This window comes from Lontra canadensis, unplaced genomic scaffold (genome assembly GCF_010015895.1).
Source record: "Lontra canadensis isolate GAN:19392208 unplaced genomic scaffold, GSC_riverotter_1.0 scaffold54, whole genome shotgun sequence".
NCBI classification, from domain to species: Eukaryota; Metazoa; Chordata; class Mammalia; order Carnivora; family Mustelidae; genus Lontra; species Lontra canadensis.
The window spans coordinates 1,391,598-1,463,686 of NW_022631048.1; the positions used below are offsets into that span (position 1 = coordinate 1,391,598).

Below are 72,089 nucleotides of genomic sequence, written 5' to 3' on the forward strand. Positions count from 1 at the left end.
ATCCCCGCTGAGCAGGGAGCCTGATGTGGGGCTCAAACCCAGGACCCCTGGATCATGACCTGAGCCGAAGGCAGACGCTTCACCGACTGAGCCACTCGGGTGCCCCTGGGGGTAGATTCTTAAAGACATCGTCCAGTACTGGCATTGTCGGACACCGCATAGAGGTGAATGCTCATGGGGCAGGCTCATATTTGATAAATTAGCCAGTCTGTCCTCATTCCTGGTCGTTTGTGAGCCTTCATGACCTTTCCCCTGTGAGGGCATAAGCTATGGCATTCTGGACTCTCAACCCCGGGGAAAGGAAGGGAACAGCCACACAAAAATGTCCATTCTGGAGTTCTGGCTTTCGGATTACATCTTGACACAACAGGATGAGAGAGAAAGGTTTTGAGTTTCAAAAGTCAAAGCCCCAAGGGACTCAGAGCAGCTGTTTATGGCAGAAATCATAGATTTGGGTGCATGCAAAGGAGTAATTTTTTTCCTGCCTTAGGAGACTCTCTGAAGTGAGGAAAGGAGAAAAAATTCAGAGGAGCAGAGAGAGATGAGGCACTGGTGAGCCCCCGTGAAGGGGAGGACATGATAGAAACCCAAGTTAGTTGGAAAATCTGAAAGCCAAAGGACCTGTGCTCATCTCCCTGTGGTAACTCTGAGGGGGAACCAATCCCCACAGTGAAATCCCAAGCCCAGGATGGCACAAAGTGTACTAGTAGGAACTGGAGTCAGCTGCTATGGGTAGAATCTCCACCATAAAGTATACACTTTGAAATTTCTTTCTTTAAAAAAAAATATTTTAATTCCAGTGTAGTTAACATACAGTGTTAACATAGTATCAGTTTCAGGTGTATAACTTAGTGATCCAGCATTTCCATACATCCTCCCCCTCCCCCCCATCACTGACAGGTGCACTCCTCAGTCCCGGTCACCTGCTTCCTCTGCCCTCCCCCACCCCTCCTCCCTGGTAATCATCAGACTATTCTCTACAGTTAAGAGCCTGGTCCTTGGTTCTTCTCTCTGGGTTCTTTTTTTTTTTTTTCCCTTTGCTTATTTGTTTTGTTTCTTAAATTCCACATATGAGTGAAGTCATGTGGCATTTGTCTTTCTCCCACTGGATTATTTCACTAAGCAGGACCCCAGGATATCTTCTAGATCCATCCGTAAGAATACAGAACACTTCACGCATTTGCATGTCATCAGGCCTGGCTCAGGCACCATGCTAATCTCTGTATCATTTCCAATTTTAAGGATATCAAAGTGAGCACTGAAATTTCTTTCTTTTTTTTTTTTTTAAGATTTTATTTATTTGAGAGAGAGAGAGCACGAGAGCACAAGAGCAGGGTGGGGGGCAGAGGGAGAAGCAGGCTGCCCCGCTGAGCAGGGAGCCGAATGTGGGGCTCAAATCTGGGACCCTGAGATCATGACCTGAGCTGAAGGCAGACAGACTGAGCCACCCAGGCGCCCCTGAAATTTACTTCTCTCGAAAGTAAAAGTCCAGGTTGGCTGTCCAGGGCTAGAAATGTGCTCCCCACTATGAGGAACCCAGGCTCCTCTGCATTGCTTTGCAATGATCTCAGCATCAGAGTTCAAGTTCTGGGTGGCAAGACAGAGGAAGAGACAGTGACAAAACAAAGGGAACCCACAAGCTGTTTCCTAAGGGTGGGCTAGGGACACTCTTACATACTTCTTTTCTTTTTTTTTTTTTTTTCTTTTCAAGATTTTATTTATTTATTTGAGAGAGAGAGAGCAGGCAGGAGAGTGAGAGGGACAAGCAGACTCTGCACTGGGCACAGACCCCAATGTGAGACTCAATCCCAGGACCCTGAGATCATGACCTGAGCAGAAAGCAGATGCTTCACCAACTGAGCCACCCAGATGCCTGGCTCTTGCATATTTCTATCACAGTCACTAAACAGGAGGTTAGTCACCTCATATTATGGGTTGAATTATGTCCCTTAAAAAGATATGTTGAAGTCTTAATCCCCATGCCTGTGAGTATGACCTCATTTGGAAATAAGATCTTTGCAGATACAATCAGGTTAAGATGGTCATCAAGGATGGGCCCTAATCCAACATGACCCATGTCCTCGTAAGAGAGAGAGACACAGACACTGGGAGACACGTAGGGAGAAGACAGCACGTGATGCGGGGGGGGGGGGGGCAGACATCCCTCTACAAGCCAAGGAACTCAGGGAATGTCAGCAAGCAGCAGAAGCTGGAAGAGGCAAGAGAGGATTCCTCTCCCAGTGCCTCCTGAGACGGTCCCGTGACACCTTGATTTCGGAACTCTAGCTTCCAGAACTGTGACACCATAAAGTTCTGTTGTTTGAGCACACCTAGTCTGTGGGACGGAATGGATGGTAGGGAGCCACTGTGGCTTCCGACTGGGATAATGATGTGAAGAAAGTTGTTCTAAGGAGACTGTCTCCTTATTGTGCCATTAGGATACTTAGCCACTGGTATAGGAGCCAGCAGGGTCCGGATCTTAAAGGATCTTGAACGGCAGTCTTCAGAGTCCTCCAAGGGTGGAAAACACCCCACACCAGATGCCCGCATTCACTCTTTGAGAGGATCCTGAGACAAGGTCATGTGCAGAGGGAAGGCTGTCAGCAGAACTTTCTAGACTCCTGCAGCCTGCATCCGTGTATCAGTCCCTAGGCTGTTCATTCCTTCACTGTGGGCTGAGACCCATCAGCTCAAAAGCACTACCCCCCTTCCCAGGGCAAAACTCAAATTTTTACATATCGCCTTATTTAAAAAGTAGCTCTAACCAGCAGATTTTTAGCCAGTTAGAGCCTGCCTGCTTCACATACTGTGCAAGGCACAGCTCCCCCCATGTCTGTGATCCAGAGGATAAGACAGAGTCTGATAGTTATGACTCCAAGCTGCCCTTTGACTCAGACACTGCCCCCTACCCCGCCCCCATGCCGCGGAGCAACAGTAGCTAGACCTGTAAGCTGAGTCCCACCTCCCTGGTTGTTCCCTTGTCTCCCTCTGCTGGGTGGGGGCTCCTTCCGCTCACTTTAAGCTTCTCAGGCCCTCAGAGACTTCCCCCGGAGTGCACTCTTGTTCAAGCCCAACCTTGTTAAAACTGGTGTGTGTGTTACTGCCTCTCAAGGTCATATGTTTTTCCTTGGCTGGGCCCCAAATCCCTCGAACCTCGATACCTTACCCCTCTTACTCCTTCCTAAGACTGCAGCTGAGGATAGGACTGAGATGCTCAAACCCAAGCCCAATTCTTCCTGGGTAAATCTTCTGATTCCAGACCAAAGGGGAGAGAATATATTGGGGCCGAGGGGATGGATACTACCCAGAGGCCTGGAGAATTGGCCCTGAGGCCTTAGTCCTTAGCACAAGGGAAGGGCAGCTTTGGGGATATGCTTGGGATGCCATTAAGAAAGGATACATTCCTGGGGCGCCTGGGTGGCTCAGTGGGTTAAAGCCTCTGCCTCAGGCTCAGGTCATGATCCCAGAGTCCTGGGATCTGAGCTCTCTGCTCATCAGGGAGCCTGCTTCTCCCCTCTCTCTCTGCCTGCCTCTCTGCCTACTTGTAATCTCTGTCAAATAAATAAATAAAATCTTAAAAAAAAAAAAAAGAAGAAGAAGAAAGGATACACTCTTTAGTGAAAAGCCAGTGAAAAACACATACTGCATGGGATTGCTTATATGTGGAATCTTAAAAAAAAAAAAAAAAAAGCCAAATTCATAGAAACACAGCGTAGAAAAATGGTTGACAGAAGCTAGGATGGGGGGGGAAATAGGGACATTTGGTAAAGGGGTATAAACGTCCAACTGTTAAGATGAATGAGGTCTGAGGAGGTGATGAATGTGTTAATTAACTAGATGGGGGAATCCTTCCACAATGTATACATACCTATATCAAATCACTGCGATGTACCCTTCAAATATCTTTTTTTTTTTTTTAGAAGATTTGTCAGAAAGAGCGTGCGCGCAGGCGAGAGAGAGCACAAGCACAGGGAGGGGCAGGCAGAAGGAGAACCAGGCTCCCCACTGATCAAGGAGCCCAACACAGGACTCGATCCCAAGATCCTGGAATCATGACCTGAGCCGAAGGTAAATGCTTAACCCAGGCATCTCTACCCTTCAAACACCTTATAATTGTATATTCTGATTATACCTCAACAAAGCTGAAATTTTTTTAAAAAAGCAGGGGTACCCTCTTTTAGGACCATGTCTGGTCAGGATCTCTACCCTGCATTCAGCACAAATGATCACTTTCAGAGCAGAGTCTGGGGTCTAGCATCTAGAAGGCAGGCTTGAACTCCCTTGTGTGTGGTCCGCACTACTCTACCTCCAGTCCTTGGCACAGGGCCTGGCTCACAGTTGGCCCTTAACAGGCACTGAGAAAGGGAGGGAGGGAGGTGAGAAAGGGAAGGAGGGAAGAATGATGGACTTCCCTCCAGGGACTCTCTCCACGCTGGGTTGAGCCAGGTTCTATGGCCTTCTAAGGAACAGCCCCAGAATCTTCTGGGCCCAAAGAATCCTTAACAAAGACACCCCCTTACTCACCCCAACCACAAATACCAGTGAGTACACGCTTCCACATAGGAATGTCCCCTCGGGCCTCCGCGGTGTACAGACCCACGTTTTTCACTGTCTGTCGGTCACCTCCAGGAGGAGGAAGTGGAGGCTGGCATTCAGGCTCAGTACAGCTCCGCTCGGGCCAGTCCCCTTCTTCCCACAGGTACGCCTCAGCTCAGCCGACTTCTGTTTCCAGGGTGAATTTTCCTCCTCCACCCTCCCCAGTCAAGAAAAGCCTTCCTCACCCGTACCTCCCTTTGCTGCCTGCGCCCCATTCAACCTCTCCAGGCAGAAGCAACAGTCAGCCATCGGATTCCTTAGCGCAGGCTTCTCTGACAATGCTCCTCTCCCGCCCTCCCCTACCCAGGGGCCACCAGCTTGGAAACCGAATTCAGGAGAAGGAGCAAGTAGGGGGGTGGCCGGGGAGGCAGGTGAATCTGGAGAGATCGCGAGAGGAGGTGCCCGTGGGGCAGCCAGGAGGAGAGGAAGCTGTGCCTCTTGGACTCCCACCTCAATTCCTCGCCCAGCACCGTCCTTCCCAACCCCTAGCCAGAAGCTCCATCCAGGTCCGGGGCTCAGCTCTCGGCCGACGCCCACCTAGCTACCGCCGACGTCACAGGACTCCCGCTATCTCATTGGTCGAAACCTTGCGTGGGACGGAGGGGGAGCTGTGGTCCCCCGTGACGCGGGAGGCGGTTTCCGTGGCGACTGCAGGAAGGAACCAAGTTGGGCGTTCCCCGGCCGCCTCTAGGAGACGGGATCCCCCAGGGCACAGGCGGCTACGTCCTTAGTGCCTGGAAACCGGAAGCCGGATCCTCCCAGCTCCCGCCGGGCCGCACCTGCGCGGAAGGGAGGCGCGGTGAGGAGGCGGGCGCCCAGCCTCCAGCCTCCAGCCTCCGGCCGTGCGCCGGCCGCCAGCTTTGTTCTTCTCACGCTGGCGCTGGGCGTGTTCTCCTCCCGTGGAACCCCGGGAAGGGACTGTCCGCGCTGGCCCGCGAGCGGCTTCAGAGGCACAAGGAGAGGTTCACGTCGACTCCCGGAGCCCTGCGTTCTAGACCTGGCGATGCCTCTGGCCTCCGTTTTCTCGTCTGTAAAATAGGGATGGTGAGATTTGGACCGCCGAGCGGGAGTGCAGGGGCGCTAGAGCCCCTCTAGACTGCTGGTTCCAAGCCCGGGGTCCCTCAACTGCCAGGTGTCTTTAAGGGGTTCGAGATGAAGGCCCTTGTCCCAGGTCCCACAGTTAGACAGTGGCTGAGTCGGGACGTAGGTCGCTTCCAGCGCTTCGAACCAGCAAGGCCCTGGGTGATCTTCCAGAGCCCGCGTTTCCTCACTGTAGACAGGTCTGCGAATCCTTCAGTGGGGTGTCCCTGGAATTGTGGGAAACTATTTCCCCCTTTGGCGAGTCTGGCTTCCCGTGCTTCTCCCTCCCCCAACCCTCAATTCTGTAACTCCCAGGGACTCAGCTTGCTTCTCTCTTCTCCCCATTGCTTCACTGTTCCCCCAGCCCCAACCTCCTGTACCCCAACCTGCTGCCATCTCCTAGGTTTACTCTCTCCAAAGACAAGGCCACAGATTTTGCCATAATTAATAGTTTTGTAGTTTTTAGCGCAGGAACACAATTGGGTGCAAGAAAAATAATGAACCAATGTAATTATGAAGCTTAAGGAAATGATACCAAGACATAATGGAACTGCTCTGCTAGGCCCTTAAATATTAGCATCCCTCTGGCTACTGGCCCAGGCTCACTTTTCACCTCAAGCGCATCTCTGCAGAAGGTTCCCAGATCTGTTGCAGCTCATATCTCTCCTGACCTGTGGACTCAGCTGGGTACTGTGCAATGTCCTCATTCTTCCATTCGAGAACATGGGCCTCCTCACTTCTCTAAGTGGGTTTCAGGAGGAACAAATCAGTGAAAGACAAGCCCCCACTTCGGATCGAACAGCATGGTAAGGGGCGGGGAGGGCAGGCAGGGGGCCACCTACCTCCGCCCGCAGGAATGAGGGATGCTGTGTGAGAACTGAGCGCCTGTACACATTTTGCTTAGTCTGATGCTTTTAGACCCATGAGATTCTGGATTCCCCAACTCAGGCAGGAACTGAAAGTGGACCCCAGCAGAGTGAAGCTTCAGAGAGTTCTGGGCTAGGGAAATCTTTTGATACACCGTTTCCTCCCTTCTCCTCTAATTAACTCAGGCCTTCTGGAGCTCGAGGCTCTCAAAACCTTTTATGGATCCCTTTCTCCTCAAAATGTACTTAGCGCATGTTCTTCTCCCTGTCTAGAACATTCCTGGCTCCTTGTCCCGGCCCTGCCACCTACATCCTCACCAGGCTATTTGTGACCCATCCTTCTGATCTCAACTTAGATGTCAACTTCTTTCAGGAAGCCTTCCTAAATCTAAAAAATCGGTTAAATATAATTAACTGTATACATATCACAGTATGTAGGAATGAAGTGACACATGTCTAGGATTTGCCTTAAAATTATGTTGAAAAAAGTAAAGAGGGATAAATGATCAAGAGTGACCAAATTTTGATACTTAATGAAGTTGGAGGATTGTATGTGAGGATTCATTATACTAGTCTCTCTTCCTTTACATATATTTGAAATGCTACCAACTAAAAAAGAGAGGGAAGAAAAGCACATATATACAATATACAAAATCTTGATTAGGAGAGACAAGGCCAGACATAGACCCCTTTGCCTTTGGTCAACATCCTGTTCTTTGTTTCATGAGTGATTGGCTTAGAACTGTTTGTCCCCTTGAAACTAGGTAGACAAAAGGGTGCCTGGGTGGCTCAGTCAGTTAGGCATCTGCCTTTGGCTCAGCTCATGATGTCAGAGTCCTGGGATCGAGCTCTGCAGCTCCCCCTGCTTGTGCTTGCTTGTTCTAGGTCTCCCAAATAAACAAAATCTTTTTTAAAAATTTTAAAAAATAATAAAAGAAAAGGAAACTAGGTAGATAGAGAGATAAACATTGCCCATTCAGCTGCCTGAGACCTCTCCTAATTGCAAAACAATCCCACTGTTTAGTTCTCCACACCTCTAACGGGCCTACTCATTCCTACCAAAATCTCAGGCAAAACCGCACTGTTTAGACACTCTGACATTCAGGTCTGGGGAGTGATCTCTGGCGCAACTGACTGATTGACAAGTATTTATCTTTGTGTGTACTATGGTTTCATAGTATTCCTCTCCACTATAGATACTATCTGTCTGTCCTCCCCAGCATCAAGCACAATGCCTGACATAGGGTCGATACTCATTAAATATTTATTAAAAAGTGGTCATTCTGTGACTCTTCTTTCTGGTCTAGCCAAGAGGGTTCTTCTAATCAGTACTTTCTATTTGAAAGAATAATGTGTACCATATGTTTATTACAGAATGCTTATCTTTCTGTTCTCTGTAACAGGAAAATGAAATCTAGCCCACTTAGAAGTTTTATACTTTTAAATAAACAAATTGAAAAGAAGGCGGGGGGCAGATCATAGTTCTGTATTGGGTTTTCTAACAGTTTAGTTCCAAGACCGTTTTCATGGAGATCTCGTCTTCCCCTTTCCAGTCAGTGACAGCTGACAGTAGAGCTCACCTGGGAGTTTTAAAAAATACTGATGCCTCATCCCTACCCCCAGAGATTCTGGTGTAAATTAGTCCAGGGCTTGGTTGGCCAATGGATTCTTAGAAGTTCTCCCAGTGATTCCAGTGTGCACCTCCCAAACTCAGAATCACTGTTAGATCTGAGGCATCATTGGGGTCCCCTCCTGCTCAAGTGGTGGAAGCAGCCTCAGTGGGACAATGGGGTGAGACTGTACTTGGGTGGCACAGCCCTGGGAACGTCAATCTGACCAGCAGTCTCGGAAATGGCAGCCCTAGTCAATTACAGACAATCCCGTCAATCTGACCAGCAGTTTCGGAAATGGAAGCCCTAGTCAATTACAGACAATCCGGCATCACCAATCTCGACGGGTAGCAGGGAGCCATCTCTGGGGTGGATCAAGGTCTGGTACCTCCGATCTGATCACCAAGAGGCCTGGTTGGGGGAGATTGGCCTTTAGCCAGACCACAAAAGCGGCTGAGAGAGCTGGATGATGAAGAGGACTAGTAAGGCTCGCGTTGCCCAATCTCATGGGCTGATGATCTCAGCATTCTCACTGGAAAGTTACCTGCCTCATAAGTCATGATGGGGAATAAACGAGTCAGTCTACTGAAATGTTAGTAATCGGGGTCTAAGTCTTAGCTACGATGACTACGGCTTAGAGAGGTGGGGAAACAGGGTAGCTGTTTTAGTGGATAAACCAGGAGGACCTCCCTCCCCTACCAGTGGAATCTCCTTATAGGAAGGTGTTCACAGACAACTTTGTCTCTAGTTCCTATCTCTCTCTTTTTTAAAAGATTTTATTTATTTATTTGACAGAGAATGAGAGAGCAATCACAAGTAGGCAGAGAGACAGGCGGCGGGGCGGGGGGGTGGGAAGCAGGCTCCCCACTGAGCAGAGAGCCCATTGCCGGTCTCGATCCCAGGACCCTGGATCATGACCTGAGCTGAAGGCAGAGGCTTAACCCACTGAGCCACACAGGTGCCCCTCTAGTTCCTATATTAATGAAAATGTGGCAGTGTTTACACTGTCCCAGCATCAGTGAACTTCTGCTTCACATGTCATGTAGTTTTCACTCATTAACATGCTTCATGTTCCGACAGACTTCCAATCATTGCACTTTCCTCCTTTGGAACATCAGCTAGACATTGGGGATTACACTAGGACTTGTGTTTGAGAAGGCACCTTGTAGCCTTTTGGGGCATGGAGTGACATTTGGGAAGGACCCCACATCTCCCTGCACCACCCGAATGCGGGGCTTATACCTGTGACCTGACATCCTGGTCTAGATTATTGGGAACAAGACACTTAGGAGGCTGACACTCTAGCACCAGGGACCGTTGGGTGTGCTGTGCCCTGCCCGTATGAAGTCGCTGGGTCATGGATGCTGAATAGTGAGAGCCCAGCTGCTCTGGCCCAGGAATCCTGACCTCAGCTGTCTCAGAGCTCCTGTGTCACCAGAGCTCCTCCCGAGTCCTCTGGGCTGCTCACCCTGCAGATATTAAAGTTGGAGCACAAGGGGCGCTTGGGTGGCTCAGTGGGTTAAGCCTCTGCCTTCAGCTCAGGTCATGATCTCAGGGTCCTGGGATCAAGCCCCGCAATGGGCTCTCTGCTCAGCAGGGAGCCTGCTTCCCCCTCTCTCTCTGCCTGCCTCTCTGCCTACTTGTGATCTCTGTCAAATAAATAAATAAAATCTTAACAACAACAAAAAGCTGGAGCACAGGTGTAGCAGCGCCACCTGCTGACAAGGTTGAACAAGACTATTCTGCCCTCACCAGGCAATCCCGTTTCTTCCGCCCTCCTGAAGGAAAAGTGTCCAGGAACTGTCAACAGTTTTGATCAAAAGCTGCTACCACAAGAACACAGCAGAAGCAGGGCCGCGGCACTTAGGAGCATCTTTGGTGCGTCAGCCAGTGATCAATGCTTTATGTACAATGAAATATTTCAAATCCTGTAAACCCAATTATCTTCATTTTTGTTAGTTTGCAAAAGGAAGCTCTGAAATTAGAAGAGGAAGCTCTGAAATGGAGGCAACACCCCCAAGGTAATGTGGCTGACAAGTGGTTAAGGCTGGAACGCCATTCTGGATCTATCTACAGAGTCTGTGTTTTTAGGGGAAGTAAGTCAGCTCTTTACTAACTGCTGGACTGTCTTGATGTGAATGAAATGACTAAATGTCTTTTTAAAGATGTGGGTTTTATGGGGCATCTGAGTGGCTCCATCAGTCAAGTGTCTGACTCCTGACTTCAGCTCAAGTCTTGATCTCAAGGTTGTGAGTTCAAGCCCCACACTGGGCTCCATGCTGGGCATGGAGCCTACTTTAAATAAATAAAGAAATAAATTTTTAAAAAGAAAAATACGGGTTTTATAGAAAAGGTGGAAAATATACTGAGGCAAATACAAAAGCAATCAAATAATCCCCCAACCCAAGTTACTGCCGAAAACATTTTAGGATTGTATCTGAAAACATCAATACATTCACCTGCTTTTGTTATCTGAGCCTGTGTAGTGAGCCTTTTTCTAGGTCAATAAATGTAGATCTGTGTCATCTACGCTTGGCTGGATAGTATCTCAGTGTATGCCCCCTAAATTATTCATCTGATGCCCCTACCATTAGACATTTAGATTGTTTCTTAGTTTTATTTTTTATGAACAGTGCTCTGATACACTTCTTTGTGGATCTTTGGGTAATTTTGTTATTGTTTCCTTAGGGGAAAAAATCATAAAAGTGAAATTGCAGGGTTAAAGGGAAGGCACCTGGGAAAAGACCAATTTGTAGATTATAGGATATCTCATATACAGAAAGTGCACATATGAGAAATGGACAGTTTGATCAAGTATCTCAAAGGGAACACATTTGTGTAAATACTACCCAAAGCAAGAAATAGAAAAATGTGAGTAACCAGAACCCCTCTCGTCCCTCCTCCTATCCTTTCCCACCCTCACATTTCCAGATGTAACTGCTCTTCTGAAATTTAACGCCAAAGATTGATTCTAGCTCTTTTTGCTTTGTATACACGGAACCATAGAAGTATGCACTCATCTGTGTCTGATCTCTTTCACTCACTATTGTCCTTGTGAACTTAATTGTGTTGTTGGTTCAGCAGTAGTTCATTCATTCTCACAGATGTATTTTTTTGGTATATTCTACTAGTGAATTTTTTAAAAGTCTGTATTCCAGACACCTGGCTGGCTCAGCTGGTGAAGCATGTGACCCCTGATCTCGAAGTTGTAAGTTTGAGTCCCACCTTGGGTATAGAGATTACCTAATAAAATCTTTAATAATAACAGTAAAAATAATAAAAATTAAAAAACATTAAAAAAATAAATAAGTGGATATTCATGTGAAACCAGCATGTCAGGAGCCTCTCTTGTACCCCTTAGCAGTCACTGTTTTTAAAAGGTAACCCCTCTTCTGGTTCTGATCACGCCTGATTTGTTTTGTCTATTTTTGAACTTTCTGTATAACTAGATCATACAGTATGTGTATTCCTTGATGACTGCCTTATTTCCCTCATCGTTATATCTCTCAAAGGCAACCACATTGCTGGGTACAACTGGAGATCATTCTCTATTACTGTAAATAAATTTTATGAATATACAATGATTTTCTTATCCATTCTACTGCTGATGGGCACCAGGATTTTATCTAATTTCTGGCTACTAGCAATAATTCTACATGAACATTCTTGTACATGTCTTTAATATTTGAAGGGGAAATGTCCCTATCCCTTATTTTTCCTTTTCAGAATTCTTGGGCTATTTTTGTATGTAATTATTTCACATAGATATTCTTTAGTATCATTTGGCAAAAACCTCAGAAAAGCTAACGTTAGCATTTTGATTTGGGTAATGCAAAACACATAGGTTAATTTAATACCTTAATTTTGAAAATTCTCCTTCAGTGTTTATTTAGTTTCTTTTTTTTTTAAGATTTTATTTATTTATTTGACAGACAGAGATCACAGGCAGGCAGAGAGGCAGGCAGAGAGAGAGAGGAAGGGAAGCAGGCTCCCCGCTGAGCTGAGAGCCCCATGCCAGGCTCTATCCCAGAACCCTGGGATCATGACCCGAGCTGAAGGCAGAGGCTTTAACCCACTGAGCCACTCAGGTGCCTCCAGTGTTTATTTAAAGAATTTATTTTTAAGTAATCTCTACACCCAACATGGAGCTCGAACTTACAATCCTGAGATCAAGAGTTGTATGCTTCACCAGCTGAGCCAGCCAGGTGCCCCTCATTTAGTGTTTACTTATCAAAATCTTTATGTCTCTTGGCAATGTTTTACAGTTTTCTTCACATCATTTGATGCATTTATTTTTAAGTTTATTCCTCGGTAGTTGTTATCTTTGGTTGTCTTTGTAAATAGGATCTTATTCTAGGGAGGTCTTTAAATGACACTACACAAAAGAAATAAATGAGTACTGCTTAGAAATTCAGTTATCTTACAGAAATTTTGCTTGTATCTTTTGTTTGTAAACAATCATTTAGAATGTTCACAGTGACTTAATAACGTGTCCGCTTGGCTTTTAATTGCCTGGTGGTGAAAGATAACATAGAGTTCCAGAGAAATCCTAAATTACATGGTGGTGTTGGAAGCGTTCCCAGTTGGGGAATCGCTGCAGAATTTCTACTGCTCCTGACCAGGGAACATCTGCAGATGGGATCATGTCACTGATCCTGGCCATGTGCCAGGGACTAAGTGCTGAGAAGAGTCATCAACGGTCAGATGATGTTAAAGGCACGTAGAGAGTTATCAGTTTCCACACACCGGAGAGATTCCACAAGTTATCCAGTAAAAGCAAGAACTTTCCAGACAAAACAACCACCTGGGAAAAGGCCCTGTGGTGGGACAGAGCTGAGCACATTTGGAGAAAGGAACAGAAGCCTGTGGCCGGGTTATAGTGAGTAAGGGGCATGTCCTGAAAGGAGTCCCCACCCTCCCCCTCCCCCCCTTCCCATCCCCCCTCTCATCCCGTGTGGGTAAGCATCTGCAGGATCATCTGGGGACACAGTGCTCGGTGCTCCTCACCACTCTGGCTGACCGGAAGAGACCCAAGGAAGTGGCCAAGGGTATGAAGGAGCTGGAGGCGGGAAGTGAGTGGTGCGGCGGCCCTGTCTGGGAGGTGGTGTGGACCTGGGGAAACTGAGTCAAGGTCCAGAGTCGGCCTCCTTCTATGGATCCGTGAGTGCCAGTCACCTAACTCTCCCTGCGTCCAACATTGAGCTGAACGTCTGGCGTTGTAGCTTCCTGACCAGTGAAGTAAAAACCATAACTGGTGAAATGACCATTGAGAGAGAAACATATAAAAATACGTTTTTAGGCACCATCATGGCAGACTTACCTCAGTTTTTAATTCTGTTTAATAAGCAGCAAGCTGGGACACTTCAGCTTTTGGGTTCTCCCTCTGTTAAGCGTGTTAACAATCTGCAAGTGAACGCAGGACAAGCCGCTTCTTAAAAGGACCCTTTTGAAAAATGGGGGATCCTTTGGTCATGGGAATAACTTCCCCTCTAATTTGATGCAGTAAGATAGTAAGTGAGAAGCATTCTGTTTAATCAGGTAAACGACTGCCCAGAGTGGGCAGTATACACACGGAATCCCTTTTACTCACACTCTGCTGTGTCCTGTGTTTCTATGACAGACACCCGCTTGGTCTACTCACTGCCTCCCCCGTCCCCCAGGAAGCCATGGTGTGGCCCCGAAGAGATTTAGTGTGTGAAAGTGGTCTTTTACTGAAGAGCTAGACAGGTTGGGGGTTATAATTAAATTAGAAGACTTCCTGGGGTCCCTGAGCATCTGGGACCAGAGGTAGCCCAATTAGAAAGCAGAGGAAGTGCCAAAAAACGAAGTGATGCCCCAGGCAGCTTAAGGTCAAATCAGACCTTTGAAATGTAATTTTCTTTCTTTTCTTTTTTTAATTTTTAAAATTTATTTATTTGAGAGCCAGAGAGGGGAAGCAGTCAGAGGGGGAGGGGCAGAGGATGAGGGGGAAGCAGCCTCCCCGCTGAGCAGGGACCACCCCACCCCTCCCCCTGCGCCCCCAAGGCAGGGCTCATCCCAGGACCACAGGATCAAGACCTGAACCAAAGGCGGACACTTAACCGACTGAGCCACCCAGGCGCCCCAAAATGTAATTTTCTTTCCAAAGTGGAATGCCCACAGTTCAAAATTGGGCACTAGTTTCCATGGGAAAAGGCTGTTTGCCTCAGCCCTGTGACCACTTTCAGGGCTCCAGGTCCAGCTGCCACATGGGCCCAGCCCAGCCCAACCCAGCTCCTGAGTGCCAGGGGAGGGAGAAGTCACATGGCTCAGAGAGACGGTGACCCCATCTCCCAGCCTGCCTGCAACACGCCCCATGTACGCCTTTGTCCTGGTGTCACGACTCATCCTGCTGCTTTCTCTCTCCAAAGTTCCCCAATATGGGGGATAAGTGACAGGTTTTCCTTACCAGGAACCTGATTGGGATCTGCTCCTTCAAGAGTTAGCAAGACTTGGAAGCCTGGGTTTGGAGAAAGGGTCCAGGGTCATGGGATTGGTTCCCCAGAAGTAAAAGGAATGGAGAGGGAGCAAGATGGTCTAGACTGCTCTAGACTCATAAAGGACAGACCCAGATGGCAAGGATACACGCTCTGGTTCACCTCCATGTCTGGCTCCCCCTCATTTATGTGAGCGCCCACGCTTGGGCTCCACGTTCTAGGAACCCGCATGCACAAAGCAAGGTACACTGATCACAGACCGCTTGGGAGGAAATCAGACATCCATCCCAGCTAGCACTTGGATCATCTAGTATGTTCCGTTGAACACCTACGGGGCCAAGAATAGGCACAGATACTGGGAATCCGAAAAGGATTTCAGGGGGTCACGCAGTGAGGCAAGTGCTGGAGGTGAGCTCCAGGTGCCCCAGGAGCCCCGAGAAGGAACCAGCTCACTCTTCCTGTTAACACCTCAGCTGGGGTGTTGGGGTGGGTCCTGGCAAAGCTGTCACAAAGGAGCTGTTTGAGCCTGGGCTGCAGACAAGACAAGGTATCAGCCCTCTCCATGTGGGAGGCAGGGAATTCTCAGCTTTCTAGAGCCAAACAGCCCGACTGGAAAGAGGTAAGCGAAAGCCAGCAGCAGGTCGCAGGCAGCGGGAAGAAGAGGACGTGTCTGTTCCTGGAGGGTGGGCTGGTGCCCCTGACAGAGAAGTCTGGAAGGCCAGATGGCCTGCGGGAGGGAAGGGTGAGGCCAAGAAGCAGGCAGGCTCTGATAAAGTTTATCTGATAACAGATAAACTTCCTGGGGAGCAGGGTGGAACGGCGGGCAGAGGGTGGCCATTCAGAGAAGGAAAAGAAAATGGGGGAACCCTAGGCACCAGGTTACGCTGGACCAGAGGGCAAGGTTTAGCAACAAGCCTGCCCGCACCGTCACCCCCCCCACCAAACCCCCGTACCTTCTGGCATCCCTCCAGTGATGGCTTCGCTCAACAGTGTGGTGGGGGATCTGGATATGGAGGATGCCATTAAGTTTCAGTGTCTGGATGAGGTCCCTCCGTGGTTCTCAAGCATCAGCATCCCCTCAAGAGGCCTGTTAAAACGCAGATTGCTGGGTCCCCCTCCAGAGGTTTCCAAACCATAGGTCTGGTGCGGGCCGTGCAAAAGTACACTTGTAACAGGTTCCCAGGGGATCTGGATCTCAGGTTTGGAGAACTACCCAGCTACCCCACGCCTGGTCTGGCTTTGACGTGGGCCCTGGTGTGTGTGTGCAGGGTGGGGGGAAGGGGGTGGGAGGGGAGGTGGGGAAGCTGCCTGGGGACAGGCACGTGCATTGCACATGGAAGGCTCTGGTGGTGAGCTGGCCTGGATCTTCCGGGTCCCCCTTTATTTATTTATTTGACAGAAAGAGATCGCAAGTAGGCAGAGGAGAAAGGCAGAAAGAGAGGAGGAAGCAGGCTCCCTGCTGAGCAGAGAGCCGGATGCGGGGCTCTGGGGCTCCATCCCAAGACCTTGGGACCACGACCCAAGCCGAAGGCAGAGGCTTTAACCCACTGAGCCACCCAGGCGCCCCCCGGGGCCCCCTTTATAAAAATTTATAAAAGGGTACTTCTCAGTTTCAAATGAGGTTCAATTTTCCATATCAATGTGCTCAAACCTAAAGTTGCAAAACGTGCTGTTTTCTTCCAAAACCGTGAGACCCGGGACCTCAGGACCACGCCCACATCAGGCTCTCCCCGGCCGCCGCTTATAACTCGCACAAGTTGCTGGTCTGAATCTTGGGTTGGGGTCCGTTGACATTTTGCGCACCACTAGCTGATGCTGGGGAGTGAGTGGGAGATGCAAGAAGTCATTCTGGTCTGCTGTTGGGTCACTAAAATCGCCCCCCCCCCTCCTGCCGGGGGCCCTGTTTCCGCGCTGGCCTCACAGCTGGGGGAGCCTGTCCTCTCTAGAAGGCTCCCTCCGGGCCGCCAGGCGCCCAGCTGAGTGCCAGGCGCCCCCTCCTGGCCTCACGATTTTGTTACTCCTCTCCCCGCTTGGCGTTCATCAGAGCCTCCCACGTGAGCGCTCAGAACCTTAGAATGTCAGAAGCAAATGTGGTTCTCTTGCACTGGAGAAGTTTCAGGCTCTCTTTAAATGTCTTGACTGCTTGTGATTTTGCCGTTCCAGTGTATTGGCATGAACTGTGCAGAAAAGGAGGTTCGGGCGTTTAGAATGCCGATTGGGTGGATGCCTTCTTGCGGGAGTGTAACAATTCTTCGGAGGTGCCACGTCCCCTACATAGGTGCGGCTCACTGCCCAGCAGCCCACTGAGCCTCGGGAGGGTGTCTGAGATGTGGCCCTGTGTATGGCTCATGGATCCTTCTGGGGCTCAGTTCAGCAGCGAGCAGTTTTCCGCATCACCTAGCATTTCCGGAGCAAGAAATCACACAGAAGCCAATATGAAATTCCCATTATGCTCAGATAGCCCCTGATGCATGGATTGCGCATACTAAGATGGGTGCTTTCTTGTAGCAAAACTGTCCGTGCTGCTTTAAGGTTCGAATGCAGTCATGCAGAATATGCTGATGTGGGAATGCCTCCAAAATTAACTGTGAAGTGAAAAGCTCCAAGGTGCAAAAAAAATAAAGTGCCACATCTCAGCAGGCAGGCAGAGAAGGTGTCTGTGGAGACCTGAGAACTGGAGACTTCTTCGGAGACTCTGCCGAATTGCCTGGTCACCTTCATCACAGCATCCCAGAGCTGGAGGACGGTTTAGAGCCATTCTTCCCAACATAATGTGCACATCAGCACATGGTGACTAGTAATAGGTAAACTGAGGCACGTTAAAAATCTGGGGCTATTTGAGCAAGCATCCTTTGAATCAGGCAGTACCAGCAAAAAGCGGTCTGGAGCCCTCTGGACAGGAGCCGGCAAAAAGGTGTTCATGGAGAAGGTCTGGAAGCCAAGCAATGATGTGATTGGCTGTCACTTGAGTGGTGGCCATATTTGGGATAGCCTCCTTGGCTGTTTGTCCTTAAATTTTGTTTTCTGGGATTCCAGGGCACTGACTCTGGCTTTGGTTTTGGTTTATTTACGTAGACTATCAAGGCGTCAGAGCCACCCCAGTCCATGGCTTACACTGGGGTTCGCTCTTGCTGTTGTCATTCTGTGTGTTTGGATGTATTTATAATAATCTATATCCACCATTATAGTGTCATACAGAGCAGTTTCGCTGCCCTGAAAATCCTCTGTGCCCCACCGAGCCATCGCTCCCTCCTCCCTGACAACCAGAATGTTCTAGAGCTGGAATCACTCAGTGTGTAGCCTGTCCAGATGGGCTTTTTCACTCTGTAATAAGGACTTCAGTTTCCTCCATGCCTTCTCATGGCTTGATGGTCTGTTGCTTTTCAGCACTAAATAACATTCTATGTTGTAACTTCTGAGGATTCCAGAACCTTTTCATCTCCTCAGAGGGAAACCCTGTACCCGTTAAGCATCCCCTCCCCATGCCCTCCTGTCCCCAACCCCTGGCCACTACTGAGCTTCTTTTGGTCTCTATGGATTTGCCGATCTAGACAGGTCGTACAAAGGGAATCTCATGAGTTCCCTTGCCTTCCTTACACTCTTGTCTTTATTTTTTTAAAGATTTTATTTATTTATCTGTCAGAGAGAGATATAGAGAGAGAGCACAAGCAGGGGGAGCAGCAGGCAGAGAGAGAAGCAGGCTCCCTGCTGAGCAAGGAGCCCGTTGAGGGCCTCGATCCCAGGACCCAGAACCATGACCTGAGCTGAAGGCAGATGCTTAACCGACTGAACCCCCCAAGCACCTCTACCCTCTTGTCTGTAATTCATTTTTTCCTCATGGTCAGCTTCTTCTCTAGCTTCTCAACACTTCCCTCTTCGAAGCATGAGCCTGTGTTAACATCCCCTGGAGTTTCTGCATTTTAAGCTGATATGAACGCAGCAGGTATAAGGCAAGAAGCATGTGTATATCCTGAATCCTATTTCTGGGCCTGGCGGGGATCACTTCCACCGGCACCACCTGGTTCATCCTTCGAGTCACCTGGAGAGTTTCATCAAATGCACAGTGCACCTGCCCGCCGCGAACTCTTATCCGGGGTGTCTTTGGTATGGCTTGCGGATATGGCTTTTTCTTTGTGCACACTTGTGAGAGCACTGGGGCACCGCTGAAGGTGGTAGAAGGCAGGCCCCGAGGTGCAGCATTTAGAGAACAACTCATACTGCCCCTTAACCTCACCCCAGTCAGGGCCTGGCTCTGGGGTCTCCTAAAATCGTGTGGAGGAAACGGGTCTTCTTAGAGAGCTGGCACCAGTGGCCTGCATCCAAACGTCATACCTACAAACCCTCCTGATATAAATGATGTGGGTTTTCACTGTTACATTTTAAAAACTGATCTCTTTAGGGGCGCCTGGATGGCTCAGTGGGTTAAGCCTCTGCCTTCGTCTCAGGTCATGATCTCAGGGTCCTGGGATCAAGCCCCGCATCAGGCTCTCTGCTCAGCGGGGAGCCTGCTTCCCTCTCTCTCTCTCTGCCTGCCTCTCTGCCTGCTTGTGATCTCTCTCTTGGTGTCAAATAAATAAATAAATAAATAAATAAAAATTGAAAAAAAAAAAAACAAACTGATCTCTCTAATTACTAGTCACAGCCGCAGGGCAATGTTTCTATTTCTAGAAAATGCATGCCTTCGGGCCTAGAGATGTCCCAGAATTATTCATAACTTCTGCCATTACATTTTCTCACGTGGAAGGTATGTAAGATGCTGTCCTCGTGTCCTAGAACTGCTCTAACCAGTTTCCCTGAACTGGGAGGCTTTGAACAATGTGTTCAGTGTGGGAGGCTGGAAGTGCGAAACAGGTGTCAGCAGGGGCGTGCTCCCTCGGAAACTTGTAGGCAAACCTTCTTTGGTTCTTCTAGCTTCTGGCGGCTGGCAGTCCTTTGTGCTTCTCAGCGCGTAGCTGTGTCCCTCCAGTCTCTGCCTCCATGGCCCCATGACCTTGTCCTGGTCTCTGTGTCTCGGTCTCCAAATATCCCTCTCCTCAGAACGCCACTTGGTCACTGAATTTAGGACCTCCCTGGATCCAGTATGAGTTTATCTTAACTTGATTCCATCTGCAAAGACTTTCCTTCCATAGAAAGTCACATTCAGGGCACCTGGGTGGCTCAGTCATTAAGTATTTGCCTTCAGCTCAGGTCATGATCCCGGAGTCCTGGGATCGAGCCCCACATCGGGCTCCCTGCTCGGCAGGAAGCCTGCTTCTCCCTCTCCCACTCCCCCTGCTTGTGTTCCTGCTCTTGCTGTCTCTCTCTGTCAAATACATAAATAAATAATCTTAAAAAAAAAAGGAATGTCATATTCATAGGTTTTGGATGGACATGAATTTGGCAGAGCGGGGACCCTATTCAATGCAGGAGAGATGTTTTCTCTCCTCGGTTGTACAGCTCTTGGTTTTTCCTTTGATTTGGATTCATTCGCTTCCCCCGGCTCCAAATAAACTGGAGTCTTGTAAAGATTTTTAATGGTCGTTGCCGACCATCTGGTGGCAGTTTATAAAGAAGAGAAAAGGATATTCTTCTGCCCAGGTGCATTGGCACAGCAAATTATCCTTGCGCTCTGCTCCCCGATAGAAAGGTACGTGGATAGGGGAGCGTCCTTTAGGGTTTCACCACCTGTGCCCACTGGTACCTTTCCAGATGTAGGAGAGAGTACACCTTTGAAGGGTTCTCTTTTTCAAGGAAAGTTGGGGAAAATAAAGAAAACTCCTGACGTGTTCTTGAATTTGGCAAGGAACAAGGGCTAGCTCAGGAAGTAGTGAAGGAATGACAGGAGTGCCAGGGAGACCCGACCAGTAGTGAATGTTGATGTTCCGCAAAACAACATGGAATCACCATCATTTGGGAGCCTTGAAGAACCCAGGTTCACCTCAGTTTATAGTCAGTTGAGCCCCATGGAGGTTGAGTGATTTCCCAAGACCACACAGTTCATCAGTCACCAACAAAATAGTTACTGACCCCCTACTACGTGAAAATCTCTATACTCAGTAGTACAGGGACCAGTTAGAACCCATGACTGTTTGATTCCTGGTCTTTGCTTTTTCCTGCTTAAAATGCTGTTTCAGGGGCACCTGTGTGGCTCAGTTGGTTAAGGTCCAACTCCTGATTTCAGCTCAGGTCATGATCTCATGGGTCATGGGATCGAGCCCCACATTGGACTCCACGATCAGTGGCGAGTCTCCTCAACATTCTCTCCCTCTCCCCTTCTCCCCATTCATGCTCTCTCTCTCAAATAAATAAACCTTTTTTTTTTTAATTTTATTTATTTGGGGCACCTGGGTGGCTCAGTGGGGTATAGCCTCTGCCTTCGGCTCGGGTCATGATCTCAGGGTCCTGGGATCAAGCGCTGCGTTGGGCTCTCTGCTCAGCAGGGAGCCTGCTTCCCTTCCTCTCTCTCTGCCTGCCTCTCTGCCTACTTGTGATCTCTGTCTGTCAAATAAATAAATAAAATCTTAAAAAAATATTAAAAAAAAGATTTTATTTATTTATTTGACAGAGAGAGACACAGCGAGAGAGGGAACACAGCAGAGGCAGTGGGAGATGGAGAAGCAGGCTTCCCTCGGAGCTGGGAGCCCTGTGCAGGACTCGATCCCAGGACCCTGGGATCATGACCTGAGCCAAAGGCAGATGCTCAACGACCGAGCCACCCAGGCGCCCCTCAAATAAATAAATCTTTAAACAACGACAACAACAGAACTCTGTTTCAGCTCACAACCTCCTGTCCCCTGCCTCTGAACATAAGACATTACTTGCCCTTGTACTGTGTTGAGTTCCGGCGAAGAGCAGTGGCAGTAAATGTGTTGGTGCCTCAGTCAGTGCCAGTGAAGGCTGCGGCGCCAAATTGTACGAGTCATGGTGGCATTCTTCATTTCCGTGCCCTGCCGGTTGTTTTACAAGCCAATATCATTTAAGAACATTATTGATAAAGCGGTAAAATCTCACACATTATATCAAATCTCGTTCCTCGCATACACATCTTTTTGATATCTGTGTATGAAATAAGTATGCATAAAGCACTCTGCAGCAAACTGAAGTCCAACGGTTGTCCAAGAAGAGTGCTGGAACCACTGTTTGAGTTGCAGACTGAACTAGCTGCAGTGTTCATGAAGCACCATTTTTACTTCCTGGAAGAACACCAGACAGACAAACCAGATTTATTCACCCTTGAATATTTGGCAGGCATTTCCTGGAAAATGAATGAAGGGAGCCTGTTACTTTAAGGACAACAATTGACAGCATTTGTTGGCAGTGATACAATTTGAGTTTTCAAGTAAAAATTAGAATTTTTGGAAAACTCGTATCCACCAGTATGAACTTGACAGTTTTCCAGCATATAAAGATTTTTCAAATAAGACTGATAGTCATACTTTTTACTATTTTTTTTATTAACATATAACTTATTTTTAGCCCCAGGGGTACAGGTCTGTGAATCGCCAGGTTTACACACTTCACAGCACTCACCATAGCACATACCCTCCCCAGTGTCTATAACCTAACCACACTCTCCAAACCCCCTCCCCCACCAGCAACCCTCAGTTTGTTTTATGAGATTAAGAGTCTCTTATGGTTTGTCTCCCTCCCGATCCCATCTTGTTTCATTTATTCTTTTCCTACCCCCCAAACCCCCAACATTGCCTCTCCACTTCCTCATATCAGGGAGATCATATGATAATTAAGACTGATAGTCATATTAACAAAGGTGATTTTTTAAAAATATCATATTATGAAATATGTCACATTTTGTAAGAGCTGTATAACTCAGTTAATCAGCATTTTCCAAATGATCAATGCATAATGTTGAAAAAAACATGCATGGGTAAAAGATCGATTCAAAATGCAGGATGGATTTTAATGCAGCAGAGTATGAAAAGTACATTGATATGGTTTCAGGTTCCACACTGAAATTTAGGAAACTACCACTTGTCAAGTCTGGGGCAGTACCAGAAATAGCTGTGGTTATCTAAAGATGTTATTAAAATACTCTTCCTCTTTCCAGCTGTATAACAGTGGGGATGAATTTTCTTCAAACACTTTAACCAGAGAAGCTCATTGCAATTAACTGAATGAAGAATATGAGAATCAAAGTGTCTTCTATAAAACTAGGTATCAAAGAGATTTCCCCCCAAAATGTAAAAAAAAATGCCATTCTCCTCACTGAATGTTTTCCTGTTTTAAAAAATATTTATTTTTTAAATATAAATATTTTAAATATAAATAATATATTTAATATTTACTATAAAATAAATATATTACTCATTTAATAATTATATTAAATGTATTAATATTTACTATATTAACAAATATATTAAATATAAATGCAAATTCTAAATATAAAATAAAATATTAAAATATTTTAAATATAAATAAGTATTTTTAAATATAAAATTTTTTTTTTACTTAACATGTAATGGGTTTGTTATTGTTATTGTTGTGGTCACCTCTTGGAGCTGTATGGGCCCCACACCCAAAATATGGCTCAGCTTTTTATTTTCTTTTTATTTATTATTTATTTTATTTTTTTTAAGATTTTATTTATTTATTTGACAGATCACAAGTAGGCAGAGAAGCAGGCAGAGCAGCAGGCAGAGAGAGAGGGGGAAGCAGGCTCCCTGCTGTGGCTCAGCTTTTTAGACTGGTACACCACATATACACCAAGAGGGCATAAAGCAAATATTACTCACATAATGAGGCTTTCTGGGAAGAGCAGGGAAGGGACCAAGATGGTCGATAAATGGCTTGAGAAAGCAGGGAGAAGTGACTGGCTTGGAGTTTTATGATGGTTAGGACGTGGGGCTGGAGCAAGTGTTCTCTCGTATGGACCAGAACTTGTGTGTCTGAATTTTTTGTTGGCACCAACGGAAGATGCTCATGAGCTTTCTTAACAGATGTGGGCAAGAGGGAAACGTGAGGAAAGGAGGCTGAAAGACGTCAGCCCTCCAATATACAAAATGGAGTCAGACTGATTATCACAATTCACTCCTGATATTTGGCGGACGACTGAAAATGCCATGGTTCCTTTAACTGAACGTGAACTTCAACAGATAAGCTACTACAGTGCTTGATGAAACCTGTAGCCGGAGTCTGGTTAGGGAGCTCAGTTGAAGACCTTGTTCAAGGGCCCCCCTTCGTGTATTTTGCAAAGTGAAATGTGTGCCTTGGTCACTATCAGTAAAGTTTAGAATCATATTGTGGTTTTAGTATGTACAGAGATATGGGTAAACTTGGTTTATAATTTGGGTGTCTGTTAGCAATAGATTTCCAGAATTCTTTATCCATAAGGATGCGGCCTTAGATAGGGAGTTGTTGCTGCTATTGGCTGCACCAGATGGCTGAGCACTGGCAACAAATGACCCCAGTACCTGTAAAAATGTGCAGATGGGGTCAGTTGTTGGCCAGGGACCCGTGCTAAGCTGACTTCCTGTAGTGCAGCTAATTGGGCTCACCCTTGTGTCCCATCCTTAATAAAGGATGTCCCAGGGAAGAGATGGAAACCAGCAACTCTCCAGCAGGCTCCCTCATGTGTGATGATGGCCATCCCGTCATAAAGTAGCAAACCCCTATTGCTATTCATTGCTGATCCCCAGGGTCTCCTCATGGAGCCAAGGGGTCCTCCAGCATCATAGCATCTGGCAAAGGCTGAGACATATAGCCCAGGACTACTTTAAAGGGGGTCTCGGGGCAGCAGGGTGGCTCAGATGGTTAAACGCCTGTCTTCAGCTCAGGTCATGATCTCCAGGTCCTGCAGTCAAGCCCCATGTCGGGCTCTTGCTCTCAAATGAATAAATAAAATCTTTATAAAAAATACAAAATAAATAAAGAAGGTCTCGATCCAGGCCCTAAATACGAATTCTTGAAACTTTCCACTTGGGTTGCTTGCCTCTATAACAGAGGCTTGATAAGACACAGCAAATGCAGCACAAAATAGCACAGTTCGAAGTGCAGTCTCCCCAACAGGTAGCAGCACAGCTCAAAGAACACTCTGGCCGGCAGGCAGCAGCTCAAAATACATGCTCAGTAGCAGGCAGCGGAGGAGCCGGTTAGCAAACCAAAGCAAGAAAAGAGAGACTCTTGGCGTTGGTCACCACTGAAACACCCCGTTCGTTGTGACAGCTGTTGGGCTCCTCCTGCCTCCTTGGGGTGACCACAGCAGTTGTTAATATAAAAATTAATAAATTACTATGCTTTAGGCTTGTCTGAAGGTAGTGAGTTCTCTCTATTGATTGTTCACAGTCAATTACAGATTGAATGCCTTGTTCTACCCTTTCCCCCCTTCTCACCAACTTCACTTGACTAGTCTAAAATATATACATATATATGTATATATTTTAATTCTCAGATTTAATTTCTAATACAGCAAATATCAAGAGATGTATCCCACACAAGCAAAAAATTTTAGGAGGTCCTGCCTGTATTTTAAGGCTGTGAAGAGATCTTAAGAACCAGTGGCATTTTAAGTGGAAAACTGTAATAGGAGTCTCATAGAACAATTGTTTCCTGATATCATGTGATGCATCCTGATATTTTCTTCTCTCTCCTATTCTGTTTCACCCTTTAAAAAGTGTCAGTCATGCCTGTGAATAATTCTTTAGCTACAGCTTAAAAACACTGAAGTAAAGCATGAGGATTTTCTGGGGGACACTTTTTACTTAAACACGGTTGTTGGAGAAAGAAGTGGCCCTTTGGATCATGTACTCACTTCTGGATGGAGTTGAAGTTACCATGAAGTTAATGAAGCTCGGGCTTTAAGGCTCCTCCTCTTCTAGGGCCCTCTACCTATTTTTTAATGGGTAACTTGGCATTCTTTTTCTTAAAGATAGCCACCCAATCTGTATAAGCTTCAGACCGCACAAAACCTGATTCTTGCCTGCCTCTAAATCATTTTTTCCCTAGTCAATGTGCTGAAATGTTTTAAAATAAATTTTTGCTGCTTTCCTACTGAGAAATAACAGTAATAATTAGAAACACAGCTGCTGTTTGCATTAGGTCCCTTTAAAGAAACTTACACGAGTTAGTTATCTCAAGGAAAAGGTAGTTGACTCTAAGAATACATGTGTACTGGGACCAGAGAATTATCCAGAACAAGTCTGTCCCTTTCTCCAGGAGTGGCCCTGTGATCTCTAAGTAATGGCCTCTCTTCTTGTTTCCTGTGAGTCTGTCTACCCCACCCTCTTCTTCTTAACCCTGGGCTTCTTCATACTTTCACTTTGCCTGTGGTCCACCGTGAGCCCTCCCTTGGTTCTCACAGCTAGCTGGCCCAGTGGCTCCAACATCATAGGTTGCTGGCTTGCCTGAGATGGGTAACCATTGGATGGAAAGCTCGGTAAGCCATAGCTGGGGGTATGGGACAGGGTCGTGAGACACAAATGAGCCAGGTAAGTCTGCAGAATTTTTAAATAATTTGTAAATAGGGCTTTATTTCTTAGGAGATTGGACAGCAGCAAGCTCAGCACACGGAGATTATTCTGATCATTCAAATTTTGAGTTTTTGCTCCACATTCTTAATTAGATTTTACTTCAATAGTAACTTGACTTAAAAAAAAAAAAAAGATTTATTTATTTATTTATTTTAGAGAGAAAGAGGGTATGTGAGTGGGGGGAGGGGCAGAGAGGGAGGGAGAGAGAGGATCTCAAGCAGACTCTCCACTGAGCACGCAGCCCACAAACCTGAGTTCATGCCCCAGGCCAAAATCAAAGGTCGAGAGCTTAACTGACTGAGCCACCCAGGCACCCCTTACCTTAATTATTTTTGAAGTGCCACTTCCAAATACATAAGGGTGTTTTACTTCACTTCTGGTTTAATTTTGGAACACAAGGGAGAATTTTTATTTTTGGTATTGTCCATTAAAAAAAATAAACATTTCTTTTGGAGCATATTGATCTCCCAGTTGCCTACCTTCTGGATTTTTTGCTAATCATTGGAAATTTGATGCAAGTGAATGATTTCAAAGAAATAATATGTTGCTTAGCTTTGCTACCTGCCAGTCCTAAAGAACGGTTATGACAGAAGAATCAATAGAATGCATAATAAAAAGTTTAATTATGATATTCTTAGCTGCTGGAGAATTTAAGTTGAATCTTAGCCTTTAATTTGTGAGAAAGATACACAAATGCACTGTGTGAGTCAATCCCAAAATGTCTCCAGTTTCCTTTGTCTCTCTGGTGACATCCTAGGAGTCCCTAAATGTTCAGTGTGGTGTGTGCTGCTCCGTGTTATTGCTTTGTTGTTGATGGCAAAAAAAAAAAAAAAAAAAAAAAAAAACCATGTCTCTCTGACCTTTTTTTAAAAACAGAATTCACATATAAAGAAGTCTATGATGGACATGCATTCCATGGCTGGTCAGGGACTAGCGCATTTTGAAGGCCCGGCAAGAGACGATGGCCAAACCTCACCCTTGCTCTGCAGCAGACGACCCTGCAGAGCAATGCTTTTCCAAGTGGGATCCTAGGACCAGCAGCAGCAGCCTCACCTGGGAACTTACTAGGAATGCACATTCTCGGGCTCCCCTCCAGACCTGATGAATCAGAGACCCTCACCTGGGTTCTAGCAATGAGCCCTCCAGGTGATTCTGATGCAGGACATATTTGAGAACCATTGTTTGGAGGCTTGCATTTCAAGGTATAGGGATATGCAACACGCGCGCACACACACACACACACACACACAGAGTACTTGGAACAGAACCAAATATACAACCCACAAGATACTACTCTCCTACTTTCCGGCCTTTATTCAGGTTGTTTCTCTAACTAGAATATTCTTTCTCTTTCCCTGTCCAGGCCTGTCTGTTAAAACATTGCTCATTGTTCAAAGCCAAACCAGTTCAAAACCTGCTGCCTCTGAGAAATTTCTCCAAATCCATCCACCCCTCTGAAATGTGAGATCTTTCTTCTGAAGGGAAACCAACAGAACACATCTTGGTCCTAAAGATACCTAACAATTGGAAGCTTGACATATCCAGGTAAAAATAATTTGAAATGAGTATAGGGGGCTCTCTCCCATGATGACTACTGATTGAGGTCTCTGGATGGAACTTTTCCTTTGCTTTCGATCATCAAGTTGTGCATGCTCCTGCTTCCAGGCCCGATGCTTCCGTCTCTTGGAATGTTTACTGGAGATCAGGGGTCACAGATCAGAAGTCAGCAAACATAGCCCACAGCTTACTTGTGTATAGCTTCTGAGCCAAGAATGTTTTTTACATTTTAAAATGGTTAGAAAAGACAAAAGAAAAATAATATTTTGTGACTCATGAAAAGCACATGAAATTTAAATTTTACCGTCTGTAAGTGTGGGATCGGCAGGACATAGCCTCATCCACTCATTTATGCTGTCCGTGGCTGCTTTCTTGCCCCTAATGTGAAGTCGAACAGTTGCAGCAAAGACCATATGACCTGCAGAACCAAAAATATTTGCTGTCTGTCCCCTCACAGAAAAAATTTGCAAACTCTTGCTCTAGATGACCTCACATTTCCCTCTCACCCTTCATTCAGGTCTCCACTCGAATGTCACCTTGTCAGAGAAGTCTTCGTGGACCCCCCTACCTCAATGGAATGCATGCCCCCCCATCTGCTCTTTGCATCCATATGATGTTTTATTTTTCTTGGTAGCACTCATCTTTAGCTGATGTCATATATGTATTTGTTTCTTATAGGTCTCTCTCCATTAGAATCCAGCTTCATGAGATCAGAGCCATTGTTTTGGTTCATTACTGCATGCCCAGATGCTCCTAATTAACATTTAAATGAATGAATAAATATTCTCTAATAAGAATCCCCCCCAGGACACTTCCTGGTGGTTAAATTATTTTATTTTTGGAGGGACAGTGGTCAGTTAAGTGTAGTTTCTAGACTAAGTGATGGTAACATAAGGAAAATCTGAGATACTATTTGCCTTAAAAAATAATGAACATACACTGTGGGATAATTTTTTAATTAAGACCTGGAGGCAAAGCCTTCAGACCTGTTGGTTGTTTATCAAAACAGTTCCTCTGATATGTAATGGGACTATCTAGAGTTGCCCGTTGGAAGTCTAGAAATTGACTTTGATCACTTGTTTTATTTTAAAGAGGTTTCAGGGACTATTTTGTCCCATTCTGTTTCTCTTTTATTTCAAAAGTCTTTCATTTTAATCCAGTTTTACAGAAAATAGATCCCCTAAAATGGGTTCCAAGACATAATTGCTGTTTAATTTGGGATAAGAGGTTTTCCAGAAAAGTAGCCAACGTCACTCAAGACAAGAGCCTCAAGTGATCTTCCCAGGCCCCTTCAATCTGAAGTCACATCAGTTGTTTTTAAAGGAATAGGTCATCTGTCTTTCCTTTCTTTTCCTAAGGCTTGTCTACCTTATTATAATAGAAATGGCCTCAGGTTGACCTTGTGTTGGGTGACGAGAGCTTGGTCACAGGAATCTGCCTCTCTCTGTCCCTTCTCAAATAGAATAAATGTATCCATCTGATAGGACAGATTTTGTCATTATATTAGGGGGAGAATTTATACAAATAACATGTCTGGACTATCTGAATTATGAGATCTCAAAGTTATGATTTTTTTTTCAGGAGGACACACATTGCCACTTTGGGGACAATTATGATTTTGATTAAATTCTGAAGTTTTGGGGGGTTTTTGTGCTTTTTTGATATCATGGTCTAACCTCCAGAAAATATCTGTGGCTTGGATGTGGTTACACAGCCCTTTTAGGACGCATGTGTCCTGCGTCCATCTCCCAGGGCTCATGACCCTTCCCTGCAGCCTCCAACACCTCTCTAAAACACACCCCTGTATTTTTCTCCTTCAGATCCACATGAAAGGAAAGATACAGGCTCGTGCATCACTGGGTTTCCTTTGTTTAATATTTGTCTAATTGTTGGTTAAGAATGGAGAGAGACTGACTTAAATTGGATTCTTTTTTTAAAAAGGTGTTTCTGGACTCTACTGAGTGGAAAGTAAGAGGAAAAATGAATGCATTCCTACATCAAGGAATGGTAGGACTTTTTGAGGTTTGATGACTACAGGAATAAAATGTGTGTTCTTCAAAATACACTAAGCACTTAGGTTCAGAAAAGATTTTCCCAAATACTCTTTGGATGTAAAACAAGAGATCCCTTTGTCCTGGCACAGATACATCTGGGAAGGTCAATGCTGCTGGGCTTAAAGAAACTGCCCCAGGGGAACACAACTGCCATAGGGTCTGTTATGATGGCATTTGATCACTTAGAAGCTCTATAATCCAAATAAAAACAAACATGAGAAGAAGTGAAGAACAGCCACAGATCATCACCCTATACCAAGAGCCCTCCAGTTTCTGTGCAAGATGAAAACTCTCTGTCATTTGAAAAGGCAGGAAAATAAACATTCTAACAATGACAGTTTTTTGGTTTGTTTGTTTGTGGAACTGAGAGGAAAGTAGAGGCCAAGTTCTTTTAGACAGATCACAGTCTCAAAAGACCTATAGGTTAGAACAACAACAAAAGCGAAAACTGGGCTTACGTTTATTTACTTGAGTAACATTTAGTGAAATTATTTCAAGGGACATACTTTTATTTTTTTAGCACATACTTTGCAAAAGTAGGATACATATGCAATTTCCTCCTGCTATCTAGAGCTAAGAGTTAGTTCAATTGAAAAATAAAATAAAATTAGACAGATCCAAATATCTCTCAGAGTAAGTGGTGCTACGAATAGAAGAAGGGATATTAAAATATTTATTGCATGAAAATGAAAAATTAGGTGAGGGTCTACGTACGTTCTGATTTTGGTATCTCTCACTTTTGCCACACATAGTAGGCATTTGTTGTTTTGGTATGTGTAACTGTCAGGCACCCATTATGGGGAGAATGCATTGGATATTTGTTGGATAATTGTTGTTTCTGTTGCTTTCATCCAGTTCTATTCTGTAGAAATAGTATTCCAATTCTGCTGTGAAAAACCAGCCCTCCCCCAAGTCTTCGGCCAGCAGATGAACCTGAATCCAGTCCTTTGCCCCCAGGGAGCGGTGTGTGAACCAGGCTAAGCTAATCAGCACTTTTTCCCCTGACAACAGTAATTGATTCAGGAAAGAACACATGACCCAAATTGGACGAATCAGGGCATAAAAGACTCAATTCAAAAAAAATGATGAGTGACCTGGACCTGGAGATTCTTTCTCCGAAGATGTGAATGGATAAAGATGTGATGATAGATAGATAGATGATAGATGGATAGATAGATAGATAATAGATGATAGAGACAGATATAGATAGATACACAATAGAATATTACTCAGCCATCAGAAAGGATGATTACTTACCATTTACATCAACACGGATGGAACTGGAGGGCATTATGCAGAGCAAAATAATTCGAGCAGAGAAAGATAATTATCATATGGTTTCACTCATATGTGGAATATAAGAACAGGACAGAAGATCATAGGGGAAGGGAGGGAAAATTGTATGGGAAGAAATCAGAGAGGGAGACAAACCATAAGAGACTCAACTGTAGGAAACAACTGAGGGTTGCTGGAGGCGGGGTGGGTGGAAGGATGGGACAACTGGATGACGGGCATGAAGGAGAGTGATGAGCACTGGGTATTATACACAACTGATGAATTCTCGAACTCTGCATCCAAAACTAATGATGTATTAGTTGGCTAATTGAATTTAAATAATAAAAAAAACAAAAAAGAGTAGAGCTATTGCTATCATGCATTGTTGGGGAGAATGCAAAATGTTACAGCTTTACAGAGGCGAATTCAGCAATATCCAAAGAGGCTGACAACAGAACATGATTTCTAATCTACGGTTTTCTTTGTCTATAAAAGGGAGCTCTTAGGTGGCTTAGTTAGTTAAGCATCTACTTTCTGTTCAGGTCATGATTCCAGGGTCCTGGGATCGAGTCCTGAGTCCAGCTCCCTTCTCCACAGGGAGTCTGCTTCTCCCTCTGCCCCACCCCCCACTTAATTCTCTCCCTCAAATAAATAAATAAATAAAATCTTAAATTTTTTTACTAAGACAATTAGTGAAATCGGAATAAGGTGTGTGGATTAGCAGGCACCATTGTCAACCATATTATCTGGACTCTGATCATTGTATTTTGATAACTGTATTGTGGTTGATATCCTTATTTTTAGGTGATATACACTAAAGTATTTAGACATAAAACATCATCACATCTGCAACTCACCATGGTTCAGGAAGAATTACATTACACACACACACACTCTCACACATGCAGGGATAATACATTAAAGTAGGGGACAAGAAAAAGAATGGTAGAGCAAATGGTCTGAAAACTTAGCAATGGAGAAACCTGGTTAAAGGGTGTGGTGTAATAAGAGATACATTTAGTCTTTTTTTTTTTTTAAGATTTTATTTACTTATCTGACAGAAATCACAAGTAGGCAGAGAGGCAGGTAGAGATAGAGAGAGAGGGGGAAGCAGGCTCCCCGCCGAGCAGAGAGCCCAATGTGGGGCTCGATCCCAGGACTCTGGGATCATGACCTGAGCCAAAGGCAGAGGCTTTAACCCACTGAGCCACCCAGGTGCCCCTTGGTCTTTTTTTTTTTTTTAAAGATTTTATTTATTTATTGGACAGAGAGAGACACAGCAAGAGAGTGAACACTAGCGGAGGGAGTGGGAGAGGGAGAAGCAGGCTTCCCGCCGAGCAGGGAGCCTGATGTGGGGCTCAATCCCAAGACCCTGGGATCATGAACTGAACTGAAGGCAGACGCTTAATGGCTGAGCCACCCAGAGGCCCTAGCAGATACATTTGGTCTTTGTCCATGGTTCCTGGGACAGAGTCCTGAAAACCCTTGGTATTTTGTCATTCACAACAAGCCCCTATTGAGTACTTTCATGCTAATGAGATGACTTAGGCTGGGTCCCAAATCTAGCCTCAGGTTGGAGCTGGTCACCAGAGAGACCAAATAGTTCGAGAGCTGGAAATTTCAGCCATGCCCACCAACCTCTGGAAAGATGAAGGGGCTGAAGATTGAGCTCCATAAAAACTCTTGAACAACAAGGTTTGATGAGCTTTAGGGTTGGTGAAAACATCCATGGTTTTGCATCCCAGTTCCATGGGGTCAGAACGTCTTATCCTTGGGGCCCTTCCAGCTTCCACACCTTACCCTCTGTACCTCTCCATCCAACTATTCATCTGTTCCTTTATAATAAACTAGTAAATGGAAGTAAATGTTTCTCTGAGTTCTGTGAGTGACTCTAACAAGGTAATCAAACTTAAGAAGAGGGTCATGGGAACCTTCCATTTATAGCCAGTTTGTCAGAAACATGTGAATTGTGATTGCCATGTGAAAACGGAAACAGCCCTTCACTGTGGGATCTGACACTATGTCCAATTAGACAGTGTCAGAACTGAGTTAACTTGCAGGACACCCAGGCGGTGTTGCAGAATTGCTTAATGTGTGTAAAACTAGCACACCTTTGGTGTCAGGAGTGAAGTGTGGGAGTGGTGTCGAGAGCAAAGGAGTCACACAGGAAGCGAGTTTTCCTTTACAGAGGATATAAAGGGATTCTTTCCTATTTTCATAACTCTTCTATAAATCTAATTATGTCAAAATAAAGTTTACTGGAGAAAAAAGAGCAGGAGGGAGAGGAGGAAGTGGCAGAAGAGGAGGAGGAAAAAGAAAAGAGTTGCTGTTGGCAACCATCTTAAAACCACACTGGGAAAGGCTGTCTCAGAATGGAAGAGACCCAAGGAAGCAGAGCCAAGACGTGGGTCCGGGTGACTTTGCTGGAGCCCTACATTAAGTTTTAAATTAGTGAATCAGCTCTTCATCTATACGTTTCAGCTTATGTGAGTCAAAAAATTCCTTTTTCATAAGACTTGCTGGTGAAATATGTAATAATTCACCAGATTCCAGCTGGAAGCTACTACATTTCTTTTGCTTTCTTCTATTTTTATTTTTTAAGTTGTTTACATTCCTAAATAAACACTGAAACTACAAAAGAAGCTACACGCTTTGCTGGCAAAATACAAAAAAAGCTAAAAGAAAAAAGAGGAGGATGGAAATTACTTAGAGAAACACAACCATCAAGAGTTACGTGGACAACTCAACAACAAAAATGCAAATGACCCGATTTAAAAACGAGCTAAGGACTTGACTAGAAATTTCTTCAAGGAAGAATGGCCAACAGATATATGAAAAGATGCTCAACATCACTAGTCATTAGGGAAATGCACATCAAAACCACAATGAGATGTCACCTCACACCTATTAGGATGGCGACTATTCAAAAAGCAAACAAATAAACAAGATAACAAGTGTTGGCGAGGATGTGGAGAGTTGGAATTTTTGTGCACTGTTGGTGGGAATATAAAATGGTGCATCCACTACAGAAAATAGTATGGAGGTCCACCCTTCAACCCCCCAAAATCCACAAACATAGAATTAACATATAACCCAGCATATACCCCCAAATAATGAAGACGTATTGAGTAATTGAAGAGTATACACCCCAGCCATCTTGAAGAGGTAGTTATATACCCATGTATATCAGAAAGTGAAAGCAACTCAAGTATCCAACGACCAATGAATGGACGAATGCAATGTGTCATATCCATAGAATGGATGTTATTTAGCCTTAAAAAAAGAAGGAAGGTCTGACACAGCTACAACCTGGACGGACCTGGAGGACATGATGTTGAGTGAAGTAAGCCAGTCACAGAAGGACAAATACTGTGTGAGTCCACTTAGATGAGGTACCTAAAGCCTTCAAGTTCATAGAAAGTAGAATGGTGGTTGCCAGGGGCCAAAGGCAGGGGAGAATGGGGAGTTAGTGTTTAATACCTACGAGTTTCAGTTTTGCAAGATGAAAGGGTTCTGAGGATGGATGATGGTGGTGGCTTCACAATAATGTGAATGAACTTGACGCCACTGCAATTTCAGTATGTTTTTTAACAGTTGGTAAGATGGTAAATTTTATCTATGTATACTTTGCCACAATTAAAAAAAAGAGTTATAAAGACAACTTGCTATAGGACGGACTAAATAACTTACATAGTTTGGACAGAAAATGGCTACAATAAAACAAAAACAAAAACAAAACAGGTCACCTAAAGGAAGTAAAAATTTATCAATCCAATCCTGAGGAAAAGTAAAATTTATTGTAAAAATCTAAGATAAATCTATGTAGAAAATCAGGAAAACTTCAACCAAAAGGGAATTTGACCCTGACACATTGGTGTTTTAAGATTACAAGTAAAGGATTATTAAATAGGGATCACTGGGCATGGAGTCTCTCTTCTTAATTCTAGGAGTTCTAAGAAATATTGCCTCCACCAACACTCCTCCGACCTTCTCACTGATGCCTTCCATCTCTTTGAGGCTTATTACTTTGGCTTAAGGCTTTTTTCTTCTGTCCTAACCTTGGTCCTAAATTCTAGCATCACATTATAAAAGCCTACTAAACTCTCTCCACCAGTTCTTCAAACCAGTATGTTCAAATGTATGATCTTCTCCTCAGCATCTACTCCTTTAGATCTTGTCAGTCACTCTTCCCTTGCCTCTAAATCTTGGAGTAAATTTTCATTCCCCCACCTTCTGTTCCCTGTGTCCGTGTGGTGATTCCATCCTGGCATGTCTCCCTCCCCGACTCTCCTTTCTGTCTCTTCTTTCCCCCCTCATGGCCCCTACCCTATCCTCTGTCTATTTACTCCTAGGTTGCTGTAGCAAATCCAAACTGGCTCTCCTCCTCCAGTCTCTCCTCAGCCCCATAGGAGAAAGACTAAATACATGTTGGCAAGCCTCAGGAAAGCAGGAAGGAAGGGGCGGAAGGAATGAGGGACGGCAGGAGGAAAACAATACTGGAAAAATTTCAAGAATTTGAAGATAAAATCAAAAGACTCATCATGAGACCCTTTTCCCCCCCAACATTCGTGTGGCCCAAGGGTCAGACTATAGGTCTCCTTGACCTGACAGCTCCAGAGAACAGAGTGTAAACTGTGGAGGCTGGAGTCAGGGCAGAACAGGCATTTAGAAACTTTCTTCCCCTCTTTGACCGAGTTTGAATTGAAAGCAGTGCAGCTGAAATTGTAACCGGGGGACGTATTATATTTCCTGAAAAACCTCAAGGAAAAGCAACAGTAGTAGCCGGTGGGTCAGGCTTTAAAGGAAAAAGTGGAGACATTCAACCAGTTAGCATGGAAATTGGAGATAAAGCTCTTTTCCCAGAACATGGAGGCACCAAAGTAGTTCTAGGTGACAAGGATTATTTCTTATTTGGAGATGGTGACATCCTCAGAAAGTATGTAGACTAAAATAAATCACTGAAATGACATCAAGTGAAGCTGTCCATTGAAGTTGTGAAATCCTTCTTCATGTAAATAATTCTCATGGCTCTCCTTTAAAATAAACTAATGGTATCCAAACAAAGAAACCAACAGAAAGATTCATCATGAGAAAAATATAAAAACTACCTTCCTTAACAAATTGCATTCCTTGAATATAATCCTTGTACATATACTTTTCCAATATTTTTTCCCAAAATTTCCTAAAGAAAATAACACATCCTTCCTACGAGTCCAGCCAGACCACAGTTTATGAATCATCAGGATTAAATAAAGCATATAAGAATCAGTCCCAGCATATAGAACATAGCATGTTGACTCTGGGATTTTGTGTCCAAAAAATCTGTCCAAGAATTACCAGCCTTTTAGAAGACAGGGTGTCTTAAGAGGGTTACTAGACAAATATTATTGTTTAATAATAATTTTCCAAGTTCTGATCTAAGTCTGTTCTCTTTATCATCAGACTGACCCTTGGGTAAAATTTGAGGGAAAGGGAGTTCAGCTCAATATAAGAAAAAAATAAACAATAGTGTCTACTCTAGAATGGGCTGACTCAGAGGAAAGTGATTGGTCCCTCGCTGGGACTAACACAGGCTAACACAGGCTAACACAGGATGAGTGTTTGTCAGGAAAATGTAGAATGCATTTAAGCACTAATTGACGGAGAGAAATAAAGGAGCTCCTCAATCAATGGTTCTCAAAATGGCCAATCATCGCGATCACTTGGGAAAGCAACGGCTTCACTTGTGGGAATTCTAATTTAGTGGGTCTGGGATAGAGCCTGGAATGTGTATTTTACGGAAATCCCCAGAAGACTCTAACATAAAGCCAGTTTTGGGATCCACTACCTTTTGTTGGTTTCTCAAATTTGGGAATACATAGTCTCCCCTAAATACATACTCCTCACCCCAAGAGCCAGAAGCTAGAAAAGGTTTCCATGGAGGCAGAGGAACAGTGAGCCCAGCCACTGTCTGCAGCAAGGTCAGCCAGCAGATCAGGGGAAGGGGAGCGTGCAAACCCCATCATATCTTACCTGGCTGTCCAAAAAAGCTGAGGGAGAAAAAATGCCTACAGAATTCCCTTTCTTTAGTATTTACTTTGTGTTTTGTTGTAAAACGAAGGCGTATTCCCTGCTGTCAGCTGCTGGTCTGAACACCTGAGCGCGTCCTTCGCTTCTCTTGGGAACCACCCACAACCTCTGTCCTTGGACCTTTTCTCCCCAAAGTCAAAACTCAGTCACGATAAACAGAAAATCCCATAGAGTCACCAGGGCTCTTGAGGAGTTTGGCAAGTGCAGCAATTTTTTTTTTTTTTAGGGTTTTAATTATATAAGCATTATCTTCAAAAAATATTTTTACTTAATTCCAGGACAGTGTCTTTTGAATATACCATACTTATGTAAAGTTACACTGTGTCTATCATTCTGCTCTCTAGGGTAGGTCGAGGCCCAGAGTTGTTTTTGTAAAATATTCTAACATTTGGAGATAGCATCGCCTGGATCCGTGGTTGTCAAACTTTGGCCTGTGGCAGAGTCACCTGGAAGTCTGGTTAAAACTCTGGTGGTTCTCATTCCTCTGATTAGGAAACCTGGGGGGGCGCCTGGGTGGCTCAGTGGGTTAAAGCCTCTGTCTTCGGCTCGGGTCTTGATCTCAGGGTCCTGGGATCAAGCCCCGCATCGGGCTCTCTTCTCAGCAGGGAGCCTGCTTCCCTTCCTCTCTCTCTGCCTGCCTCTCTGCCTGCTTGTGATCTCTGCCTGTCAAATAAATAAATAAAATCTTAAAAAAAAAAAAAAAAAAAAAAAAGGAAACCTGGGAGTGGGATTTGGGAACTTTCATTTCTATCAAGTTCCCAGGTAATGATGAGGGCACTGCTGGTCCGGGGGTCACAGTCTGCGAACCACTGGCTTTTTTGTTAAGATCACAGGGTCCAGGTCAGACTCAGTGGGGTGGACTCCCAGCTCACCACTTGTGTGACCCCTGGGATATTCAGTATCCCATGCTCAGTTCCTTTCTATGTAAAATGAGGATAATAATGGCATCTATTGGGGGGGAGTTATGGTGAGGATTAAATAAATTAATCCACATGAAATATGGGAACTGTCCGTATCCATAAAGTATTTCATCCACAAAATACTTCCTCCACATAAAAAATGGATATGGCATACAGTAAATACTCAAATGTTCACTATTATTTTAATTCAGAATATGTTTTGTGAGTCAGTGATTATACTGCAAATGTCCATTATAAAATATGCCAGATCCACAGCTCTTGACACTCGTAAAGGCTGAGTCTAGAAGAAACTGACATTTTAAAAATTTAATTTTAGTAATTAGTTGTGAAATTTTCACGTATCTTCGTATTTGTCTTTTCGTATTTCTTTAGTGAAGATCATGGAGCTTGAAAATACCAAGCAAATGCATTAGGAAAACAGTATTACGAAAGAAATATAGCAAGTCCCAGCTCTCTCACAAAATACCATTTTATTGGAAAAAGCTCTTTACGGACAGTGAGAGTTTAATTCCCTAATTGAACAGAAGGTGGCAGCACCCCACAGGAATTTTGCAGGAGACTATAGCTCTGAGCCGCGTGCTCCGCCCCGCCAACCCCTCCGCCCCACGCCCCCCACCACGCCCGCCAGGCCAGCTTTTTGCACTTTGAACCCAGTTTCCCGGGTCTCAGACTCTTTCTTATCTTTGCTGAGGATTTAGAACATCAGCGGACCGAGACCCCTTCCTAGTGGGGACCCCAGTGTCCGTTCATGGGTTAAAAAAAAGTTTCACCTCGACCGCAAGACTAACCCGAGCAGGTCCCTGCGTCTCTGTGAGCCCCAGTTCCCCCTGGATGAAACGAGAACACTAGAAGAGGGTCTCTCCGAGGTCATCAGCCGCGACAGCCGGGGGTTCCAAGCTCAGGGTCGGAGTTGGCAGGAGGCGGCCAGCAGGCGGGTGGGTTCGCGCTCCCCAGCGAGTCCGGGCTGCAGCGATCCAGGCTGGCGAGTAGGCGCCAGTGTGCGCCCGACACCAGCGTCCTCCGGAGCATCCTGTTGACTGGGCAAAAGGAATGTGAAACATCGTATGCTCTATTGAGACAAACCAGGAGCTTCGGTGAAAAGTTACATCAGTTTTTAACATAAAACTGATGACATCAACAAAACTGCATGCCCGCGGGAGACTCTTTAAGGGGCCACCAGTCCGCTCTCCTACGTCTTTAGGGCTATTTCCGTGGAGACTGTCGCTGTGGGCAAGTATTGTATTTAATCGAAGCCTAACGGGTTTTAATGAACAGAAATTTCTATTGGCGAAGGATCCTCTAGCGCCCTCTGGTGACGCATGCCCAGTAAGGCATCCCTCGCCTGACAGCCTTGGTTTCAAACAATCCAGCTTTTGCCTTTTGAGCTCTATGGCACTTGCCTCCTGGATTATTAATTTTACAGCTAACTCTATGATCCTTCAAGATTCCACTTTGGCAATATGGACTGCAAGCTTCTTAGAGCAGAAGCACTCATGAAGTAACTTGGAGGAACCGCCAAGTCTTTGGGGTTGGCTCATTTCCTAGGAAAACATGCCTTCCAGAGCCGGTAGTCAGTCCTCGCCGGGAGAGGGCACGTGTGAGAGGAGCCTCACATTGGCTGTGCTGTGGTTCAGAGAGCTGGCTCTCTGGAATCCTTTTGCCCTTACTCCTAACTCCATCTCTGCGCTCAACAGGTTGAGTAGGCGTCCGCCTGACCCAATGTTTGAGTTCCCAGTTCCTCACAGAATGGCTCCTCTCGGGCCCTAACAGCTTTCCTCGCAATCTTGGTGAGTAAGGAGCCAGATCCGGCTCCTTGAACCTGGAATTGCTGCTAGCAATACCACTACTTCTCCAGGGACCAAATGCATCAGAGTCTCCCGGGCTGCTGCTTACAATCAGAGCCCTCGGGTCCAGCTGGGGATTTGCTGCCTTAGACTCTCCCAAGGTAGAGGGGCGCCTGGGTGGCCCCGTCAGTTACATGTCTGACTCTTGCTTTCAGCTCAGGTCCTGATCTCAGGTTTGTGACATCGAGCCCCACGTGGGGCTTCGTGGTCATCACGGAGCCTGCTTGAGATTTTCTCTCCCTCTTCCCTCTGCCCCCCTCGCTCATGTTCTCTCTCTAAAACACAAAAACAAAGAATCTCTGAAGGTAGAGATAAGAAGCATTTTAAACCAGACCCCGAAGTGATCATTGGGCAAGCCAAGGTTTAGGAATTGCTTCATCGATTTGTGACTCATCGTCCTGATGTTCTCTGTCCACATACCAAATGTGCGCATTTTGGCTGCCACCTTCCCACCTTGCTGCCAACAGGATTGTACCTCCTTAGATCTGAGCCCCTTCCAGGCTGCAAAGCAAAGCTACCTCCCAAGACAACTGGGTGGTGTTTTGATAGCTTTGCTCAGCTGAGGCACCTTTGGTCTCTATTTGTGCCTATGTCTGTCTTTCTGTCCCTGGGAAGTATGGCACTGACTTTGTGCACTTGACACTGACAGGAATACTTTGATATTGAGCATCTGCTGTTTCTGTTAGAAACAGGAGCCTGACACCCACCCTAGGCTCAGGGACTCGGCGTCAGGAAGGACAAAGCCGGGCTTCTTTCCCAGGACAGCAGTGTCTTCTGCCCATACTGACTCAGGGGATATTATCTTAGACGTTTGCAGCTGTCAGCCTTGGACCTGATTTCAGCTCTACTTCTCCTCTAACCCAAGTTCTTCCTTGCCCGGCAAGGCTTACAAATGAGGCAGAGAACAAAACAGCCTACCCGTTCACTTAGTCTGGTCACTCGTATCACAAGTGCTGATGCCCACATCTCAGATGCTAGAGCAACACAGTAGTCACAAGCCACGTGTGGCCATTGAGACCTTGGAATGTGTCTCAAGCAGAATGTGCATTAAATTGTGACACGCACACCAGATTCTGGAGACCTTGCAAGAATGTAAAATTCTCATGAGTAATCACACATACATACTGATTGCATGTTGCAACAATGATATTCTGGATTACTGGCTTGGATAAAATATGTTATTAAAACTAATCTCAGTTGCTTATTTGTCCTTTTCAAATTTGGCTACAAGAGGGTTTAAAATTATGTCAAGTGGGTCAACCCTTGCTGATCTGAGACTGTGGTATTTCTCTGATGGTCCCTACTGTCACTGACCACTTGGGGCCTAACCACTTCCCTAGGGTACAGATCCATCTGGTTCTTTCTAGTTCTTGCCCTCTGACCAGCCCTACCCTATTGCCCACAGAGCCGTGTGACACATGACAGCTCTTGCCAGGGAGCCTTGCTGGAATGCCCCCGATGGCTCCATGCACAAATCTAGCTGTCAGAAGTTTCTTTCTTAGATAAGCCAAAATATGCTTCTTTGGGACAGCTTGCTTCCTTTCTTCCTTCCTTCTTTCCTTCCTTCCTTTCTCTCTCTTTCTTTCTTTTATTCTTTCTTTCTGATTCTATTTATTTATCTGACAGAGAGAGCTAGAGAGCACAAGCAGGGGGAGCAGCAGAGGGAGAAGGAAAAGCAAGCTCGCCGGCCAGCAGGGAGCCTGACACGGGACTCGATCCCAGGACCCCGGAATCATCACCCAAGCCAAAGGCAGATGCTTAACCAACTGAGCCACACATGCGCCCCCTGGGACAGCTTTCTGTGAGAATAAATGAGTCATGCTTAATGACTAGGTAGTGACAATTTATGCCATATCTTTAACCGATTCCCTATTGCGAGTTATTGAGTTATTTTCCAGTTTCTGAAAGTTGTGTTAAGACAATCCTCCCTACAGTCAAATCTTTATACACGCTAAATGATCAATTGGTACTAATACAATCTTTAAAGATTTTGACACTGTTCTGTATTGTACGAACACCATTGGGAATTATGATTTTTTAAACCTTTGTGATTCTTATAAAATGGTCCTTTTTGTTAAAAAGGTTACATGAAAATAGTTTAAAATAAGTTTAAAATGGCAGATGTTGTTTTCCTTTGCTTTAGTGGCACAGTATTTTACCTTTCTTTGTTTCAAACTTCATTTCTTCTCACACTCTTTTTCTGTTGATGGTAGAAATGAGATAGAATTCAGATGTCAGTATCTGTATGTGTGCTTTCTTCTAGAATGTTCTACACATTCCACACAAAGCTACCGTCCAAAACACATTTTTCTATGCCCTTCATTTCCATATTTATTCTTTTTTTTTCTTTTACCCTTCTTTAACAAATGTCACCTGCTACCATCGTCTTATAACAACCACAGGATCACTTTAAGCAGCAGTTTCCTTTCCTTTCCTTATTTTTTTTCTTTATATTTTATTTTTCTTTCCTTTATTTTCATTTGTCTTTTTTTCAGGTGGAAGAGGAAGCAGTTGGATCCTGAGTATCCAGGGGACCCACGATGGACAAGTTTGCTCACCTTAGAAAGGGTGGACACTGAGCCCCCGGGCTGGGTTGCACACCCACCCACTCCTCTCCTCTAAAACCTGCTGGGGGAGGCAACACATGAGAAATGACCAATTTCTCCTTCATATAAGGAAATTCCAGTTTCTCCTCCATGAGCCCCCAGGTCCATTTCTTTCTTTTATCTCTCTATCTCAGTTTAACAATGCTTTGCGTATAATCAGCACTATACAAACGCTTGTTGAATGAATGAATGAATGAATGAATGAATGACAATATCAGTGGGCGAACACTAACCCTGGAGATCCCTGGGTAGGCTTGTTCAAGCAGTACCAAAGACTGTCATCCACGTGAATGGCTTACCATGAAGGACCAATGACAGTGTAGCGCGAACACTCCTGGGATATTACGGAATCATATATGGTTAGAGCTGAAAGAGGCCCTTGAGGTTTTCATGTCCCAAGGTCCCAAACTGGTAAATACCATTAGACTTCAGCTGACCAATTGTTTTCTCGCCTGCTTAGTCTTGTTGCTACTGATGGTGGCTACCAAAGTATAAATGTTGGGAGATTTCACAGAAAGTGTTTTGGGGCTTTTGTTTTTATTTTTTAACTGGCAAATCTGGTGCCCCTGGGTCCATAGCTACACATAGCCTGGGCTGAGTCGTTGCTGCTGTCTCTGAGACGCGATGTGGTCCAGTCATCTGGACCCCTGACACACAGCGTTTGCCCAGCCTTGCCTAATCTGGTGGGGTGCCACTCTGCCACCCACTGAATTCACCTCCTTAAACCTTTTGCTTGATTTGGGCTTCATCCCTGCAGTCTCTGGCCAGAGTAATTTCTGGAAGACCCAAACCGGACTAGGTCACACTCCTCCTTAAACTCCCTCGGGGGCTCCTTACTGCCTGAGGATCCCAGTCTTCTGGTTATGAGACCTTTCGGTGCCAGCCCTGCTTTAACAATCTTAACTCTGACAAGCCTGACTCACCAGACATGCTGAATGTCTTCACGTTCCACTGTCCTGCCACATCCTCGGTGCCCCAGTGTCTCCACACATGCTGTTCCCTTTGCCTCCAACGCTCTAGCCTACCCTCGTTTGTCTGGCAGAGTCTTACTCGTGTTCAGTATTTAGCTCAGGCACCTACGGTTCTAGCCTGTGAATCCCTCCCCCCACTCACGTCATTATCTCTGCCATGGGACCCAGTTCAACACCTGTTGATAGTTGTTAGAACAGTCTGTGAAAACACTTCTAAACACCAGAGTATGTGATCCTTGAGGGAAGGGACCACAAATCATGAATTTTTATCCTTAGCATTTATCCCATGCTCAATAAATGTTGAATGAATGAATGGATGGATGGATGGCATCCTTGCTCCAGGTGACTTTGTTAGGGACATAGCTGCGATAAATTGTGGTCTTCTCCTGTACCTTGTAGGGTTGTGGCCAGAGTCCTCTGCAAACCTGAGAGAGTAAGGAGACAAGTGACATCTTTCTTCTATTCCCAGACTATCTCAGGAACCTTGGTCTTCACCATGTGTTGTTTCTAGTCCTCCTCTTTCGTCTCCTACATAAACTGTATGCCTCATTTTGGCTTTAGCATCCCAGTTATAAAGTTGGCTTCAAACATCCACTTGACTCCAGGTGATTAACATAAACCAATTGTCAGATTCTATACTCCTTGCTAGTGTTTGCTGCATGGATGGGCTTGTGACCAAAACTGGGTTAGTGAGATGTGAGGAGAATCCTTCTGGATGGAAGAGGCTCTGAGAAATGTTCCTCCATCCATGGGAACAGACGCTTCCCCCTGTTATCATCTGGACATTGCCATTTCAGAATTTGACGTGTGGAGGGGCGCCTGGGTGGCTCAGTCGGTTAAGCGGCTGCCTTTGGCTCAGGTCATGATCTCAGGGTCCTGGGATCGAGGCCCGCATCGGGCTCTCTGCTCAGCGGGGAGCCTGCTTTCTCCTCTCTCTCTCTATGCCTGCCTCTCTGCATACTTGTGATCTCTCTCTCTGTTTCAAATAAATAAAATCTTTAAAAAAAATTATACAAGAGAAGTCATCCCTATTCCACCTGACAATCTTGTGAGAATGTGGAAACAAGTATTACTGCTGATGTCTTATGACAGGCATGAGGACGCAGCCAACACCAAGGACTTCAGAAGAGAAGGATGGAAAGAATCCAGGTCCTTGACTGCACACAGAGCTGTTGAACTGACCAATCCCAGAGCACTCCTTACCCTAGTAGAGATTTTTAGTGATGCGAGGTAATGCATTTTCTTATTTTCAATCCAATTTGATTTAGACTTTCTGACATCTGCAACTTAAAACAGGATACATCTCCAAAGCAGAAAAGATGTCTCATACTTAACCATTTTTTTTCCTTTCCTTATAACCCTAGGATCTTTTCGTATATTGTTTTTGATGGTTGAAGATCGACTTTTCTTTAACTGTCTGACACGGGGGTAATGCAACTTGAAAAGGACATTTTAGGAATCAGCTATTCTTCAGTTCTCTTTCCTAACACAAATAACCGGTACATAATTATATTAGGATAGGATAGGATAGGATAGGATAGGATAGGATGGATAGGATAGGATAGGATAGGATATAGCAACAAACCCTGAAATCTCAGTGACTTAGCACACATTAAAAAGTTTATTTCTCACCAGCACAAAATTTGATGCAGGTGAGCCAAAGCTGTCTTCCACCTGGTGAGTCAAGAACCCATGCTTCTTCTATGTAGAAATGCTGCCTTTTCAATCGGGGGCTTCCAAGGTCACCATGACAGGCGAAAGAGTACATGGAGATAACACACTAGCTCTTAAACATCTTCATCCAGAAGTGACACATCTCACCTTACGTTCACATTTCACTGGCAAGAACAGCCAGGGAGTACAGTTTCTCCTGATGCCTAGAAAGGAGAGGAGAACCAGGTGTGAAGAAGCCCTTTCAGTCTCTGTCACTGTACACATATACTTGTGTGTAAAATATGTACGTCTGTGTAACCCGACCAGCAATGCTTATTCTGTTCAATGTGTAAGTAGAGGAAACAACTCAATTATACAAAAGGGGGGCGCCTGGGTGGCTCAGTGGGTTAAGCCTCTGCCTTCGGCTCAGGTCATGATCTCAGGGTCCTGGGATCGAGGCCCGCATCGGGCTCTCTGCTCAGCGGGGAGCCTGCTTTCTCCTCTCTCTCTCTATGCCTGCCTCTCTGCATACTTGTGATCTCTCTCTCTGTTTCAAATAAATAAAATCTTTAAAAAAAATTATACAAAAGGGATCTCTACATTATTTGTTAAAGTGGACTTCCCTGTTCTGAGAAGTAAAAATTATTTAAAAAATTGCCTTTAATTGCATCCCCCCTTTTAAAAAAACTAGATATGGGAATTCATCAGTACTGTTGTTTCACACTAAAATAACATTCTTTAAAAAGAGGGACTATGAAAGGGAAGAAAGGGGGGTATATTCTCCAAAAATATTAATGTCATAAAAGACAAAAGCTAATGATGAACAGTTCCAGATTAAAGGAGACTAAAGACACATGACAACTAATAGGATATGGGATCCTGGTCTGGAATCGGTACTAGAGGAAATAATGTTATAAAGGACATTGTGGGGTCACTTGGAAAAATTGGAATATAGACAGTGGATAAGGTAAAAGTATCTATGTTAAATTTACTGAAGCTGATAGTGGTATTATGGAGCTACAAGAGAATATTCTTATTCTTGGGAAATACACACTGAAAAAATAAGCGATAGACTTATGAAGTATGCAACTTACAAAAAAAGTGTACCATGCTCATGAATTGTAACACTCAATTTTGTTAAATATCAGTTGTTGCCAAACTGATCTATAGATTCAATGCAATTCTGATAAAAATCCCAATAAGCTCTTCTGCAGAAAGTGCCAAGATGATTCTAAAATTTATCCAGAAATGCATACAATATAGAATATTCAAAACATGTTTGAAAAAGAGAACAAAATTGGAGGACTTATACTAGCTGACTTCAGTACTTAGTACCAAGCTTCAAGAGGGAAGACCATGTGGTAGGGGTGTAGGGGTAGACCTACCGATCATTGGGACAGAATGGAGACTTCAGAAATAGAGCTGTATATGTACAGTTAATTGATTTTTACCAAGGCAGCTCAGTTCTACCTGGTGCAGGCATGGACAGAGTACAGAGTCATATGAAGTAGGAACTTCCCAGGTCCCAATGGGAAATAGATGACACAGCAAATTGGGATTATTTTAGATTGGCTTAATAAAAGAACTACTCAGAAGATGATGGAAGTGACCCTGTACTAGTTCCAGGCCTTGAAACTTGGGAAACTAGTTCCAGGCCTTGAAACTTGTTAGCTTTTGTCCTTGCAATTTTGGGAGTCTTGAGTCACCAGGTTCAGCTACTCTGCTGGAGAGACCACGGGGAAAGAACTTGTGGTGAGCCATACAGAAAGGGGCTCATGACTGCTTGGGGAGAGAGAGAAGACTTACCTTCTCAGAACCCCAGCTGGGCCCAACCTTCCTGCTGTCCCCACCTGACATGACAGCAAAGACATATTGAGCATTCCAACCACCATGTGACTGCAGCTTTGTGAGAGACAACTTGTGAGACCCGTGGAAGAATCATTCAGTGGAAATTTGGTCAGTTCACAGAATCATGGGAAACAATAAAATGGTGAAGGTTCTGTGTCAGTCAGTTGTGGTTTTTTTAAGCATTTATTTATTTATTTGAGAGAGAGAGAGAGAGCGTGAGTAGGGAGAAAGGAGAGAATCTCAAGCTGACTCCCCACTGAGTGCAGTCCAATGCGGGGCTCAATCTCACCACACTGAGATCATGACCTGAGGTAAAACCAAGAGTATGACTCTTAACTGATGGAGCCACCCAGGATCACCTAAGTCAGTCAGGTTTTTTTTTTTTTTTAAGATTTTATTTATTTATTTGACAGAGATTGCAAGTAGGCAGAGAGGCAGGCAGAGAGAGAGATCAGCGGGAAGCAGGCTCCCTGCTGAGTGGAGAGCCCGATGTGGGGCTCCATCCCAGGACCCTGGGATCATGACTCGAGCTGAAAGCAGAGGCTTTAACCCACTGAGCCACCCAGGCACCCCAGTCAGGTTTTTTTTTTTTTTATAAAATATTTACTTGAGGGAGAGTAAGAAGCAGACTCCCCGCTGAGCAGCCTGACATGGGGCTCAACCCCAGTATCCTGGAATCATGACCTGAGCTGAAGGCAGATGCTTAACTGACTGAGCCACCCAGATGCTCCAGTCAGTCAGTTTTTTGATAGCTAACTAAAACAGCCACCAGGCAGCAACCCCCCAGAGAGGGAGCCTGGAAATAAACATTTCAACTTCACTCTTCTCCCTCCCTCTAGTCTCCCTGTAGGTGTTCCTCATAATTTGAACTTAGTCAGGAACAGAAGATAAGGGAGCCTTCCACATTTTCCACAAAGCTTTCCATAAGAGGCTTCTTAGAGCACAGAGCAGGGGAGAGGAGAATGGAGACTGGATCTGGAGAGGTGAACAAAATATACTGAGCAGAGTCCAGCCCCTTCCCCCTTCAACATTAACTCTTGCTCTTAGCCCAGGTGAAAATCTGTCTTCTTGTTACAGGAGATACTCAAAGTCCTTCAAATTCCATGTTTTGGGAAAATGTCTGTTCAGTCATGGTTCCATCTGAAACTGAAACATTGGCTAACACCAATGGCTAACACCAATGGCTAACATTGGCTAACACCAGAATGTTATCTGATAACATTCATATCAGATGGTTAGGATAAGGGTGTGGAAGATAACTAATTAATATGAAATGTAGCTATTACCATCCCTGCTTCTGTGACTGGATGTGAGGTCTAAGTAGGTGGTGATCATATCCGTCCTCTTCCATATTCACTTCATGTTTCTCTTATCCTCTGAGAGTGCCTGAGCTGGATGGAGTTCTTTTGCTGGCAGGAGGGACTCAAACCTTCATTCTTATGGGATTTGAGTCCTTCGTGGTCTGGTTTTATTCTGTGGCTACCACTTCCCCTTAACAAGGACAATTGGACAATTGAGTACTAGGAGGCACCCGGCAAATCCTCTGTGACATTCACAGCGTTCTCTGACACATCCTCATGGAGCAGCAACCCAATTTCTCTGTGCTCATCGGGATCAATGATCCCGGTCAGCACAATAGCCCCATTCTTTGATTTGCTCCCTTGGGCACCAGGATCTTTAAACCCCCAGAGACGAAGATCACAGGGACAAAGAGCAAATATTTTTCAATAACGAGAGAGACCACTTCCAGCTCCAACCCTTGGTTCCCAGGCCTGTAAAAAAGAAGACACCATATATTAGTTACTGGTTAAAAGTATACCTTAATTCATCGATCAGCAGCCCAACCTCACAGGGTGATGTCTCCCAGCCGGTGTCAGGACACAGCCTTCAGCAGGTCATTCCACTGTTCTGTCACACCAACTGCTTCCATGTCATGTGGCATGTGGCAAGACAGCGAAGTTCATAGTCGGTGAGCTCATTGCTCCACTTCTTTTGCCATAAGATGCCCTGCCTAGTCTTATGCAATTGCTGTGTGGGATTTGATGGTGGTGGATAACGTGTCCCAAGAATCCAAAAGCTGGTGGAACTGGCAAAAGCACTGAGATCTTGCCACCGATTTTCCAAAATCAATCTTTCCAAGTCCCTGACTGATAGAGTTCCTATCCACGTATCACTGTAGTTCTGAAGGTCCAGCTGCCTCTTCTTCCATGTGAAATGGACAGTGAGATGTGGCCTCTAGGAATTCCCCTCTACCATTGTCTTTCTGGGCCACCCTTGAGCACAGTGTTAGTGTGGCAGCCACCCACTTCCAGTGGTGATGGTGTAATGGGTAGATCTGGCAATAAGTCTAGCTTATTTTTTTTTTCCTCTATGAACTGGCCACAGGGAACTGCTCACAGGGCCCTGATGGAGGCTGAGAAAGAGGCAACAAAGCAGCAGGAGCCATAGCTTGGGAGTCTGTGCCACCTGCTTATACAGGTGACTTGTCTTCCAGACCTGCTTCTGAGACTGAGCACACCTCTTTTATTTTACAAGAGATCTGCTGTGCATGTCTTATTTTGACGTTTGATGGAATATATAACACCCAGTTTGTGATGGGCAGTTTGGGTCATAGTTGTTTGTTTGTTTGTTTGTTTGTGAAATGGAGAAGAGTTGAAGGCCTTTCCTGAGCTGAGTCCTTCCAAAGAGGGATGCAGCCATCCCTGCCTTTGGTCTCCTTCTGGGTTTGCTAAGGGCTGAGCCCCAATGGAATCCAGAGAACGAGGGGTTCACTGAAGACTGTAGACCATCTATGTCTGGATCTGTCTATGATCATGGATCTAGAGGGGCAAATAAAAGATATCCTGCATCAGGAGATTATGGGAAAGGGAGGAGCAAGGAAATTAAGAATAAAGTGACATATCATGACATTTAAGCAGGGTGTGAAGGGGGGATTGGGGCACCTGGGTGGCTCAGTCTATTTAGCGTCTGCCTTCGGCTCAGGTCTTGGTCGCAGGGTTCTGGGACCAAGCCCTTCGTGGGGCTCCTCACTCAGTGGGGAGTCTGCTTCTCCCTCCTCCCTCTTGTGCTTGTGCTCTCTCTCAAATAAATCAATAAAATCTTAAAAAGCATGGTAAGGGGGTTGGTGAGGACACACAAAAAGGAGGAAAGCAGTGAGAGAATGCAGGACCCATATCTATGGGTCCAAATGCAGGTCACAGGGTAATTAAGTGAGGTTACCAGAGGAAGTCGGAAAGATAGAAGGTGCCTGTCACGGAAGGAACTGCTCAAAATAGAAATTCTGTGTGAACTACTGGTTATACTTCAATGGAATGTTCTGCAATGATAGAAATATTCTATCTGTCCCACTCCTGAAACGTGACTAGCGTGATGGAGACCCTGAGTTTTTAAATTTTATTTAATTTTAATTGACTTACCTTTAAATAGCCACATGAGGCTAGCGGCTGGTGAATTGGACAGTATAGGTCTAGAGTAGGATCATAGCAACTGCTTTATTGGAGGGGTGCGATCCTAGGGCAACAAAGAGTGATGAAAAGAAAAAGGTAAGGGGGGGGACGCACCCATAATGTGGTGGATAACTGAGCTGTCGCAGCTTCACCAACAAACACACTGGTAGCTTGGCCACACGGGACGTCTCTGGTGGTGCCATGCAGTACCGTCGAATGTGGGGACAGCCCATTCTGGGGAAGAAGGGAAATGCACTCATCTACTGGCCCCTTGCCATCTCCTGCTATGAGTTGGGTGGGGAAAAAGGCGCGCAGCTTCATCTAATCTGCGAGTGGCGGGTGGAGCCAGTCTGCGGGTCCGTTTGGACCTGGGTGCTGAAGCTACCGCTGCTCCATGAGCCAGTATAAAGGAGGTCAGGCTAAAGCCAGCCCCTCGGCCTGGGGGAGTCTGAGTCAGCTGGGATGTTGGATCGAGTGAGCCCGTTGAGCAAGAGGCCAAGGCTGGGGTACGGGGTCAGAGGAAGCCTGACCTGAGGTCTGCGGTGGTGCATAAAGTCAGTTTGGGACCTTGTAAGGGACCTTATGGATGTCACCTGGCACTTCGAACCTTAGTACTCTCCTCTACACAACGGGTAACATCGTGACTTACGTCACACACTGGTTCCCATCGTTCATACATGTCACCCGGTATCATCACAAGAACTTTGTAACGGTAGGTGAGGAAGCTGTCATTCTTGTCATATTGCAAGAATGAAAATGGAGGGTGAGAGAGAGTAGATGAAAATACTGATTAATGCAGAATCAGAGTACGTCTGACTCAGCCTTACTCCTGCCACGATATTCCACTTCCCCTTGAGAGTTCTTCAAGAGACTGGATTTCAAAACTCTTCAAGAGAAAGATTCCAGCATAAAAGTGAGTTAAAAGCTGTACTCAGGTGCAGGTGTGATAAGGGTAAAATGTTGGGGGGGCAACCTGTGATCCTACAATTTCGTAATCGATTTTAACGAAGTAAAATATTCCTTGAAGCAGTTTGCCTGTATAGTTTTAGAAGGACTCCAGAAAGCATTTGTTTTGAATTCATTTCTTTCTGTTGCACTGCAGCCATCTGTTGTAACGTCAAATAGAAGACTCAGTGTTCCAAGCAGTTTTCAGGGGAGCCGGTCCGGTCTCATTTGTCAGGCGAGCACAGCAGGGGAGCAGGCATCCGTGAGATCACACGCACTCCGACTTGTCAAGACCTACCTTCGTGTTTCCTCCTGCCAAGTGACCGGCTCGGCTGTCGTGACCTCTAATCCCTGGGACCCAGCTGCCTCTCAGTTGGCCAGAGCCTCAGTCGCACAGCTCCCACTACAGCAAACCTCTTGCAGACCTTAGTTCCAAAGGAAAGCAAACCAGAGGGAAGGTTATGCAAAAAAAAAAAAAGGAAAAAAAGAAAAAAGAAAAAGAAAGAAAGAAAAAAAAATCCTCCAGACTGCTCTGGGTAAACGGCAGTAATGACAACAAGCTGCAAAGTGTTTCATGTCTTTGCACTTCATGTAAATCCAGAGCGAAGTCAAGACTCTCTTAAAAATAGGGCTGCTGCTTTCCAGCCTTCAAACTCTCTGAGAAAAGCGATATGGGAGCGACTTTACTGAGACAGAGCTTGTCAGAGCCCTTAAAGAATCCTGAGGGTTCCCTGAGGCGCCCAGCAGAGAGGAGCCCTTTCGTAACTGAAGACGTCTGTACTTTGTACTGACTTCGTAAGCCGAGGGAAGCAGAAGCTGACACCCGTCAACTCATGTTCCTGCCCTGAGAAGCTATTGCCGGAAGGGATGAGGAGGCCATCCAAATATCCGACCGAGTCAGGCGTCCTGGACACCTAGGGGCTCCTCATCATGAGAGAGACAAATGAGGATCCTGCGTCTCCAAATTTACTCCCCCTGCCCTAGACCAGAGGGGGGTGGCAGAGCCAAAAGGTACAATGATAGTCACTAGGTTGAGATACGATGATAACGAATCAGCTTTGTGGGGAGCTGGGCGGGGGGGGGTGGTGGGTGGGTTACTACGGAGGTGGAGACCCACATAACTATCCCCAAGGCTGTTTCTCATGATAGATAAGAGTCTCAATGATGCCATATGGTGGGACAGTGGAATGCTATAGAAGCAAAATTCAGGTCAACCTTCCGCCGAAAGAGATGGAAGTAGGGCTCAACAAATCTTTGTCATCAATCCTGATAGCAAAAAAGACTTGATTAAAACAAAACAAAACAAAACAAAAATCGGTCTTGGGCTTTCCACAGTAATTATCTGTTTGTCTTTCCCTGTTGATGGTCAAGGGATAAAAACACGTGGGCTTTGACTTCACATTATCTCACGGGGCATCAGCAGGCTGTCATTTCACACACAGCTGTGAAAAAATGTTTCATTCGTCCTCTCTGGTCTAATTCTCATTTCGTCTCCTCTCCTTTATCCAGCATTTACAAATGTCACTTAAGGTTGTGCTCCTTGCTGGGTGTGTGACGTTGAGAAAAGGGCATCGTTTCTTTGATCTCATATTTCTACGTTTGAGAAGTAGGGATAATAAGAATAAGAATAAGAATCCCTACATCCCAGGAGTGTTCTGAAAAATGAATGGGCTATTGTCTGTGAATGTTCTTAGCAGGGTGTTTATGCAGGGTAGCTGTTCATAGCACTGTTGGGTTAAGCAACATGCAAAAATGACAGTTAACTTTTACCGACGATATAAAATTTCTCTTTGGACTCTGATGTGACTCTCCGCAGGAAATGTTTGGAGAGCACTTTTGAGGAAAGTCGATGGTGTAGGACTGAAAATTTTTCTCAGGTTTAGGCCAATTCTGCCTTTTCTGAAAGATGGGCAGTTTGAGTTTTCTTTTGTTTTTGGAGAATTGTGTGTAAATCAAAGACCTTCATACATCTGGCTTATTTTCAGAGCAAATACCAAAAAAATCATCAGGAAAAAAAAAATCCTGCAGAATTTCTGGTTCTACCTGGATCTAAACTGATAGATTCTTATCATCTGTCGTATACCTTTTTTGTAAAATGGGGCAAACTGTTTAACTTTTTTTTTTAAGATTTTATTTATTTAAATCTTGCCATTTGCAACGATGTGGATGTAACTAAAGGGTATTACGCTGAGCGAAATAAGTCAACCAGAGAAAGACAATTATCATACAATCTCCCTGATATGAGGAATTTGAGAGGCAGAGTAGGGGGCTGGGAGGGCAGGGAAGGAAAAAATGAAACAAGATGGGATTGGGAGGGAGACAAACCGTAAGAAATTCTTAATCTCACAAAACAGAGGGTTGCTGGGGGAAGGAGGGTATGGAGAGGGTGGTTGGGTTATGGACGTTGGAGAGGGTATGTGCTATGGTGAGTGCTGTGAGGTGTATAAGCCTGGTGATTCACAGACCTGTACCCCTGGGCAAATAATACCTAATATGTTAATAAAAATAATTAATAAAAAAGATTTTATTTATTTATTTGACAGAGAGAGAGTGATCATAAGCAGACAGAGAGGCAGACAGAGAGAGAGGGGGAAGCAGGCTCCCCGCTGAGCAGAGAGCCCGATGTGGGGCTCGATCCCAGGACCGTGAGATCATGACCTGAGCTGATGGCAGAGGCTTAACCCACTGAGCCACCCAGGAGCCCCATAAGCTGTTTAACTTTCATGAATTCTGTCATTCTCCATTAAAATTTTGTGGAAAAAAAAACAAAAACCAAAAAAATTTAAAAACCACTCCTCATGGAATGTTTCTGCTAGTAAGTCCAGAGATTGATGGAAATCAGGTCGTTTGAAAGATCGTCATCAGCAGCAAATATTTAGTGATCTTCTCCCATTTAATGCAATATGCTCACAACAGGACATGATTCAAGCCCCTAGGATACTTACATTCAAATCATTCAAAAGGAAAGTTAGGTGAGTTGATTAGGAATGCATTATACTATGAGAAAACAGTCCTCTTTCTTTTTCTTTTTTGACTACTTTTTTTTCTTTTTGAATTTTTATAATTCTGGTATTAAACTGGGACACCTCCCGTGGGGAGTGGGAAGAGGACAACTGGAAGTGAAGGGATCTGAGGGTCAGATCTGGCAGGACAGGCAGGGGTCAAATTATTCATCTGGCTTGAGATCTGTCTGTTTTTATATATGAGCTAAGAACTAAAGCTATTATTTAGAAACAAAAGAAGAAACTTCCTCATTAAGCTCAACTGTTATGGTCATAAGGTGACAAGTCCACTAGTGAAATTAAGGTCAGGAGAGAGGTGGTGAACACACCAAGCTATGATGAATTATCCAATAAGATCCTATGGAAATGCCCAGAATAGCATACAACCCAGCTGTGGAGGGATGAAGAAGGCCCCTTCTTGGAGGAGGGGGCAGACCTAACTTGGACTTTCATGGATAAGTAGGAGTTAGGCATAGGAAAGAGGATTGAGAGGGAAGGAACTATGTATGCCCAGGAGCTCAGATCCAAGGACCAGCAACCCCCGCTGTTAGGACTGGGTGGAGAGCTTGGAGATGAGGCCAGAAAGGCAGAGCAGAGGTCAGATCACGAAAGACCTTAACTGTAATGGAGGCAATGGAGATTCAGTAAAGGATTTAGGTTGGGGGAAGGCTTAAGCAGATTTGCCTTTGTGTAAGGACCTTTGGGACTACTGTGAACAGATTGAGGGACATATTCTGGCTTATTGGCCCAGTTTCCCTGCAGTGTTTCAGAGGGAGGAAAGTGACATATAATACACCTGTTTCTCATGTTTAATATAATTTTAATTTCCTAATGTTGTTCTTAGAAGCAACTCAGAGATCTCAAATAACTACCTAACTCTATAAATTCAATTTGTGAACTTCATGTAAATCTATACTGAGAATATGTTCATAGGTTTTTATAGAAACAAGAATTTCAAGACAAGCTGGGTATTGTTCTAGAGATGATTTTCCCCTTGTGCAATCGCTATGGTTTGGCTCCTTTGATTGGTCTTTTAAAATCATTAGTCATTGTTTTGTTTTTGGATAACTTGTTTTTGTTTGTTGTATAACTAGGGATCTATACTCCCTCTTTGAAGGGCACAAAACACCTCCATGAAACACAGATGGTACCCCCAAGGGTTTTCTTAGGTGATTCAAAAATGAAATCTGAATGGGGTGCCTGGGTGGATCAGTCAGTTGAGCGGCCAACTCTTGGTTTCCGCTCAGGTCCTGACCCCAGGGTCCTGGGATTGAGCCCAGCATCAGGCTCCCTGCTCAGCAGGGAGTCTGCTTCTCCTTCTACAGCTCCCCCTGTTTGTGCTGTCCGTCCAAAAAAAAAAAATCCAAATGTTTAGCTTCTCACAAAAAGTCAGATGGGGTATGTTTTAGTTTCCTAGGATGGTTGTATCAAAGCATCACAAACTAGGTGCTTAAAACAACAGAAATTTATTCTCTCACCATTCTGGAAGCTTGAAGTCTGGAATCAGGGTGTTGGCATGGGCCATAATCTCTCTGAAAGCTCTAAGAAAGAATCCTTCTTTGACGCTTCCTGAGCTTCTGGTGGTTGCCAACAAACCCAATTCCTTGGTTGGTAGCAGTTATCAAATTTCTGCCTGAGTCTTCGTGTGGCTGTCCTCTTCCTGGGTCTCGGTCTCCTTGTCCAAATCTCCCCTTCTTGTGAGGGTACCAGCCATTGGATTTAGGGCCCACCCTGATTCTGCTTCACCTTAACTAGTTATATCTGCAAAGTCACTATTTCCAAGTTAGATCACATTTTGATGTCCCAGAAGGATGAATGTAGTAGGGATGGGGCTAGAGAGGCATGAATCCAATATATGGCATATATGATCCTGTCGTAAGAACTGACCAAAGCTGGTCCAGTGGCTGAACTCTCCAAGTGGGGCAAGCACCTAGTAGCGGGGCAAGCACATATGAGTACACCAAAATTCTCATCACATCTATGAGGCAAACACTTGCACCAATACATGAGCCCTATTCCTCATTTACGTTACCTGCTTTGCTCCCATAAATAACTATGTGCTAACTGTGCTATTGTCTACCTTTATAACTTTTATCTTTCTATTATCTATCTATTTATTATCTTTCTATTATCTATCTATCTCTTTCTATTATCTATCTTTCTATTATCTATCTATTGGGTCCATAGGCTCCATGACCAATGTGGGGCTTGAACTCACGACCCTGAGATCAAGAGTTGCATGCTCTACTGGCTGAGCTAGCCAGATGCCCCCCTTTTATAACTTTTAAATAATAAACCAGAACTCCTATTCCATGTTTCATAAGCTTTTGTCAGTATCTCACAGCTCCCTTCTTGTTCTGTAAGACCAAGATATTAGATTTTTTCCACTTTTCTCTCTCTCTTCCTTTCCCTTCCCATCTCAAGATTTTGCCAGAAGCACCTTAATTATTGTTATGGGTTGAATTGTGCCCCCCCCCAATTCATATGCCAAAGTTCTAATCCTCAGTACCTCAGAATAGTGACCTTATTTGGAAATAGGCTGATTGCAGATATGATTAGTTAAGATGAGATCATACTAAAGTAGGGTGGGTCCCTAATCCAATATGACTGATGGCCTTAGAAAGGGGAAATTTGGAGACAGACATACCCACAGGGGGAATGCAGAGATGGGGGTGATGCAGCAGAAGCCAAGGAATGCCAAAGATTGCCAGAAAACCAGCAGAAACTAGGGGAGAGGCATGGAAAAGATTCTCCGTAACAACCCTCAGAGGGAACCGACACTACTGACATCTTGATCTTCAATTTCTAGTCTCCAGAAACCCAAACATTGCTAGACGATGTCACTGAGTTGAGGAGCCAGAGATAAGGACTTGGGGAGGCTGGGATGGCTGCAGTTGGTAGGAGCAGAATATCAAAGGGGAGGGAGAGACGCAGAGAAAGAGATCCAAAAATTTGCATGGGGATTCCCTTATTATTTGACAGAATAGTAATCTGAAATGAGGTAAGGTGAAACTACATGTTCTGAGCAAAGAACACAAACTGGGAGCTATGAGCGAAACAATCCTGCAGCTCAAACAGGGCTCAGAGACACTATCACCTCCTAACCATGTGAAGAAAACATAAAAAACCTAAGGCATTCAATAGAGAACCAAGAAGTGTTATGTCTTGTAGAGGGGCTAAATAAGCATTTAGAATAAAAGCTACTTTATTTATTTTTAAGATTTATTTATTTATTTATTTATTTGGGAGAGAGAGAGAGCACAAGTGAGGGGAGGGGAAGAGGGAGACATTCCCCAAGCAGACAATCCTTGATCCCACAGTCCTGAGATCATGACCTGAGCCGAAACCAAGAGTCAGACACTCAACCAACTGAGCTACTCCAGCGCCCCAGAATAAAAGCAACTTTAGATCTGCCTGAACAAAGCTTTATCTTTTTTTTTTCTTTAGTTTTTTTTTAAAGATTTTTATTTAGTTATTTATTTGACAGAGAGAGATCACAAGTAGTCAGAGAGGCAGGCAGAGAGAGAGAGAGGAGGAAGCAGGCTTCCTGCTGAGCAGAGAGCCCGATGTGGGGCTCTATCCCAGGACCCTGGGATCATGACCTGAGCTGAAGGCAGAGGCTTTAACCCACTGAGCCACCCAGGCGCCCCAAAGCTTTATCTTTTTAAAAAAAGATTTTATTTATTTATTTGTCAGAGAGAGAGCACACACAAGCAGGGGAAGTGGCAGAGGGAGAAGAAGCAGGCTCCCTATTGAGCAAGGAGCTCTTCAGGACTTGATCCCAGGACCCCCGGAGCATGACCTGCACTGAAAGCACACTTAACCAACTGAGCCACCCAGGCACCCCAAAGAGAACACTTTTAAAGAAGCCAGAAAAAAAGAAAAAATTATCACAGACTGCTCACTAGAAACTGTGTAAGGCAGAAGATGGTGAAACAGTTTTCAAAATGATGAAAAGACTGTCAATCTAGAATTTTATATTTTTAAAAAGTGCCTTTCAAAATAAAGAAAAAAAATCAAAACTTCCAGACAAACAAAGCTAAATGAATTTGTTTTTCACTGACCTGTACTACAAGAAAGGTTGAATAATATTCTTCAGGCTGAAGGAAATGATATCAAATACTCTTGGATCTACACAAAGGAGTGACAGGCTTCATAAATGATAAAAATACGGGTAATTATAACAGATCCTTATTTTATTTTAATTTCTTTTAAGAATATTGATTGTTGGGCACCTGAGTGGCTCAGATGGTTAAGCATCTGCCTTTGGCTCAGGTCATGATCCCAGGGTCCTGGGAATGAGTCCCCACATCAGGCTACTTGCTCTGCAGGGGGCCTGCATCTCCCCCTGCCTCTGCCCCTCTATCTCTCTCTGTGTCTCATGAATAAATAAATAAAATCTTAAAAAAAAAAGACTGATGATTGTTTACAACAAAAGAAACAATTTGCGTTCTGTAATATATATATAGAATTAAAATCTTGACAAAGAAAGTACAAAGGATAGAAGGGGGAAACGGAAGTTTACTGTGGTAATGTTCTTTTTTTAAAAAAAAAGGTTTTAGTTATTTAAGAGAGAGAGAGAGAGAGATAACTTAAATAACTTTAGTTATTTAAGAGAGAGAGGGCATGCGCATGCACGAGTGGGGGGCAGCAGGTAAGGACCCAGGAGAGGGACAAGCAGACTCCACGCAGAGCACAGAGCCCAGGTGGGGCTCAGTCCCAGGACCCTGAGATCATGACCTGAGCCAAAATCAAGAGTTGGATGCTTAAATGACTGAGCCACCCAGGTGCCCCTTGTGGTAAGGTTCTTACACTAACTTGAAGTAGTATAATATTATTTGAAGTAGTTTCTGCTAAGGCTAAAATGCATATTGCAAGATGTAGAGCAAGGGACACACACATACACAAAAGAGGTACAGTTAACAAGTAAATAATGGAGATAAAATGGAATACTTGAAATAGAATACTCTAATTAAAAAGTAGGGATTGTTGAACTGGATTTTTTTTTTTAAAAAGCAAGACCCAAATAGATGCTATATCTATCTACATATAACATATATAATACTTATATTAAATGTAAACAAGAAACTTGCTTTTTTTTTTTTAAGAAACTTGCTTTAAATGTAAAGACACGTATAGGTTAAAAGGATAGAAAAAGACAAAACATGCAAAGAATAATCATGAGAGAGCTGGAATGGCTCTAGTAAGAAAAAAAATAAACATCAGAACAATGAATATGCCAAACATAAAGAGAGACATTTCAGTAGGAGAAAGGGCAGAGGGTTAAACTCATCAGCGTGATAGAATTTCTAAATGTATATGCGGCTAATAACACATTTCAAAATACATGAGGCACAAACTGATAGAATTAAAGGAGAAACAGAACAATCTTCAATTGCAGTGGGAAGATTCCACTCAGCTCAGTAATTGATAGATTAAGTAGGGAATCTGTAAGGATATACAAGACCTCTAAGCCACATTGACCCATGGATATTTACAGAATGCTTTCTCCTTATCACAGAACATTATGCCCAACAACCAAAGAATACACATTCTTTCTAACTGACTTAGAGTAATCACTAAAATAGGCCATATGCTGCACCATAAAACAAGTTTTGATAAATTTAGATGTACTGAAATCATAGCGAGTAGGTCCTCTGACCATAATAGAACTAAATTAGATAGCCAAAAGATATTTGAGTAGAGTCTAATTTATCTGGGTAATCAACACATTTGTCATTAATTTATGGATTAAAAAAGAAATCACAAAAGGAATTTTCAAATGTTTTGAACCAACTGATAACAAAATCACAACATATCAAAATCTGTGGGATGCAGCTAAAACAGAGCCTGGGGGAAATGTATAGTTTTTAATGCTTGTATTTTTAAAAATGAGGTCTGAAATCAATAATCCATGTTTCATCTCAAGAAGTTAGTAAAAAAGGAGTAAATTAAATCCAAGGTAAGTATAAGGAAAGAAATAGTAAGGAGTAGAAATCAATGAAATAGAAAATGGATAAACAAACATGAATAACCAAAAGCTGGCTCTTTGTAACATATCAATAAAAATAATAGCTACTAGCTAAATTTAGCTACTAGCTAAACAGACAACAAAGTAGAGACAGCATAAATTAAAAGTAACAGGGTTGAAAGGGGGAAGACCACTAGACACACTGAAAGATAATAACATGATACGATGAAGAATTTAATGAAAATAAATTCTATAACTCAGATGAAATGGACAAATTCCTTGGAGGACAAAAATAACAAAAATTGGCATAAGACTTAATAACTATTAAAGAAATTGAATTTGTAATTCAAAAACTTCCCACAAAAAAAGCTCTAGTTCCAGATGGCTTCCCTAGTCAATTCTATCAAATATTTAAGGAAAAAAATTATACAAGTTTCCAGAATGGAGAATGAGGGATTAATTCCCCTCATTTTAAGAAGCTAGTGTGGGCGTGCCTGGGTGTCTCAGTCAGGTCATGATCCCAGGCCTGCTTCTCCCTCTCCCATCCCCCCTGCTTGTGTTCTCTCTCTCTCTCTCTACCAAATAAATAAAATCTTAAAAAAAGAAGCTGGTGTATATACCAAAACCTAAAAAGACATGAAAAAAAAAAGTTTATAGACCAATATCCTCATTTACTTAAGTGCAAAAATCCTTAACAAAATACTAACAAGTCAAATAACAATATATAAAAATGATAATGTATGCTGACCAAGCAGGGTTTATTCAAGGAATGCAAGGTTGGCTTACCATATTAAGAGACTAAAAAAGAAAAACTATACGATTATCTTAGTGTATTTCACCATGTTAGTGAAACTAATGACAAAAAGCACATTGTTCTGTCAATAGATGCAGAAAAACATTGAGACACTCATTCATGAAAACATTTGCACTCATTAATGATAAAAACACGTAGCAACTCAGGATTAACATGGAGCTTCATCCAATGTATAAAGGATATCTGTGAAAAATACACACCTAATGTTACAACTTAATAGTGAAAGACTGAATGTTCTTTCCCTAAGACCAGGAACAAGGTAAGGATTTGGCTCTTACCACTTCTACTCAACACTAGAGGTCTAAGCTTATCAAAAACATTTTTAAAAGGCAATAAAAAGCAACACAGACTGAAAAGGAAGAAGTAAAATGTTTATTAATGATAGTATAATCATATGTGTATAAAATCCTAAAGACTCTACAAAGGACTTAATAGAACTAAAATGTGAATTTAGCAAGCTAAAAGAATAGCAGGCCAATATATAAAAATCAGCTCTAATTCAAATATTAGCAGTAAACTGAAGAAAATGAAGTATTAAAAAGCATTTTATATACCTTTCATGAAAATTAAAAATCAATCACTGATCAAATCTTAAACTGCAAAACTATAAAACTTCCGGTTGGAACACAGGAGAAAATACATTTGACCTTGGGTTTGGTGCTGAATTTTTAGATACACCAAGAGCATGACCTATGAAAGAAAAATTTGGTAAGTTGTACTTCATAAAAATTAAAAACATCTGTCCTGGAAAGACAATCAAAATCAAGCCTCAGACAGGCAGAAAAATATTTGGAAAACACATATCTGATAAAAGACTTGTATGAAAAACATACAAAGAATGCTTGAAGCTCAACAATAAGAAAACAACCCAAATTGTAAAAAGGTGCACCAGATCTGAAAAACAAAACAAAACAAAAAACTCCCCGCACACATCAAAGAAGATATACAGATGGCAACTAAGCATATGAAAAACGCTCAATAGCATTTGACATAGGGGTCTTTAAATTAAAACAACAATGAGATATTACTATGTACTTGTTAGAATTGCTAAAATCCAAAAACTGACAATACCTGTTGCTGGTGAGCATGTGGAGACCAGAATTTCTCATTCATTGCCGGTGGAAATGGAAAACGGTACAAACATTTTGGCAGTTTCTTACAAAGCTAAAAATAGTTTAGACATAATAGTATTAGATGATCCAGCAATTGCACTCTGAGGTTTTTACTCAATTGATTTGAAAAATCATCTTTACACAGATACCCACAAAAACCCTTATCTCAGCTTTATTCATAATCACTCAAAATCGGCAACAAAGATACCCTTTAATAGGTGAATAGATAAGCAAATTGTGGCACAGTCATACACTGAAATATTTTTCAGCGATAAAAAGAAATTAGTTATCAAACCACAAAAAGATATGAACGACTCTTCAGTACATAATGCTAAGTGAAAGATGCCTGTCTGAAAAGACCACTGTATAACGACAGTGTATAATGACACTGTATAATTACCTTATGGAAAAGGTAAATTATAGCTATGTTAAAAAGATCAGTGAGTGGCCAGAGGCTTGAGGGGAACAGGAGAGAGTTAAATAGGTGAATCACAGGAGATTTTTTTAGGGCTGTGAAACCATTCTATATGAGACTCTAATCGTGGATATGTGAATGTAATAGTTTTATACATAATAGCTATCCACTGGAAACAACTTGAACGTCCATCCTGGAATGGATAAACAATGTGGTATGACATTACAATGGAGTAATGCTCAGCAATAGGAAGAAAGGAGTTCTGATAAAAAGCTACAACATGACAAATCTCAAAAAACATTACATTCAGCAAGAGAAGCCAGTACTGCATACTTTAGGATACAATTCATCTGAAATTACAGAACATGAAAACTCGTGAGGGGTGCTGGTAGCAGTGGAAATTGATTGCAAAGGGGCAGGAGGAAACTTTTTGTTTTTGTGAATGAAGAATATTTATTCTTTGGTGGTTACATGCCTTATACATTTGCCACTGTATCAATTGATTTCATTTTTTTTAAAAGAGACAACAGTAAGACTGGATGATTTGTACACAAAGAAGGAGATTCTCAATTGATAGGACTCCCTTGAGAGTACTGGTCAAGGGATGGTTTTTGTGATGGAAACTTCACACATGCCAGAAGGAGGAGGTTTTCTCTACCGTACCAACTTCTTCCTAGCAACCCTAATTCTCTCTCGGCAGTTCTCTAGAAAGGAATTCTCCTCCCCAACCTCCAGGTGTAATCACCTGGCTGGCAACTATTCTCTTTCACAGCTGGTTTGTTACCTAGACTCCTTGAGATCATTCTGATTCTGCCTCCCCGCTTTCTTTCCCTCTGTAATACTTCCTATACCCTACAATTCCAGAGTTGTTCATGTGTTCTTAGGATTTTTACTTTGTGATGTGGATCCATTGATTTAATCCTCGTTGATAGGCATTGTATTAGTTATCTATTGTTGCATAACAAATACTGCAAAATTTAGGGGCTTAAAACCGCAATAAAAGGGATGTGAGGATCATTGGGGTTCATCTTGGCGGCTGGCTAACCCTGTCAGTAAATACTTTCTTGTGTGTCTATGTCCCTTTACTTCATTTTTATTCCTCAGCATGTTTTCACCTGCCACTTGTGAAGAAAACACCGATCAATTTTTATTAGGATGATAGATACTATGATAGACGTAGCTAAGACATTTATAGTATTTCAAAGTTACACTTGCATGTGCCTCTCTCTTTTTAAAAAAAGTAATAGACTTTATTTTTTTTAGCAGTTCCTTTTTTTTAGCAGAAAAATTGAGCAAGATGGAGAGTTCCCATATACTCCTCACCCTTTAGTTTCTTCTATTAACATTTTCATTACAACAATGGTATTTCATTACCATACAATGGTATTTTCACTACAATTAGTGAGTCAGTGTGGATTCATTATTATTAACTGAAGTTCATGGTTTACATTGGGTTCACTCTTTGTGTTGTACATGTGTATGGATTTTGATGAATGTATAATGACACGTACCAACCTTTACAGTATCATACAGTTCACTTCCTTTTTTTAAATAGTTTATTTTTTAGGATTTTATTTATTTATTTGTCAGAGAGAGCGAGACAGTGTGCATGAACACAAGCAGGAAGCAGGGGGAGCAGCAGGCAGAGGGACAAGCAGGCTCCCCGCTGAGCAAGGAGCCTGATGTGGGACTTGATTCCAGGACCAGGGATCATGACCTGAGCCGAAGGCAAATGCTTAACCAACTGAGCCACCCAGGCATCCCAACAATTCACTTCCTTAAAAATATTCCTTTCTCCACTTTTATACATTCCACTCTCCCCTAAGAACCTCTGATCTTTTTTTTTTTTTAAGATTTTATTTATTTATTCGACACAGAGAGAGAGAGACAGCAAGAGAGGGAATACAAGCAGGGAGAGTGGGAGAGGGAGAAGCAGACTTCCCACTGAGCAGGGAGCCTGATGTGGGGCTTGATCCCAGGACCCTGGGATCATGACCTGAGCTGAAGGCAGATGCTTAACGACTGAGCCACCCAAGTGCCCCAGAACCTCTGATCTTTTTACTATCTCTAGTTTTGTCTCTCCCAGAATGTCATATAGTTAGAATCCTATAGTAGGTGGCCTTTTCTTTCTTCCTTTAAGGTTATTTATGTACTGGGGAAGAGAGAGCAAGAGAGAGCACACCAACGGAGAGGGAGAAGCAGACTCCCTACTGAGCAGAGACCCCCGACGTGGGGCTCCATCCCAGGATCCCGGAGATCATGACCTGAGCTGAAGGCAGATGCTTAACAGACAGAGCCACCCAGGTGCCCTTAAGCAGCCTTTCAAACCAGATTCTTTCACTTAGTGGTATGCACCTGAGTTTCCTATATGTCTTTTATGGCTTGATAGCTCAATTCTTTTCATTGTTGAGTAATGCTCTATTGTATGGAGGTACCGCAGATGGTTTGCCCATTCACTTATGAAGGATATCTCAGTCGCTTCCAAATTTTGGAAATGATGAATAAAGCTTCTGTAGATGCTGATTGTGCAGGTTTTTGTGTGGACATATACTTCTTCTTCATCCCTGGTTCTTCAGGTTTATGCTAAACTTTTTTTTCTTAGATGGTTCATTTCTTCCATATCTGAGAAAAACTCTTCATCTTGTTTATGAGCGTGAATTCTTGTTGGTTCTCAGTAAATATTAACTGCAAGTTTTCCTCAAAATTCAGACCGACACTTTTAACTTTGTTGAGTGATTTTCAGAGTCCTTTGGATTTCTAGGCTGATGCCTATTTCCACAGAAAGGGAGAACCGTGTGCAACAATCGAGAATGTAGCAGGAAATAACCTATCTGTAATGCAACCCAAATACTTGAAGTTCTTTTCAGTTGATGTTTTAAGTGTCTATTTTGTAATTTCTCTTTCTATCCTTAACTGAGCTCTTCATTAAGTAAAACTTCTAGCATAAACACATCTGAATTACTGAATATTCCATTTGACGACAGAATGAAGATTATGTTTCTCTGAAAACATCACGCTCAATTCTTGCGTTTCATTACTTTTTAAGCTATTCTAGAGGCCCCAAATACACACATGGTACCAAAACAAACTGCTGTGTATGGGAACACATAATTTGCTTTAGTTCTAGACAGCTGTAATGGACAGCTGGACTTGCTCGGCCGCACCGTAACCATCCCTGCTTCCTGTTTGTGGGAATTCCCCTACTGTCTTATTGACAGGCAGGCCCTCCTTCCCATTCTGGAAGTGGAAGGGGCCATATCCCCTAGCAGCCTCCATGGGTGCATGAGCTTTAGCCAATCAATGATCACTTTTTTCAAGAATTTGAATCTTGAGCCAATGATGCAAGGATCAAGAGGGGAGATTACCGCCAAACAGCAGTGCCCTACAACAGAAGTGGTCCTGTCCTTCCTCAGCTAGTCCTGCTAACATTTTCCAGCTTTCTTGCGGTCTGGACTTATCTGGGTCTTTAGTTTTTCAAGCCCTGGTGTTACAGCTTCTTGTCAATTCGTGAGTCCTTTACGTGTCTCCAATAAACTCCTTTTTAACTTGAGATTTTTAGAGTAGCTGTTAACTTACAGTGGCGTTATTTTAATTGACAAGTCAGAAAAATCAACCCAGCCATTCATTAATTCTCCCAATGTCCATTAAGCACCTAGGTACCATACGTAGAGTGGGCCTTAATAGGATGGTGAGTAAAGTAGACACTGTCCCTACGATCTTGGATCCTACAGTCTACTGGAGGATATAAATGAGGAAAGAGATGATTGTAGTACAAGCTTGGAGAAGGACACTATTCGTCAGGAACACAAAGAAGGGGCATTTAACTCAACCTTTGTGGTGGCGGTGGCAGGGGGTGTCAGAGAAAGCTTCAGGGGATATCTAAACTGAAATTTAGATATGTAAAAATCAGACATACTTGAGAGGTAGGAGTTGGGGTAAGTATTCCAAATAGAAGGGACAAGACAGCCCATGAGAAGGCCCAGAGTTGAGAAAGGTACAGGACTTTCAAAGAGCTGAAAAGAAGTTGTATGTGACTGAAGTGCAGAGTTTGCACAGAGATAACAACATAAATATGGAGCAATCAGATCATGCAAAATAATATGAATCACATGAAAGTGTTAGCACCTTCTCACATAAGCAGTCCATTTTAAGAAGGGTTTTAAACAGAAATCTTATTATACAGCAACCTGCTGCCTCAGTGCCTGAGAATATTGTGTAAGAAAATGTTGCAAAATTTAGGGGTGGAAGCAAAAATCTCTGTTATTTCCAGACTTTTTTTTTTTAAAGAAAGTAATATTGTGCTTTCTTTTATGTGTAGAAATGATATTAATGCGTTAAAAATTAGCAGATGGTTTGAGGATTTTCTTCTACAATGGTAATGGATTTTTATGAGTCATCAATATACTATAGAGGATTGTAACAGTAGCCTTCAGGTTTTTCTGCTTGTACTTCCTAAAATAATTTTGAAACCCTCTATATACCTTTGCACGTTTTAATATTAACATTGTTCTTTCGTTGTAAGTTAAAATTAAATATTTGCAAAGGAGGCAATTTTCTGTGTATTATGTTAACATTCATGTTTTTAAGATTTATTTATTTATTTGAGAGAGAGAGAGAGAGAGAGAGAGGCAGAGGGAGAGGGAGAAAGAGACCTCGTGCAGACTCCCCGCTGAGCACAGAGTCCGACCTGCAGCTTGATCTCAGGACCCTGAGATCACGACCTGAGCTAAAACTAGAAGTCAGAGTCTCAAGTGAGACTCATTTGAGTCCCAATTGACTGAGCCACCCATGCGCCCCTATAAATATTAATATTTAAAAATAAAACTATTAGATTACTTTCTGTGTATCTAAAAGACTCTCAAATGATAGCTATTTGATACCCACTATCATTCTTCTGTTTGTTTATTTTGTCGGATTTTCTTTTTAAGTAATTTCTACACCCAAGGTGGGGCTGGTATTTACAACCCCAAGATCAAGTGTTGCCTGCTTTACCAACTGAGCCAGCCAGGCCCCAGCCCCCACTATCATTCTTTTAGAAAAACTGTATCAGTCTTCAATAGGCAGAATTTTACAATGTTCCTTTCTCTTTGAATTTATATTTTCATTCAACTTCTCTCACATAATTTTGTCCTAATGTAATATACTTACAGTTTTGTTTTAAAGTTTTTAATTGATCACCTTAACACACTGCTATAAAAGTATGTATAGAAGTAGAAATTTATGAGGGTTAGAATGTTTCTCCTAGTGTGAAGCAAAATTTTGACTATCAGTAATATACAATTGATCAAAACAGCAAAAATATTTCATGTTTGGATTAATCTTTTTTGTTTAAGATTTTATTTATTTGACAGACAGAAATCACAAGCAGGCAGAGAGGCAGGCAGAGAGGGAGAGAGGAGGAAGCAGGCTCCCTGACGAGCAGAGAGCCCGATGCGGGGCCCAATCCCAGGACCCCGGGATCATGACCTGGAGCTGAAGGCAGAGGCTTTAACCCACTGAGCCACCCAGGCGCCCCTGGATTAATCATTTTTAGACATTAGTTCACATGCCCCCTATTCATTCTTGTGTCCATAGAAATATATTACCGACTACTATAATTAGACAGGTTGTCTTTATCTGAAAAGCCTTCCTCACACTAGTGTTTTGATTTGTGGCTTGCTTTGTCTTTGTTCTTACGCTTTTGGGCAGTGAGTCCCTAGGATTACAGAATGAGCGGTGTTATCTTTGTTTTGTAAAGTGGAACGAGGAGAACCTGCAAGAGACCTTTGACCGTGAGAACATTCTCAAGCAGATCAATTTTAGAGGTATGAAGTTGAGGACCTGACCGCTAATTTCTCAGAACTTTCCCAGCACATATGCCCCTTGGAATGTCTTTGAGTACCACTAGTGAGTTTGAAAATGTCTCATGTAAAAAGAGTACTGCTTGGGAGACCAAAAAACCCTGGATTTCTAATACAAAGTAGCAGAAGGACCTTAAACAAGACATTTCATTTGTGTAAATTTCAGTTTTTATCAATAAAGAGAGTATGGGGGGATTGAGTTCAACTTTAAAGATTCTTTCCAGCTCTACAATCCCCTGATTTCCACTAGAAATTCCTAGCTATGCATCAGAAATCCGTTCCTTTTTATTGCTGACAAATACTATATTTGTATGACTATGTCACATTTTTGTTTTTCCATTCATCTATTGATGGACATTTGGGCTCTTTCTACTTTTTGGCTATTATGAATTATGCTGGTATAAACATTTATGTACAAGTTTTTCCATGGAGATATGTTTTCACAACTCACAGGTTAGGGGTACAATTGCTGGATCACATTGAAATTCTATGTTTAACATTTTGAGGAACTGCCAAACTGTTTGCCAAAGCAGCTGTACCATTTTTACATTCTTGCTAGCAAAGGATGAGGGTTCCATTTTCTTCACATTTTTCAACAAAACTTGTCTATTGATTATAATAGCCATCCTTGTGTTCGAAGTGGTATCTCATTATGGTTTTTATCTGAATTTCCCTAATCGCGAATAATATTGAGCATCTTTTCATCCCCAAATCATTACAAAAGTTGCTCCAGGACAGGCATGAAACATGGTTTAATTGCTGGTATCTCTGACCTGCTGGTAGTGGGCCTCTGAATCATGTGAGACATGAGTGTGGGAGCAGCACATCTACTACTTCAGAGTTTTTTTTTTTTTAAAGATTTTATTTATTTATCTGACAGACACAGACCACAAGTAGGCAGAGAGGCAGGCAGAGAGAGAGGAGGAAACAGGCTCCACGCTGAGCAGAGAGCCGGATGTGGGGCTTGATCCCAGGACGCTGGGATCATGACCTGAGCTGAAAGCAGAAGCTTCAACCCACTGAGCCACCCAGACGCCCCTATTACTTCAGAGCTTTACACCAAATTCACCTTAAAATTTTATCACAAATATTACCTTATTCTGAAATACATTACCTTTCTCTCTCTATCCCAGGCTTCTTTAAGAACAAAGTGGTGAGTGATGGATGACTTAACATCAAGAGCATCACTGAACTTGACCTTCCCTCCAACCAATTCCCCAAACTTTTTGTCCCCACACCCATTGTGTTCCCAGTTCCTTCCTTAGTGAATGAAGAATTTAATTCCAAAAGCCATGGTATAAACGCCAGGGTTCTTCTCCCGTAGCTCTCCCTTCTCTTCTTTCTCAAATCCTGGGAAGGGGCAGGCACCTCAGTTTGAAGGCATAGGGGAGCCCAGAGTGGTGAGGGACACACAGGGAAAGGATTTACCCTCAGGGAAAGGCTTCAAGGAGTTCAGCCTAGTGGAGTGAGGGACTTAGCCTGGGGTACCAAAATGAGGCCCTGGTGCTACAGAAAAGGATACTGGTGCCCCTGAGATAGGAGACCTGCAGTCTCAAAATCCTTTCATCCTGAAGAGTCACTGCTAAATTGTTTGCCCTTCTGGTGAGGGCCACAGAACCACACTTGGACCTTGTCCTTCTCAAGCCCAAGCTGCTGGCCAATGTAGCTGATCTGCTCCTGTGTGGGTTTCAGGCACTTATTCTGAGATGGAGTCTGAGGCTATATTTAGAATGTGCAGGAAGGAGTGCTGTCGTTAATTAATGATATCCATCATGGAAGTGGAATGAACATGGGTCACACTGCGATATTTAAGAATTTAGTTTGGCTGTAATAAAATTGGAAAAAGCAGTGGTTTAAACATATTGCCAGCTTTATGTCTTTTTTGTCCAGGGTTGGTTTGACAAATGCACAATGTCCTCAGGGAGACAGGTCCCTCTGGCCTTCCTTCACCTAGTCATTCTTAGCACATGTTTGTTTCTTTGTAGTCACAAGACGGCTGCTCAAACTCCAGTATAGCATTTGAATTCCAGACATAAAGAAAAGTAAGGGTGAAGGGCAAAAGGCACAGGGCACTTAAATTTGCCTTCCATTTTAAGAAGCATTTACAGAAGCCTTATCCTATAACTTCCACTCGCATTTCATTGGCCAGAACTGCATAATACGTTTATGTCCTTCATCTGCAAGGAGTGCTGGGAGATGTAGTTTTTCACCAGGCATATTTATACCCCCTTCAAAACCAGTGTTCTGCTACTTATGATCAGGGAGAATCCATATTAGGAATGTCTCTAGTAGTTCAGTCCACCATTCCTGTTCTATAAATAAGTACCCTTCAGCGTTATTGAACCAGGAAGAACTCTTTTCCTCGTCACCCGCCCCCCAACCCCGAAATCGCCACACACAGAGGCAGCATTGCTCTTCTGCAAAGGATTGATAGCCAGTATGGGCTCTGAACTGTGTGAAAGATGAGCATGGGAGAGGCACATCTTTTATTTCTGAGTTTTACTAGTGAAATTGATCTTAAAATTTTATCATAAATTTTGTGTTATACTATTTTGTACTGGGGAACTTATTACTATAGCTGTGTTCAGTGTAAGTCTCAGGACTGATAACACTGTGAACCATCTTGTAACTTTTTTTTTAAGAGAGGGAGGAGCCAAGGTAGAGGGAGAGAGAGAATCCCAAGCAGACTCCATGCCCAGGAAGGATCCCAGTCCTACAACCCATGAGATCATGACCTAAGCCAAAATCAAGAGTCAGACGCTTAACCAACTGAGCCACCAAGGTACCCCAGGAACATCTTGTAATTCTTAAAAGACTGGACTATAAAGCTAGATGGATTTGGGTTAGGATCCCAGAGCTATATTTACTAGCAATGTACATTTAATCTATCAATGCCTCGGTTTCCTCATATATAAACTGTGGATAATAATTTTTATAAGTGGGATGATAGGATAATTTATGTCCAAACTGGAAAATTTTAATGTGATGGGAAGGGGATAATATTAAGTATTATGCTTGAACAAGTGGCATAAGCCCAGAACTATGGTCACCCTACTTCTAGGTACTGATGAGAGGACTAAATGAGAAAATAAAGCGTTTAGTGCAGAGCCTGATACAGAGCAAGTACTCAGTAAATTCTAGCCACGTTTTTATTTTTGAATTGAAAATTTCCATTGTTTCAGCTTTTCTAACAATAATATGTTGATAATCTTCCTTATGATAAAGAATAGTGGACTAAGTGGACATAAGAGAGCTTGATTTTTTTCCAAGGTGGAGAAAAACCTAATTGAAAGTCAAACAGCCAAATTCTCCAGGGAGGAACAGTGTTGAAAGACATTGCAGAAATCATTAGAAGCACAAAGCAGGGAGTCAGAATTTTAATGATTTTGTATACTATTTCTCAAAGGTTTTGGTCTGAAGATCCCCTTATACTCTTAAAAAATTTTTGAGGACCACAAAGAGTTTTATTTACATGAGTTATATCTACTTAAATTATAAATAAAAGTGGAAAATATTTGAAAGTATTCATGCAAAATAACAATAACCCCGTCATATATTAACACAGCAAACATTTAACTATCTTTACAAATAAAATAGGAATGAGAGGATTAATATTTTGGCAAATCTCCTTACTGACTAGTTTAATAGACTGAAACTGATTCTTTTGTTGCAATTTGT

The 72,089-nt window shown here is 43.5% G+C and overlaps 1 pseudogene; it reads left to right on the forward strand.

The window, feature by feature from the left end:
* The first annotated feature begins 5,748 nt into the window (after positions 1 to 5,748).
* Positions 5,749 to 35,904, forward strand: LOC116877880 (annotated as a pseudogene).
* The last annotated feature ends 36,185 nt before the right edge of the window (positions 35,905 to 72,089 follow it).